The 56,706-nt window shown below is 37.4% G+C and overlaps 1 protein-coding gene across 1 annotated transcript; it reads right to left on the reverse strand.

The window, feature by feature from the left end:
• Positions 1-17,114: 17,114 nt before the first annotated feature.
• Positions 17,115-42,724, reverse strand: LOC131900862 (vomeronasal type-2 receptor 116-like). Its single transcript, XM_059252189.1, has 7 exons — positions 42,608-42,724; positions 38,797-38,945; positions 26,521-26,812; positions 25,350-26,153; positions 24,480-24,707; positions 23,373-23,496; positions 17,115-18,043 (listed from the first exon to the last, which is right to left on the reverse strand). Exons 1-7 carry the CDS (start codon positions 42,722-42,724, stop codon positions 17,115-17,117), a joined length of 2,643 nt encoding a protein of 880 aa, XP_059108172.1.
• Between the last annotated feature and the right edge of the window lie 13,982 nt (positions 42,725-56,706).

Raw genomic sequence — 56,706 nt, forward strand, 5'->3', positions numbered from 1 at the left:
TGTAGGTCAAGCACTCATGCCAGGAAATTACCATATAGTAGCTCAAGCCTACAGGCTTCAGCTAACTTCAGAGAGACAACTAGGAAGCTATTTTTAGCTCTGTTTTAGAATCTTCTTTCTCAGGTTTTAGGTGGAAATTCTTGCCCCACATTCTGGCACCATTTGTAGCTGGAGTTATCTCCAGTCCTGCCTGGGCTGGGAGCCACTCATATTCAAATAAAAACACAGATGCTTATATTATTTAAACCGTTTGGCCTAATGACATAGGCTTCTTGCTATCTAGTTCTTACATCTTTTTTTTTAATTATTTTATAATTTAATTTAATTTTACATATCAGCCACGGATTCCCCCATTTCTATTAATCTATACCTTGGCACGTGGCTCATGGCTTACTGTTACTTTACATCCTGCTCCTCATGGCAGCTGGCAGCATCTCCCTGACTCAGCCTTCCACTTCCCAGAATTCTTCTCTCTCTTTGTCTCACCTATATTTCCTGCCTGGCTACTAGCCAATCAGTGTTTTATTTATCAGTCAATCATCCACAGCACCTAAGTAGATAGGAAGTGCATTGCAAGCAACTTCCAAAAATCCAGAATGACAGAGGCAGCTGATTGCCTGGGCAGTCACCCAAAGTTCTCTGCAATGTTTGAGCATCCATTTTTAGCCTATAGGTCTAGTCTCTCAGTCATTTTCCCCTTTTCCTGTAGAATATCTGGCAGTCTCCTCTGCAAAGCAGGAACCTGAAGAATCATCTCATCATGCAAAGTTCAGTGGTCACCTTCCTATGGGTCTTGCATGTTCAGTTTATATAATATTCTGTCAGTCAATGCAAGGACCCTTTTTCTCAGTGGCTAACTTTTGCCACAAAAGAAGCAAACTCCATAATGAATTTCTTCAATGTCCATCATCCTTCTTGAAGTAATTGTTGCTGCCAGGAGCAGATGTGTCTCATTGTCCAGAAAAGTCTGAATTCTTAAAACATTTTAAATGCCATATTCTGTAGGTCTTTGAAGTTTTTGAAGATTGCCTACCTAATTGAAATATATCCATGTACACCTAGAAAACTAAAGTAACATAAGTATAAGTTTGATTATCATAGATGTCTATTAAGCTCTATGTCTTAATTATGTGTTATAATTTTAAATGAGCTGCATAAATATGATACCTTAAACACGACTAGAAATATACATACAGTATAACAAAATTAACTTTAAATTTGTATCAATTAACTAAAATCCATTGCAATATAAAACATTTTAAACAAGTTGTTACGTTTCATCTTATCAAATGTATATATATATATATATATATATATATATATATATATATATAATCACCTTTTTTCTTTAGAAAGAGATTGTACTTATAATCAACCCCCTTTTAATTAAAAATAAACATTTAAAAACAATATTTTGGGAATTTGGACATAGCTTCTCATACTACTTCTTGCTGGTTGTAGATGCTGGAAATCTTATTGGGATCCTGAGAAAATAAAGAATTATAGTTATTTCTTCACTGAAGTAGTCTGTGAGGCCATATTGAACTTTCAGGGGGTCTTGCCTGATCAAACCATATTAGCCTGGAAGCAATCCACAGGTTCTCATCTTCTGTGAAAACAAAAACAGAATCTCTTTTCCAAAGAAACGTATCCTTAGACACAAACGTTGAAATCAACATACCTTTAAAATATATGTATATATATATATATATATATATATATATATATATATATATATATATATATATAAACTTAGCAGCCTTTTCAATCAAATGTCTTTCTGCAGTTAAAAATTCCAAAGACAACACAATCCAGATTCTTTGTATCATATCCATCTTTATGTGGCTTATTTTTATATATATGTAAAATCTTAAAATCAAAAGATATATATATATTTTATTTTTAAGATTTTGTTTTATTTTTATGACTATCTATATCCTTTTTCTTCTCTCTCTCTAGCCTATGTACCTTTTACATACATTGTAAAGCATTTAGAGGTTTATTCCATCTGAATTTCTCTTTTGTGTATCTATAATCCTTTTCTGATCATTTATTTAAGCGGTATCCCTGGCTGCTGACTCTGCCCACTTTAGCTTCCCAATATGACAAAGGTACTCAAGAGAGTCACGCTTACCCTAGCAACTCTGAGGTCCATGCTGCCATCACATAGCATGCATCTGGCCAATAAACCCTTTTTGCCTGTGTGAATAAAGGCTAAATCCACCATGCACTGTGATACACAGCTTGGAGACATCTCTAAGACCAAGGTGGAAATCCCCCATGATGTAGGTCAAACCCATAGGCCATGAACCTACCACGGCCAGGGGACATGTCACTGTACCATAGCCTGCCATGAGTGACATAAACCAGGAAGGTGCTCTTAGCTACATTTATAATCTCTTCTTAAGCTCTCTCGGATTTTAGGTGGAAACTCTTGCCATCACGTCTGGGCTCCATTTGTATCCAGAAGGTTTCTCCAGTCTTGCTCAGCCCCACAGTCCCATAGCCACTTATAAAAATAATCACTCAGAGGCTTATATTAACTATAACTGTTCGGCCATTAGCTCAGGCTTATTACTGACTAGCTCTTACATTTAAATTAACCCACAATTCCTATCTATGTTTAGCCATGTGGCTTAGTGTCTTTTCTCAGTCTGTCTTGTCATCTTTCTTTCTCTGTGTCTGGCTGGCAAATCCTGATTCTGCCCTTCCTCTTCCCAACATTCTCCAAGTCTGCTCACACTGTCTATACTTTCTGCCTGGTACTGGCCAATCAGAATTTTATCAAACCAGTGTACAAGAGCATTATCCCATAGCAATGTAGTGGAAGACAGTCTTATTTTGCTTCCTTTTTGGGAGAGATATCATGATTATTGCAGGGCAGACACAGCAAGATGCAGGTAAGTTGGCTACAAATGCCACTAAAAGAAATGAGGACAAGTTGGAGAGGCAGGAAAAACATAGAATCAAAGTAGTTTTTTGTTTGTTTCTTTGTTTGATTGAATGATTTTAATTTTTTCAATTTTCTTTTTGCAGAGGTAGGGGGATGCTGTAAGGGTGAAGGGCAGAAATGGAAAGACTGGAAAATGAACAGAATTGGTATGCATGCTATGAAATTCTCAAATAATCAATAAAGTAATTCTATCAACAATATTTTTTCATTTTTCTTTATTAAGAAATTTTCTACTCACTCCACATACCACCCATAGATACACCCTCCTCCATCCTCACAGCTCCCATGACTCTTTCCCAAGCCACCCCACATCCCCACATCCCCCAAATCAAGGTCTCCTGTGGGGAGTCAGCAGAGCCCAGCACACTGAGCCTAGGCAGGTCCAAGCTATTTCCTACTGCACCAAGGCTGTGCAAGGTGTCACACCACAGGCACCAGATTCCCAGAAGCTTGCCCATAGACCAGGGACAGATCCTGGTCCCCCTGCCTGGGTATCCCCAAAATAGTTTGAGCCAAACAACTGTCTTCCATATCCAGAGGGCCTAGTCCAGTCCCATGGAGGCTCCACAACCACCAGTCCACAGTTCATGGGCTTCCACTAGTGTGGCTGGTCATCTCTGCAAGTCCTCCCATCATGATCTCAATGTCCCTCACCTGCAGAATCCCTCCTCTTTCTCACCAATTGGATTCCTGGAGCTCAGACTGGTACCTGGCCATGGATCTCTGCATCTGCCTCCATTGGTAACTGGACAAAGGCTCTATGATGACAGCTAGGTTATTCACTAGACCAGTCGCCAGAGTAGACCAGTCCAGGCACCCTCTGGACCACTGCCAGCAGACCAAGGTGGGGTCAACCTTGTGGATTCTTGAGAGCCTCCACAGCACTCTACCTCTTCCTATTCCCCTGATGTCATCATCTATCGTGGTTCTTCCTTCCTGCCCTCCCACTCTGTCCCTGATCCACCTTGACCGTCCCATTTCCCTATGTTCTCATCTCCCATCCTTGCCCTCTGCCACTTCACCACACCCAGTCTGCTCATGTAGCTCTCATCCACTTCTCCTTCACAGGGTCATCCATGTGTCCCTCCTAGGGTCTTTCCCTGTTAGCTAGCCTATCTGGAGTTGTGGGTTGCAGTCTGGCCATGCCTTCCCTCACATCTAGTATCCACTTATGAGTGAGTACATACTATGTTTGTCCTTCTGAGTCTAGGTTACCTCACTCAAGATGATATTTTCTAGTTCCATCCATTTGCCTGTAAATTTCATGATATCATTTTTTTACTGCTGAGTAGTACTCCATTGTGCATATGTGCCATATTTTCTTTATCCATTCTTCATTTGAGGGACATCTAGGTTGATTCCAGGTTCTTGCTATTATGAATAATGCTGATATGAACACAGTTGAGCATGTGTCCTTGTGGTAAGATTGAGCATTCCTTGGGTATATGCCCAAGAGTTATATAACTAGGTCTTAAGAAAGACTTATTCCCAATTTTCTGAGAAAACGTCATTCTGATTTCCAGAGTGGCTGTACAAGTTTGCATTCCCAACAACAGTGGAGGAGTGTTTCCCTTGCTCCACATCCTCTCCAACATAAGCTCTCTTCAGTGTTTTTGATCTTAGCCATTCTGAGAGGTGTAAGATGGTATCTCTGAGTTGTTTTGATTTGCATTTCCCTGATGACTAAGGTTGTTGAGCAATTACTTAAATGTCTTTCAGCCATTTGAGATTCTTCTGTTGAGAATTCTCTGTTAAGCTCTGTAGCCCATTTTTTAATTGGATTGTTCATTATTTTGGTGTCTAGCTTTTTAAGTTCTATATATATTTTGGAGATCCGCCCTCTGTCAGATGTGGGGTTGGTGAAGACCTTTTCCCATTCTGTAGGTTGTCATTTGGTCTTATTGACTGTGTCCTTTGCTCTACAAAAGCTTCTCAGTTTCAGGAGGTCTCATTTATTAATTGTTGCTCTCAGTGTTTGTGCTGCTGGTATTACATTTAGGAAGTGGAGTCCTGTGCCAATTTGTTGCAGCTACTTTCTACTTTCTCTTCTACCACGTTCAGTGTAACTGGATTTATGTTGAGGTCTTTGATCCACTTGGACTTGAGTTTTGTGCATGGCAACAGATATAGATCTATTTGCAATCTTCTGCCTGTTGACATCCAGTTATGACAGCACCATTTGTTGAAGATGCTTTCTTTTTCCATGGTACAGTTTTGGCTTTTTTGTCAAAAATCATATGTTCATGGGTGTGTGGATTAATGTCAGGGTCTTCAATTCAATTCCATTGGTCCACAGGTCAGTTTTTATGCCAATACCAAGCTGTTTTTATTGCTATAGCTCTATAGTAGAGCTTGAGGTGAGGGATCATGATGCCTCCAGAGGTTGTGTTATTATACAGGATTCTTTTAGCTATCCTGGGTTTTTTGTTTTTCCATATAAAGTTAGGTATTGTTCTTTCCAAGTCTGTGAAGAATTGTGTTGGGATTTTGATGGGGGTTGCATTGAATCTGTAGATTGCTTTTGGTAAGATTGCCATTTTTACTGTGTTGATTCTACCTATCCATGAGCATGGGAGATCTTTCCATTTTCTAATATCTTCTTTATTTCTTTCTTCAGAGACTTAAAGTTCTTATCATACATGTCTTTCACTTGCTTAGTTAGAGTTACCCCAAGATATTTTTTAAATTATTTTTGGATATTCTAAAGGGTGGTGTTTCTCTGATTTCTTTCTCAGCCCATTTATCATTTGTATATAGGAGGGCTACTCATGTTTTTTAGTTAATCTTGTATACTGCCACATTACTGAAGGTGTTTATCAGCTGTAGGAGTTCCTTTGGGGTCACTTATGTATACTATCATATCGTCTGCAAATAATGAAAGTTTGACTTCTTCCTTTCCAATTTGTATCCCCTTGATCTCCTCTTGTTGTCTTATTGCTCTAGCTAGAACTTCAAGTACTATATTGAATAAGTATGGGGAGAGTGGGCAACCTTGTCTTGTTCCTGATTTTAGTGGAAGATTTTGAGTTTCTCTCCACTTAATTTAATGTTGGCTGTCAGCATGGTATAAATTGTCTTTATTATGTTTAGGTATGTTCCTTGTATTCCTGATCTCTCTAGAACCTTTTTCATGAAGGAGTGTTGGTTTTTGTCAAAGGCTTTTTCAGCATCCAATGAGATGATCATGTGGTTTTTCTTTCTTTCAGTTTGTTTATATGGTTATTACATTGACTGACTTTCATATGTTGAACCATCCTTGCATCCCTGGGATGAAGCCTACTTGGTCTCGTTGGATAATTTTTTTTATGTGTTCCAGGATTCAGTTAGCCAGTATTTTATTGTGTAATTTTGCATCAATGTTCATGAGAGAGATTGGTCTGTAATTCTCTTTCTTTGTTGCATCTTTGTGTGGTTTAGATATCAGGGTAACTGTAGCCTCATAAAAAGAACTTGGTAATGTTCCTTCTGTTTCTATGGTAGGGAACAATTTGAAGAGTACTGGTATTAGCTCTTCTTGATAATCTGGTAAAATTCTCTGCTGAAACCATCTGGTCCTTTTTTTGTGGGGGGAGACTTTTGATGACTGTTTCTATTTTCTTAGGGGTTTTGGCCATTTAAATAGTTTATCTGGTCTTGATTTAACTTTGGTATGTGGTACCTATCCAGAAAATCATCCATTTCTTTCAGATTTTCCAATTTTGTGGAGTACAGGTTTTTGAAGTGTGACCTGATGATTCTCTGGATTTCCTTATTGTCTGTTGTTATGTCTCCCTTTTCATTTCTGATTTTGTTAATTTGGATGTTCTCTCTCTCTGCTTTTTGGTTATTTTGGATAAAGGATTATCTATCTTGTTGATTTTCTCAAAGAACCAACTCTTTGTTTCATTGATTCTTTGTATTGTTCTCTTTGTTTCTATTTTATTGATTTCAGCCCTCAATTTGATTATTTTCTGGCATCTGTTTCTCCTGGGTGAGTTTGCTTCTTCTTGTTCTAGAGGTTTCAGGTGTGCTGTTAGGTCACTAGTGTGAGATTTCTCCAACTTCTTTATGTCTGTGTTTAGAGCTATGAATTTTCCTCTTAGCAGTGCTTTCATGGTGTCCCATAAGTTTGGGTATGTTGTACATTCGTTTTCATTAAATTCTAGGAAATCTTTAATTTCTTTCTTTATTTCTTCCTCCACCCATTGGTGATTCAAATGGGAATTATTCAGTTTCCATGAGATTGTAGGCTTTCTGTAATTTTTGTTGTGGTTGAAATCTAACTTTAAGCTATGGTGGTCTGATAAGACACATGAGGTTATTTCAATTTTTGTGTCTGTTGAGATTTACTTTGTGACCAAGCATGTGTTTTATTTTGGAGAAGGTTCCATGTGGTGCTGAAAAGAAGGTATATTCTTTTTTGTTAGGGTGGAATATTCTGTAGATATCTATTAAGTCTATTTGAATCATAATGTCCGTTAGTTCCCTTATTTTTCTGTTAAGTTTCTGTCTGCCAGTCCTGTCCATTGGTGAGAGTGGGGTTTTGAAGTCTCCCACTACTAGTGTATGGGGTTTGATGTGTAATTTAAGCTTTAGTAATGTGTCTTTTATGAATGACGGTGCCCTTGTATTTGGGCATAAATATTCAGAATTGAGACTTCATATTGTCAGATTTTCCCTGTGATAAACATGTAATGTCCTTCCCAATCTCTTTCAATTAATTTTAGTTTGAAGTCTATTTTATTAGATATTAGGATAGCTACACCAATTTGCTTCTTAAATCCATTTGATTGGAAAGTGTTTTCCCAGCCTTTTATTCTGAGGTGGTGTCTGTCTTTGAAGTTGAGGTGTGTTTCTTGTATGCAGCAAATGGATTGATCTTGTTGTCGTATCCATTCTGTTAGCCTGTGATTTTTTATAGGTGAATTGAGACCATTGATATTAATGGATTTTAATGACCAGTTATTGTTATTTCCTGTTATTTTTTGGTGGTAGTGTTGTATGTTTCCTTTCTTTGGTATTTGTTGGTATGTGACTATCTATAGCCTGTGTTTTCATGGGTGTATCTAACTTCCTTAGGTTGGATTTTTCCTTCAAGTGCTTTCTGTAGGGCTGGATTTGTGGAGAGATATTGTTTAAATCTGGTTGTATTATGGAATATTTTGTTTACTTCACCTATGTTGATTGAGAGTTTTGGTGGGTATAATAGTCTGGGTTGGCATCCATGGTCTCTTAGTATCTGCCTAACATCTGTCCAAGACTTTCTGGCTTTTAGAGTATCCATTGAGAAGTCAGGTGTTATTGTTATGAGTCTGCCTTTATATGTTACTTGGCCTTTTTTCTTTGCAGATCATGATATTTTTTCTTTATTCTGTATGTTTAGTGGTTGATTAATGTGTGGCAATGGGACTTTTTTTTTGATCCAGTCTATTTGGTGTTCTGTAACCTTCTTGTATATTTATAGGCAATTCCTTCTTTAGGTTGGGAAAGTTTTCTTCTATGATTTTGTTGAATATATTTTCTGTGCCTTTGAGTTGGTATTCTTCCCTTCTTCTATCCCTATTATTCTTAGGTTTGGTCTTTTCATGGTGTCCCAAATTTCCTGGACATTTTGGGTCATGACTTCATTGGTTTTAGTGTTTTCTTTGACTGATGAATCTATTTCTTCTACCGTATCTAAAATGCCAGAGATCTGCTCTTCCATCCCTTGCATTCTGTTTTTTATACTTGCATCTGTAGTTCCTGTTCATTTACTCAGATTTTTCACTTCCAGCACTACCTCAATTTGTGTCTTCTTTATTGACTACATTTCAGTTTTGAAATCTTGAACTGTTTCCCTCCCCTGTTTAATTGCTTTCTCTCGGCTTTCAAAGGATTTACTTATTTCTTCCCATTTTTTGTTTGGCTTTTCCTCAGTTCCTTTAAGGGAAATTTTCATTTCCTCTTTAAGATCTCTAATATCTTCTTAAAGTCATTTTTTATGGTAGATAGCTTCTGTTTCTTCTGTGTTTGCATGTTCAGGTATTGCTGATATAGGTTCTGATGGAGCCAATTGGTTTTTATGTTGTTGACTGTATTTTTGCATTGGTGTCTACCCTTCTCTTTCTCCACTTGATGCAAATGATGTTTGTGTCTGAGGGAGCCTCTCTTGATCTGATTGATACTCTTGATCCAGTGGGAGCTCTTTGTCTAGTTGATGCTGATGGGAGCAGCTCTTAGCCCAACTGGCACTTGTGGGCACTGACTCAGGGAATAGGTGCAGTCTTAGCGTGTGGTAGATGGTGGTAGTCTGACCTGTCTGCAGGAGGTCTGCCTGCTAACTGACCTCTTAGACCAGGTGGGTACTGGCAGGCTCTGTCTTAGGGAACAATTGTAGTCTAGGAGGGTGGGTGAGATTTGGGGGAGGTGGGGTTTGGGTTACAGGATCTGATAGGGGATGGTGGTAGTCTGTCCTGTGTGCAGGAAGTCTGCCTGCCAACTGGCCTGAAACTGGAACTGCAATGGATGGGGGTGTAGCGGCACAGGGTTGTACTCCTGGGCCCAAAGCCTAGGGGCTGGGGTGTTCGGGTATGTGGATAAAGACTCACCTCTTAGTCCATGTGGGTGCTGGCAGGCTCTGTCTCAGTGAACAGTTGCAGTCTAGGAGGGTGGGTGGGATTTGGGGAGGAGGGGCTTGGGTTACAGGGTCTGATGGGGGATGGTGGTAATCTGACCTGTGTGCAGGGGGTCTGCCTGCCAACTGGCCTGAAACTGGAACTGCAATGGGTGGGGGTGTAGGAGCATATGGGCGCAGGATTGTTGCCCTGGGTCCAAAGCCTAGGGGCTGTGGTGTTCTGGTATGATGATAAAGACTCTCCTCTTAGTCTAGTCAGGTGCTGGCAGGCTCTGTCTCAGGGAACAGTTGCAGTCTCAGATGGTCTGTCAATGTTTTGCTCTTTTACCACGGGAGATATCCGTTCTCATTGAGCTGGCATTGACTGGTGTATTTCCTTCACCTAATACTTTTTCTCAGAGCAGGCCATGTCTATCTGCCCTCAAGCATTCAGTCAGGTGTTTTGGTGCCAGAAGTGAAAATTAAAGCTCTTGGAATAAAAATCTTTTCAGAGATTTTTGGGAATTCATGTCCTGTCTCCTTCATTGCAGGGAGGATTTCAAAGCATCCTCTGCTTCCTCCATGCCAGCAGTCCCTTCCCAGTTCTCACACTGAATCTGTTGCAGCTCCACCTTGAGCGGAAGCCCTCCCTGCTTCAGCCTTCTACCTACACTTTCTCTCTAGGCTCTAGGCAACATGGAACTCTGTAGGCTGTTTTTCTGATACTGGCTTGAAGGAGAGACAGGACTAGCAGAAAGGATTTACCATATTCCAAGAAGGTTTTTGTTTTTCTTAGAGTAATTACAGTTGATTTTCCCATATTATGTTATTTTCAAAATTCACCTGAACCTTGAAAATAACATAACAGTAAGAGAAAAAAATCGCATAAGGAAAACATCTGAAAAGCTTTTAGTTTTTTTATAGATAAGAGATAGCACTAACTTTTTCCCAAGGCAGCTTTCAGTTTTTAGTCAAAGATTATTATGTTCTCTAAACTTTTGACTTCAAGGCCAAACAGAGACTCTTATGGTATAATGTTTTCATACAGTGGCAGCATCAGCAGAGTGAAAAGTGTTATTTCACCTGCATCTGTCTCAGGAAAAATTCTTTCCTCTGGTACTCAGGACTCTGATTTAAGCTATCAACAGGCTAAAAGCTTCCACATGAATCTCCCCCCCCCCATTTTTTCTCAACTTTGATGGATTTTTTTTTTAATTTTTCCTGAGGATTTCACATTCATAACCTCAGAGTTCGAAAATCAAGGACATAGTTTTTCTGTCTTGTTGCTTATCTTACTCTAAGATTTTTCTTATACTATATTCCTATACTCTATTTTTTCCTTCTTACCCTATTTTTTAAAACTTTTATAGATAGAAATTAAGAAAGGGAGGAAAAGTAAGAAACCTAGAGAGAGATATATTCACTGCAGCCTCATTTTTCACTTGGACATCTTTCAACTACTTTACTTTCACTCCTGAAAGTAGAATACCCCCATCTTCATTATACTATAAAACTGGATGTGTGCAACTGCTTCCTATGAGTCCTTCTACCACTCTTTCACCAAGTCTCTGGTCCCTGGTCTTGGCACCATCTGAGGGGACCCGCTCCCCCTTTTACCCCAGGGTACTCTTAAAGAGGAAGAAGTGAGAAATATTCAAATAGAAGAATAGAGAGGGAGAAAAACAGATAGAAACACAGAATAGCTTAGGAGAGCTTGCATCTTTATCAACCTGCCCTGTCTGTCTCTTCTAAAGGGCTTTTTAAAGGTATGCCAGTGGGTGTAGCAAAAGACATCCCTCTAGTCCAGCCAAGTGCAGACCCTTCCAAATACCTGGTCACATATTTGGTCAGTCCATCCCCTTATCCAGCTCTGCTGGGTAAAGCAACCTCAGATCTCACTAGGAAAACTCTGTGGGTGCCCACATGCTTCTGTGAACATAGTTGAGCAAGTGTCCTTGTGGTATGATTGAGCATCCCTTGGGTATATGCCCAAGAGAGGTATCCTTGGGTCTTGATGTAGATTGATTCCCAATTTTCTGAAGAGGTTGACATACTGATTTCCAAAGTGGCTGTACAAGTTTGCAATCTCACCAACAGTGAAGGAGTGTTCCCTTTGCTCCACTTCCTCTCCAACATATGCTGTCATCAGTGATTTTGACCTTAGCCATTTTGACAGGTGTAAGATGGTATCTCAGAGACCCTTTGGTTTGCATTTCCATGAGGACTAAGGAAGTTGAGCAATTCCTAAAATGTCTTTTTGGTATTTGAGATTCTCTGTTGCGAATTCTCTGTTTAGATCCATAGCCCATCTTTTAATTGGGTTGTTTGGTATGTTGAGGTCTAGTTTGTTGAATTCTTTATGTATTTTGGAGATCAGCCCTCTGTCAGGTGTGGTGTTAGTGAAGATCATTTTTCATTCTGTAGGCTGTTGTTTTAACTTGTTTACTGTGCCCTTTGCCTTATAGAAGCTTCTTAGTCTCAGGAGGTCTCATTTATTAATAGCTGCTCTCAGTGTCTGTGCTACTGGTGTAATATTTAGGAAGTTTTCTCCTGTGCCAATGCATTCTAGAGACTACTTCCTACTTTATCCTCTATCAGGTTCAGTATAGCTAGATTTATATTGAGGTCTTTGATCTACTAGGATTTGAGTTTTGTGCATGGTGATCGATATGAATCTATTTGCATTCTTCTACATGTCAGAATCCAGTTATGCCTGCAACATTTGCTGAAGATGAATTCTGTTTTCCATTTTACAGGTTTGGGTTTTTTTGTCAAAAATCAAGTGTTCATAGGTGTGTAGATTAATGTCAGGATCTTCAATTTGATTCCATTGATCCATATGTCAGTTTTTATGCCAATACCAAACTGGTTTTATTACTATAGCTCTATAGTGGAGCTTGAAGTCAGGGATGGTGATACTTCCTGATGTTGCTTTATTGTAAAGGATTGTTTTAGATATCCTAGGTTTATTGTTTTTCCATATGAAATTGGGTATTTTTCTTTTAATGTCTGTGAAGTATTGTGTTGGGATTTTGATGGGAATTGCTTTTGGTAAGATTAACATTTTTATTATGTTTATTCTACTTATCCACGAGCATGGGAGAACTTCCCATTTTCTGATATCTTCTTTGATTTTCTTCCTGAAAGACTTAAAGTTCTTGTCATACACATCTTTCACTCAATTGGTTAGGGTTACTCTAAGTTATTTTACATTATTTTTGGCTATCAAAAAGTATAATGTTTCTCTAATTTCTTTCTCAACCCATTTGTCATTTGTATATAGGAAGGCTACTGATTTTTTGAGTTAATCTTATATCCCACCACATTATTGAAAATGTGTATCAGTTGTAGCAGTTCCCTGGTAGAATTTTTAGGGTCACTTACTTAGACTATCAAATCATCTTCAAACAGTGAAAGTTTGAATTCTTTCTTTCTTATTCATATCCCCTTATCTACTTTTAGAGTTTTATTACTCTAGCTACAATGTCAAGTGCTATATTGTATAGATATAGGGAGAGTGGATAGCCTTAAAGTTTGAATTCTTTCTTTCATATTCATATCCTCTTTATCTACTTTTAGTGTTTTATACTCTAGCTAGAATGTCAAGTGTTCTATTGTATAGATATGGGGTGAGTGGAAAGCCTTGTCTTATCCCTGATTTTGGTGGAATCACTTTGAATTTCTCTCCATTTAATTTGATGTTGGGTGTCGGCTGCTATAAATTGCCTTTATTGTGTTTAGGTATGTTCCTTGTATTCATGATCTCTCCAAGACCTTTATCATGAAGAGGTTTTGGGTTTTGTGAAAGACATATTCAGAATCTAATGAAATGATCATGTACTGTTTTTCTTTTAGTTTGTTTTTTACGGTGAATTACATTTAGAGATTTTTCATATGTTGAAAAATCCCTGCATCTCTCGGATAAAGGCTACTGGTAGATGGTAGATGATTTTTTGATGTGTTCTTGGATTTGGTTTGTCAGTTTTTATTGAATATTTTTGCTCCCTGAGACACAGACTCTGCCAGCTCTGATTGGACCAAGAGGTGAGTCACTGTTCTAGCTGATCACTCAGTTTGTAGACTTTAGGCCCAGGGGCACAACTTGTACCCCCATACACCCACCCATTGCAACCCCAGTTGCACACTAGCAGTCAAGAATCCTTCATACAGGCCTGACTACCACCACCCCCTCATTGAATCCTGTGACCTACAGGCCCCAATCCACTCCCAAACCCACCTATCCCCCAACACTACAGTAGCTCCCTAAGACATGAGCTCAGCCAGCTCTGTTTGGACTAAGATGTGAATTATCATTATCCTACCCAATCACCCCATCCTCTAGGCCTTAGGCCCAGGTACACAACCAGTGCCCCCATAACCCCACCTATTGCAGCCCCAGTTGCAGACAATCAGGCAAGAATCCTGAGGACAGGCTTTCCCACCAACCCATTGGACCCTTTAATTTACAAAACCACTCTGTCCCCAAAACCTACCCATCCACTGAGACCCCAGCACCTTCCTGAGACATAAATTATGCCAGAGCTGATTGGATCAAGAGTGGTTCCCTGAGACACAGACACCACTTGCACTGATTGGAGGAAGTGATGGGTAGATGCAAGTGCAATAATACTTTCAGCATTTGGAGAGTAATATGGCACCACCAGAACCTAGTGGTTCTACTACAGCAAGACCTGAACATCCCAATATAGAAGAAGCAGAAGAAAACTACATTTAAATGACTTTTTAAAGATGATAGAGACATTTAAAGAGGACCTGAAAAATTCCCTTCTAGAAATCGAGGAAAAGACAAACAAAAAATGGGAATAAATCACTTAAAGAAAGTCCAAAAATCAAGAAAAAGCAATCAAACAGGTGAAGGAAACAGTTTAAGTGTTGAAAACTGAAATAGAGGTAATAAAGAAGACACAAACTGAGGGAATGCTGGAAATGGAAAAATCTGAGTAAACAAATAGGAACTACAGATACAAGCATAACCAATAGAATACAAGAGATGGAAGAGAGAATCTCTGGCATTGAAGATATGATAGAGGAAATATATTCCACTGTCAAAGAAAACTTTAAGACAACAAAGTAATAACACAAAACATCCAGGAAATCTGGGACTCTATGAAAAGACCAAACCTAAGACCAGTTATGTTTTTATGTCATTTTTATCTTTCATTTATGGAAAATATCTTTTTTTTCTTACATGATATATTCTAGGTACAATTTCCCCACTCTCTTCTTCTCCATGTTCCATCTCAATATTCTCCCTGCTTGGATCAAACTTGGATCTATCTCTCATTAGAAAACAATCAGGTTTCTAAGGAATACTTGTAAAATATAATATAAGATAGCATATAAAACAAAAACAAACATATCAGAATAGTAAAAACTAACACAGATGAGGAAAATTGACCAAGAAAGTATATAAGAAATAGATATACATTCAGGGACCCACTTGCTCCTACTCTCAGGAATTTCATAAAACCACTAATCTAGAAAACATAATGCATACACAAAATATACAATATATAATAAAAGAGAAAAGAAATGAAATGCTCTGACAGGACATTATGATACAAGGCATCTCCAAGACACCATTGAATTTGTTTTCTCTTTGCAATCTAGTGCCAGTTTTTTCAGCCTCTACCTAAAAGAAGTTTTTGTTGCCTTAATGAGACTCTCTTAGAGAAAACTAGACTTTCATTTGCAGTTGCAGAGCAATTGGAAATAGCTAGTGGGTAAAGAATGGAGGAATGTGAACACTTCCCAGTTCAGCTGTATGACCCCAGTTATTAAGAACCAGAGCAGGCCCTAGTCTTGTTGTCTCAGTCTTTGTGTGGGTGCATATGTTAATCTATTTTATTGATGTAGTGGGTCTTGTTTTATTGGTGACCTCTATTCCTTCTGCCTCCAACACTCTTTCCACCTCATCTGCCACAGTGTTCCTTGGGTACTAAGGGGAGAGATTAGCTGGAAGCACACAATTTAGGGCAAATAATTCCAAGGTCTATCATTCTCAGCTAATGTCTGGCTGTGGGTGTCTATACTGACACTTATTTGCTGCAGGAGGTATCATCTTTGACAATAGTTGAGGAAGGCACTGACATATTCCAGACTGTCATTAGGAGTTATTTTATTGCTATGTTCCTTTACTAGAACTGTTGTATTTGGTTTTACCCTAGGCCCCTATGCTGTCTAGCTTCAGGTGCTATGACACGTGAAAAAATTATCAGGTGTGTTTTCCATTTCATGGAGTAGACCAAAAGTCAAATCATATGTTGGGAGGTTTATTACTCCCCCAAGATCTATGCCCCTATTGCAGTGTCTTATACTGCAGGCTGTATACTTGTGTGTGAATGTATATGTGTTTGTGTTTGTGTACACTGCCATGTAGTCTACATATTTTGTTTGTTTGTTTGTTCTGGTTAGATTTTACCTTTTTTCTAAATAGATAGTAAAAGAAGATATTAAGTTAAATGGTTGGCATTTAAGGAGGGTCTGAGAGGAGATTAAGGAGGACAAACCATGATCACAAATTATTGTACAAGAAAATGAATTTTTAAACATCACCCTCATGAAACTATTCCAAAGATAGAATCTGGCTTGGTTTAATTTAATTATAGTTCTATACATAATTTACTCTCTAACTTATTGTTGAAAGTTTACAACTTGTGAATTATAAAAAGACTGATTACAACAAATGACAAGATACAAGGCAAACAGCACATAATGTCTTAGACTTTTATGCAAATGTACATTTCACAAGAAATAAGAAGAGTCAGAAATGTTATTACCAAAGAATTACATATGTTATATGAAACATTGATAAAAGATGGAGAAATGAGTACTCATAAAGATGGAGGATTTACATAATACACAGTATCAGTTGAAATAATGTAGAACAATTTATCACAATTGAATAATTATGAATAATTGAGTGCCTAAACCATTTGGAAATCTGTAATCAAAGATAGACATGGGCACAGGCTCTACAGACTTGATTACAGCATGGATTTTCACATTCTTCACAGATTCATGGAATTGACTGTTCAGGTAATTATCTGATTAATTGATATCTGATTTGAGCTATAATTAAGAAATAAATTGATCTTTATTCTCTTATAGTAAGCTTCTCATTACGCCATTATTTGACCAAATAATATCTTCATGTCCAAATCATATTCAACTTTTAAAATGTGCCTGCCTTCATAGCAAAATCATACATGTATTGTAAGCACAATGAATCCTGGGAACATACCAAGGGCATCAAAAACACATGGGTACATATAAAAATGTTTGGTGTTATAAAAGTAAAGTTATGCAATGTCGAAGAGGTGAAGAATACTTCCACTTCCCATTCATCTTTTCTTTAATATTATTTGAGAGAGAGAGAATGAATTTTTATAGAATTAGGCTTTCTAATTTAGAGAAATATATAGAAAATATTAGAAGATGAGAGAATAAAGAGGGATTTCATCAATAAATGAAATCAATATATACAAAACCTTAAATTGCTATATGGTCTGACAATTGGGTTTGTGTTAAACAGACTTGAAGACTTCTATGTAATTAAGAAATCACAAACTAAGCTCTTGGTTTGACTTTTCCTCTTAAGGTGCTTTGTTTTCTGACATGATAAAGCACATTCTTATGTGGTCTCAACAAAATAATATAGCACTTGGGGAAGAAGATGCAACCTAGGAGTCCTGCACTGGAAGCCAAGATGGAGAAGACTTCCATGGCCACCATGAGTTTCCCCTTGGTGCTGTGGTAGACAGGGAGGAAGGTGACCCACACACTGAAGAACACCAACATGCTGAAAGTGATGAACTTGGCTTCATTGAATGTGTCAGGCAGGTTCCTGGACAGGTAAGCCAAAGTGTAGCTCCCAAGTGCCATGGAGCAGAGGTAAGCCAGGACAGAATGGAAGGCAACAGTGGAGCCTTTGTTGCATATAATAATTATGTGTCCATGTTCAGAGTAAGCATCTGAGTCAATAAAGGGAGGAGAGGTGCTCAGCCAAACTCCACAGAGCACAAGCTGGATGAGGGTGCAGATGGGAATGATGAGGTTAGGAGCCCTTGATATCAATATCCACCTCATCAGTCTCCCTGGAAATGTGATCTTGAAAGCCAGAACCACGGTAAAAGTTTTTGCCAAGACTGTGGAGAGAGCCACTGTAAATAAGATTCCAAATGAGCTCTGCTGCAGGATACAGGTGGCTGTGTTGGGATGGCCAATGAATAGCAATGGACAGAGAAAACAGAAGTTCAGAGTGATGAGCAGGATATAAGTGAGAGCCCGATTGTTGGCCTTGACAATGGGAGTGTTATAATACTTCACAAAGACCCCAAGAACACCAGCTGTTAATACAGCGAGGCCCAGGGCCAAGTACATGAGTGCCATCCCCAAAGGGTCATCATAGGCCAGAAAAGTCTCTGCTTTCTGGAGGCAGTGGTTCTGTTCTGTGTTTGCATAATGACTTTCTGGACACCTTACACAATGATCCATATCTACTGAGGAATTAAAGTTATTGTGAGTCTCTGCTCAGGCTCCCCTTTTATCTCAATCCTCTTCCCATCACCAGTTCACTGGCATTTGCCCATATTTCCTCTGTTGTTTCAGACTGAAGTAAATCAGTGCCAAATTGTGCGAATTATCATATGCTCTCTAATCAATCATTCCAGATCAATATTGCCAATCTTCTTTGTTGGACATAAAGTGAACAAGTCTATAATTTTCACTGTTATACTTAAATATATTTTCAATTAAATGATAATTTGTATTTTTTATTTAAATTGTCATTAATTATTGAATTAAATTACATAAATATAACTTGATCATAGGACAGCCTCCTTCTGAACTCTTTTGTGTGACTTTGTCATGTGAGTTAATTTTTTTTCTTGATTTTTCGAGACAGGGTTTCTCTGTGTAGCTTTGCGCCTTTCCTGGAACTCACTTGGTAGTCCAGGCTGGCCTCGAACTCACAGAGATCCGCCTGCCTCTGCCTCCCAAGTGCTGGGATTAAAGGCTTGCGCCACCACCGCCCGGCTCATGTGAGTTAATTTTAAGATCACATGCACTGAAATTTCTTTCTTGTAATATTATTCTTAGTTCTAATATCAAAATTGACCTATTTACATAGAATTTATGGATTTCTCCATAGTTTTATCCTTTTGCTTGTGAGAATGAGAATTATTAAATTCTTAAAAGATGGGAAAACTTCCATTTTGAAATTTTATCATTCCCAGGGAGAAAATATTTATTTAACAGAAAGATATAAACTCTTGTTTCAATCTTAGTTGGTCATGTAATATTTTTGTGATAATTTAAATTTTATAATTTGTGAGTTTCTTCTTGAATTATAAGATATAAATATATTTATGACATATTTCATTGAAATATTTCTATTTCATAATTCTATTAAAGTTATTTGATATTTTTGCAAAGTGGAATTTGCCATTTAATTGTTATTGAAAATTCTAATTGAAAATATTTTGAAGTCATGTTTTGCTAGTGTCTACAGAATCTTTTATTCCATTACTAGCATTTTATTTGTTTATCTCAGATGTGCCTTCCTGCTCTGCTCAATATCTCAAGGCAATTAGTCTTTACTATATCTTATGCATTTGCTTCTATTTGTTTCTTACAGAGCATGAATGCTTTATATGTACAACCTCATATATTCTTTAGTGAAAGCACAGTGTGCATAAGACATGACACATATTTTATAGAGATTTAAACATGATGTTTTAAATATAGATACACTCCATTCTATAGTATTTGAGGCATGGAGTTCATTATTTTGCAAGATTTAGCATTTATGTTTTATTTTATTCTTTCTTACTAAAAATATTTTAAAGTGTCTCCTTAAGCTCGAACCATACATGATTTGATACTGATATTTCTGGTTTACTCCAGTGGATACAATCAGCATGTGCATGAACTTATCATGACACCAATGCACACAATCACCTATATGCACATGAAGTCTTTGATTGTCTTCATAGTCAGTCTTAATATGCACATTTTGAAATTAAGAAAACTAAAACCACCAAAAAATTTTGAATGTTTCTATCTTTATGAAGTAAAGTTAAAACATCTGAGTGTTCTGGAAAAACATTATGTTACTTAAAGTATTTCAATTACTATATCAAGATCTTATTAGAAAGAAGCCAAAAGTGCACAATGGAAAAAAGAAAGCATCTTCAACAAATGGTGCTGGCAAAACTGGATATCAACATGTAGAAGGCTACAAATAGATCCATATCTATCACCGTGCACAAAACTTAAGTCCAAGTGGATCAAGGACCTCAACATAAACCCAGCTACTCTGAACCTGCTAGAAGAGAAAGTAGGAAGTAGTCTTGAACGCATTGGCATAGGAGACCACTTTCTAAATAGAACACCAGTAGCACAGACACTGAGAGAAACAATCAATCAATGGGACCTCTTGAAACTGAGAAGCTTTTGTAGGGCAAAGGATACGGTCAACAAAGCAAAGCGACAGCCTACAGAATGGGAAAAGATATTCACCAATCCCACATCTGACAGAGGACTGATATCCAGAATATATAAGGAACTCAAGAAATTAGATATCAAAATGCCCAACAGTCCAATTAAGAAATGGGCTATAGAACTAAACAGAGAATTCTCAACAGAGGAAACTCAAATGGCTGAAAGACATTTAAGGAATTGCTCAACATCCCTAATCATCAGGGAAATGCAAATCAAAACAACTCTGAGATACCACCTTACGCCTGTCAGAATGGCTAAGATCAAAAACACTGAAGACACCTCATGCTGGAGAAGATGTGGAGCTAGGGGAATCTCTCCTCCACTGCTGGTGGGAATGCAAGCTTGTACAACCACTTTGGAAATCAATATGGCGCTTTCTTAGAAAATTGGGAATCCATCTCCCCCAAGATCCAGCTATACCACTCTTGGGCATATACCCAAGGAATGCTCAACCACACCACAAGAGCACTTGTTCAGCTATGTTCATATCAGCATTGTTTGTAATAGCCAGAACATGGAAACAACCTAGATGCCCTTCAACTGAAGAATGGATAAACAAAATGTGGTACATATACACAATGGAATACTACTCAGCAGAGAAAAACAATGACATCATGAGGTTTGCAGACAAATGGATGGACCTAGAAAAAATCATCCTGAGTGAGGTATCCCAGACTCAGAAAGACAAACATGGTATGTACTCACTCATAACAGGATACTAGATGTGGAACAAGGATGACTGGACTGCTACTCACATCACCAGGTTGGCTACCTGGAAACCAGGACCCCAAGAAAGACACAGGGATCGCCCAATGACAGAGAAATGGAATGAGATCTACATGAATAGCCTGGACATGAGTGGGGGTAGTGAAGGGCAAGGGTGGAGGGAAAGAGAGCTTGGGTGAGTGGGAGATCCCAGCTGGATCAACAACAGAGAGGGAGAACAAGGAATAGGAGACCATGGTAAATGAAGACCACATGAGAATAGGAAGAAACAAAGTGCTAGAGAGGCCCACAGAAATCCACAAAGATACCACCACAACAGACTGCTGGCGATGGTCGAGAGACAGTCCGAATTGACCTACTCTGGTGATGGGATGGCCAAACACCCTAATTGTCATGCTAGAAACGTCATCCAACTACTGAGGGATCTGGATGCAGAGATCCATGACTAGGCCCCAGGTGGATCTCTGGGAGTCCAATTAGCGAGAATGAGGAGGGTTTATATGAGAGAGAATTGTTGAGACCAAGGTCGGATAAAGCACAAAGACAAATAGTCAAACAAATGGAAACACATGAAATATGAACCAATGGCTGAGGGGTCACCAACTGGATCAGGCCCTCTGAGTGGGTGAGACAGTTGATTGGCCTGATCTGTTTGGGAGGCATCCAGGCAGTGGCACTGGGTCCTGTGCTCATTGCATGAGTCGGCTGTTTGAAACCTGGGGCCTATGCAGGGTCGCTTGGCTCGGCCTAGGAGGAGGGGACTGGACTTACCTGGACTGAGTCTACCAGGTTGATCTCTGTCTGTGGGGAAGGCTTTGCCCTGGAGGAGATTGGAATGGGGGGCGGGCTGGGGGGAAGGTGAGGGGGGCGGGAGGGGGGAGAACAAGGGAATCTGTGCCTGTATGTAGAACTTAATTGTATTGCAAAATAAAAATTTAAAAAAAAAATAATAAATAAAGTCTCTAAAGAGACATTAATAATAATAATAATAATAATATAATAAAAGTTAAGTCATGTAAGGATGGAAATTACACAAAGAATCTGGATACTGCATATTATTATATTGCTTTTGGGATTTTTTAACTGGAGAGAGACATTTGATTGTAAAGGCTGCTGACTTAAACATATATATATATTAAAGATATTTTGACTACAAAAAAAAAGAAAGAAATGATAAGCTAGAGGAATCCTCTTTGATTTTCTCTCTGTATTCAAAGTATCTGTGTGTGCTCCTCACATTCAATATTCTCAATTGTCTCATACTTATTTTCTGTTCCTTGGATATATTTTGACATAAGGTTCCTCTACTCTGTCCAAATTTGCCTTGAAAAGAAGATCCTTCGAGATCAGTGTCCAGTCTTTTTCTGAGAACAAGAGTGTGCATCTATGCCTGTCATATCCATAACACTATCCTTAGAAGTGGTGAAGTGCCATTTCAACTAGTTGACACAAGACATTGTAACATAATTGACCTCTCCTATGTTTAATAATGGTTCTATGAACTTGATATAAGAATGGATTCAATTGTATAAAATGAGTCAATGTGTACTTATTGTATTCTTTAGCTTATGATAATCAAATTAACACTGAAGTGATACAAATCTAGATTCAAATTCATAATACATAGCAACCATTGACTTAAAACCAATTGTATTCAATGTAAGATTCTCATAAGAGGTTATTGACCATACCTCCCTAGCAGATATATTCTGTTCCACAAGTTTTATATATTTATTATCAATGAACTGATGGATATCTCTCTCCATGGAAGTTAAATAGCTTGGTGTTTCTAGTACTCACAAGAAGATGGAGGAAAAAGGGGGAGAAAAGACACTTATTAAGGGAATATTGAATGTTATTTATACTGGAAATCAAAATGATGAAGGTAGATAAATGGTTCTGTGGTTCAGGATACCATTACTCTTAAGGAGGACCTAGTTTCAGTTGCAAGCACCCACATGGATGTCAATGTTATCTCTTCTTCCACCTCCAGGAGATCTGATGCCCTCTTCTAACTCTGATGTGCACTAAGCAAGTACATGTACACATATATGCATGTAGGCAAAACACTCACATTAAAACAAAATGAAAAAATTTTATAACATATTTTTAAGTCTACAGGTAAATCAAATTTGACCTGATCACGTCTAATAAATCTAGAGATATGACTGAAATTATGCAAGTAAGGGATGTTACAATCCAACCTTTACATGTATGCTAGCTAAGAACAAAATATGCTTTCAAATATATGAAAAGTCAGTAATTTATAGGGTGTGTGTTTGTGTGTGTGTGTGTGTGTGTGTGTATTAAATGCCATGGTGAAATAAAGCAGGCTACTCTGTGATGGATAAAGTTATTCTCTGAAAGGAACAATGGCTGTAGAGGAACAAAAAACATACATCAAGTATGAGTTTCAAAGGCCTGAGTAACATTTAACATTAACATGCTAAAATGAACCAAAACATTTTTATTCTAAATGAAAGAATCACAGGACTTATCTCTACTGTTCCTTGTTCCTTCACAGAACTTGTCCATCTGCTTAGACATTGAAGAACACTGTAAAGAGGTGGGAAATACCCCAGTTAGCCTGGTACTTACCTGTCTTATTGGAAATCTCATTATCTGGACAACGAGTACAATCATAGCAGCAGGCAGCCTTGCCCTCCTGGGGGGATTTTCTGAATCCAGGACCACAGCTCTCACTGCACACAGAGCGAGGAACCTAGATATAGATATAAAAGAGAAAATACTCAGGAGTGTATAGTTTTAGAACAATAAATATGTTATTTTTCAAGACTGAACAATGAGATGGTAAGATTTATATTTAGCATTTGCAGATTCTTGTTTTGATGCACCACCTCTAATTTCAATATAGTACACCCATGAAGTTCAATGTGTTAAAGCAATGATCCAAAGACAATAGAAATCTGAAAAACTGTGAAAATATAAGAGGCAGGGCAAAATAAGAAGATGTTTGGACACTAAATATATGTATAAATAGGCAGCTGTATTGCCACACTATTGTGGACTTATTGACACCTGGAGTGAACAGTTTTGTTTCCCAATGATGATGCTGAATTTACATTTGTCAACTTGACCAGATTCAGAATTACCCCATAAACTAGTATTTGTAACTTTATGTGAGAGATGATCTACATTAGAGTACTTGAAGTGGAAGATCTATTCTATAATTAGATAGCACCATTTCATTTGCCAATATGATTGCCTGAATCACTCCAAGTATGACTCAATAAAGTCTTTGTTCTTATGTTGTGACATCCTGGGGTTTTTTTTTTTTTGGGGGGGGGAAGTGTTTGACAAATTGCTTTCTTTTTCATCAGGAAGACATTCAATTAACCTATGTACATGTGCCGTCCATGCTACAGTGTATTGCCAAGTACCTGAAAGCAAAATGACCATGGATTGATATTTCCTAACCTAGGAGTCAAATTACTACTGTTGCCTGGTGGTTTCAGGACAGGAATGAAATCTTAATAAATAGACATTGTAGTTATAACTGGAAATGAAGGCCCATAGGAAAAAAAATATAGTAAAATAAACATTCCCATCACACATAATAGGGCAAGAATACATTCCTCATATGACTGTAGTTTTGTGCATTCTGTAAGGAACAACAATCATTACATCCACAAATGAAAGCTTTTTGAAATAGAGAACAAAACAATGAGATAAGATACAGCCCACCTCTGTAAATCCTATAGGCCACTGTATCATACGGTCAGACAAAAACAGTTCTTGGCCTTGTGGAGCTTTAGGAGAAAATGTTCCAACTTTCATTTTTTGTCTGAGACCATCAGGAAAATTCCAGAGATTGAGAATATTATATTCTGCATTATATTTCCTTTGGGAATCAAAAACCACAAGGTTTTCAGCACCATTTTTGAAATGGATATTCTTGAGATAAGGGTGAAGCTAAAAGAGATGCAGAATTTGATGATGAATTTATTCCCAGAAATGTGCATCAGAAACAAATGAAGTCATGGGCCTCAGTGTCCTAAATCCTTGACATCAATTACAAGCTATACCAAGCTAACAACATTTTAATGGATGAAGACTAAAAATGAACATATCATAATGTTTCCTTTCAGTTTCAAAAGAATTCACACACATATACACAAACACAAAATAACAAACAAACTAACAAAATAATTTAATCACTGAATGTTGATTAAATAAAATGGTCAGTTAGGATACATAATCTTAGCTTCAGAATTTGAACTATAAGGTTCTAATTGCATTTGATAATCTAGGATCTAGAACTCCTATTTCTATTCAGAAACATACTTAGAGACAATGATGTTTCAATTGTGTAGTATCATGGGAAGATTCTGTGGTTAATTGTAATACAAACACAATTAATCTTTCTTATTTCCACCCATTCATCAATGCCAATGGCGCATGTGTCTGCAAAGATTTCTGGACTATGAATTACAAACAGTTACTCAGATGCTTCTTGGCAAAAGCTGTCACAGTGTACAATCATGTATTGTATGCTTGTAGAAAACTTCAGTATGACACAGGGCTATTGATAAAATATACAGGAAGAGAATTTACCTCCCAAGGGTAGGTATTTACCTTCCCTTTTCCAGGAATGTGGATTTCAACTAGTTTGAGAGTCATCTCATGGAGACTGTGAGCCACAGCATATACAGAATTATATACATTGTAACTCTCTTCAGTCATGTCCATTTCCAAAGCATGTCCAGGCAACATTTCCAAAGAAGCATTGGGTAGACAGTTATCCAAAATTTTACAATCAGATCCAGAAAAAGAACAATTGAAGTATTTGTTCCACAAAAGAACAAGGATATAGTCTTCAGGATATTTGGAAGGGTTGTATGTCTGGACAAACTTCCTAAAACCAGAAATCTCAGCATGGTGTTGTTCAAAAATGAGACTGCCATGGAATGGATCAAATATGAAATAAGGAACATCAGTAGTTACATCCCATTGTGACTTTATGATCCAGACTTTCCAAGTAACTGAAAATTCCCCTAAATATATTATTATACCATATAAAGATTTAGTGACATCATAAAGGATAACCACATTTGCAGATGATTTCAGGATCTGCCAATGACTTGTTCTGGATTTGTAGCCCAAGTTAATCCAGGTGTCAGAAATCATTTCTACAAAAGCTACACACACATGATTACTGTCCATCTCTTTTCTGAATTGTGATAGGATCTCAGCCCCATTGTGGTCATCTATGAGAACCAGTCCCACCCAGGTCCAGCTGAAATGAACCATCAAAATGACAATGCCATATGACAGAGATGTATCCTTGGGTGCTGTCTGGTAGAGAGAAGAAAACTGGACTCTGTCACTTAGGATAGTGTCAAATCGTCCAAAATTTATCTGAAGGAAATATCAAGTATGAGAGAAGAGTGAAAATATTGACATACAACACAGTCTTAAACCTGAGGTGACACTTTGGATTGGTATAGACTAACTTTTGCTCATGGTGTTTTAAACCCTCATCTTGTTTTCGAAGACATTTATAGAGAATTCCTCACAAGACAAAGATTTTTCTGAACACCCAGTATAGGCCCCAAATTCTTCCTCTTTTCTATCTCAAGCATCATAAAAGATTACATATATCCAAATGCCTGATTTATTCTCCTTGATAGATGAATGTCACAGCCTCACTTCTTTACATTTGTAAACACCTAAGTGCCTGCAGTTAATTTTGGGTTTATTGATCCCTCACAGCCATGTTCCTCACCTGTGGATAGTTGTAGAGATTCAGCAGTCTCCCAACTTGTGCAGATATTATCCACGATCTTCCTGTAAGTAAAGCAGCAGCTTTGTTCTCTCTTCTACATGTGTAATTGGGAATGTCTATTCCAATTCCTGTGAGGAAAAGAAAGGCTTCTTGCATAATATTCCATTGATAGTTTTGGACACTATAGATCTCAAATCCTAGAGATGTGTTGGGTAAAATGTGAGTGTTTCTGTTGATCTCCTCTATGGCAAATATGAAGGCCAAAGAAAACTGGTAGCTCCTCAACTTGAACCTGCAGAAAAGGATTGTCAATATTTATGAGACTCATATCATATTTAACAGTATGATGCTGGACCACATTATATATGATATGAATGCAATGGCTTTTATATCATTAATATTATATATCTATGAATATAAGTTTTGTCATCATGGTAATGGTTATAATTTGAATGTCATGGCATATAGCAAGCGATGGTTTAATTACCTAAAAGCCTAGGGTGTATCTAAAATTTCTGGACAGGAATGTTGACCCGAACTGATATCAAACCTGTAATCTAGTATCAAACCTAGTATGGGATAAACACCAACAAAACTCCTTAATTCTTTGATGCTTAGTGAAATAACCAGCAGATGGAAACTTACTTCCTTAAAGGCTCCCCTGTTCTGTACTATAAAAACCCCAAGACTCCAACAGCACATTCACTCTGTCTGTACATAGATGGAGAGACTGCAGCCTTTCTGTTCTCCTGATTAAGGGACAATGTTGCTTATGGTGATGTCTGTCTGTGTCTCCTACATCAATCCCAAAGCAATAATGGGTTTGAGCCTGGGAGGGATGAGGTTTTCCCACACACATGCACATCTCCTTGAACAACATTTCCTCCTTTCCAATGCCATCTCCCTCTCCTTTCTGAGAGCCATAAAATGAAGAACAGGATAAATGAGTGAGCTTCTTATGGTTTAACAGCCCACAGTCATGACTTGAATCCTCTTGGGGTACTGTGTACTCAGTTTTTGAATTTTCCACCATCTTCCTTGTTCTTTCTTTATCCTTTCAGTATGTTCTTACCTCCCACACAAAGTAGATTGCACAACAACCTTGAATGCCCTGATGATTGATGTAATTACATTACCTTGCAGGTGATTTCAATGAGAACAGAAAAAATGACCTGGTTTATACACATGTGACTTCTGGATCCTCATCAAGATGGCGGCAACCATATGACTTGGTAGCTAACTTTTCTAATGGTATCATAAAGAAAGCATATGCCGTGAGACTTCACTACCATCTTGGTAAATGTCACCACTTGGGACAATCCAAAATAGTGGCTATCATTTTATGTCATGGTCCCAGTGATCCCAATAGGATCTCTAAGCCATTTTATATATGACAATGGAGGAAATATTGGACCTATATGGTGTTTATTTAGTCATTTTAATGCTTTTTCTCTGTTTTTGACATGAATAAGTTATTACATGATATAATTACTGGCTTCTACTGAGATCCTAATTGAAAAATCACAGATCCCAACAGAAACTCTGAGGATGAATTGTCATGTGAGAGACAAGCTGTAGCCAGGAAAGCACTACTATGGTGGTCTCCTGGGTCTAACTGCTAATTCTGACTGGTAAGTCCTCTAACTTAGATAACTTGCCCCTCACACTCTGAATATCTGCTCATGTCTGCTCAAACTAACTACATGTTGACTAAAGATCCCTTTGGTAAGTTTCCCTTTTATAATGAAAAAGATAAAAATATAATCCAAACAAGCAACAATCATAAAATTTTTTATTAGATTTTGTCTTTTACATTAATTATGAATAGACTGTCCATATGAAGTATGGTTTAATGTTTACATCATGTTTTTAATAACAAAATGATTATAAATAATTGCTCCTATAAATAAAATTATTAACTTGGCCCTAGGTAATTTTGTTCATAGTAATAACAAACTTAAAATATTTTAAATAAATTATATATTTTACCAACCTGACCACATAGGTAAAATGAATAAAAATGACTGTGTTTCTGAACACTTCTTTGGAACAATTAACCTGAGGTTTTTCATAGAAAATTAGTGTTTACTTTTAAGTCAAAGACATTTGGAATCATAGAATTTTGATCAAAATGATATCTCCTTGATTCTTATAATAACTCTAGGTCTATAATATGGTTCATATCTCTTAAGCTGTCAATTACTTTTAAGATATTATTGTTCCTAAGTGAGGATATGTTACTCATATTGGAAAACTGCCATCCTTCATCAACAAATAAGTTATATCTGTGCTTTTAAATGTGATATACATATATATATATGCATACATGTATGAATGCATACACAGAAATAAATATTTTAATGATTATAAGGCTATTTCCCACCAATGAAGCCTCATTAAAACAATAATGAATAAATATTTTGTTTGAAGATCCAACACAGGGATTTTGTCCTCTATTTTAAGTTAAACAATAGCCTTCATACCTTAAAATGATTAAAATGATGACAAAGGGATATCTTAATAGTTAATACAACTATAAAAATTAGAAGTTGCCTTGACAATAATTTTTAAAATATGGGAGGGTTATATCAATCTATGAAGTAATAAATTATCTTCCTACATACTGTGTAAAGAATTTTCAGTGTGACTAGGTCTGGGTCACCACACTCTCATCAGAAAGACCTTACTTATTTTCTGTAAGTAAGCCTCATGAATTCATGGGTTCTCTATGGTGAAATTCAATAAGAATGAAACTTGGTGTTATTGGGAATTTAAAAAGAAAGAATAGACTTGCTTGAGGCCTTCCCATTGAAAGACTATTTTCACAACACGGAGTAAATTTACTTGTTAAACCTCCTATGTCTCATGGTCTGTTCATTTGGATACTAATCACATGAAAATGATGTATGATTGTGTGTCCATTTGGCAAAGGATGGACCTGAAATGTTATTCTTGTTATCTACCTCACTACATATAATCTGGATCTTAGAGGTAGGGAAAAATTCTTTTAATCCAATTATTTTACACACTTCCTTAATCCAGATCTTAAGGTAGGAAGACACACCTATAATGGAGATAATTTATGAGGGACACCTATATAAGGAAATGGAATAAGGACACTTTTGCTTTTTGCCTCCTTACTATTGCCCCACTAACAAGTCCACTCCTTCGATTCCATTACAACCTACAGCTTCAGTATTCCAGACTATATATCAAGACATATAGCTTTGAAATTTCTAACCCTGTGATTTACCTTGATCCCCTACATCATGTACTCTGAACTATGTGTATACATGCTAACATATGTAAAGAAAAAAGGTATCCATTGAGTAGTAATGCAATCAGTAATAACTATATTGGCAACAAAGATAAAACAAAGGTTAACATGCAGGATATAAATAAAAACATGTAAATAGAAAGGGAATATTATATTCATAGAATTTGTAAACTGTATCAAAAACCTAAAGTATTCATGCTATACCATATTATCCACAAATTCAACACACACACACACACATATATATATACAGAAATAAATATTTTAATGATTATAAGGCTATTTCCTACCAATGAAGCCTCATTAAAACAATAATGAATAAATATTTGTTCATTTTGACAGCATATACACACACAGTTGAAGAGCTAGAAAAGAAAAGAGAATGTTATCATAATGAAGAAATGGTTAATATTTTGTGGAATTGTGTATCTAGTTATGTAAATATAATGAAATAAATGCAAATTTAGAGTAAGAAATAAAACTGAAAAATGTATTTAAGTTACAAAACAGAGCAACAATAACTAAAAACAAAAAATGATAAGAATGTTATTCACAGTGTAGAAAATCTCTATGACTGAATGCAGAGTCTTCTGGAGATGAGGCCATAAATAGAATTACTATTTCATATGTCATTTTCTTTCTACTTTAAAATTTTGATGAGCCTCCAAACAATTTCCCCAATATCTCTGTACATTTTAATGCCCCCTACATCAAATAAGTATTTCTCTTTGCCAAGAGACACTCAAATACTTATGGTTATATTTCTTGGTGATGAGCACTATGCCAGAGTAAGCTGGTACTTCTAGATAATTGTAATTACCTTTACACACGAATGTTACACCCAAATATTTTAAGCAAGGTTGATAAACAACCTATACAACAAAGGCAGCTGACAGGCTTAGTATCAACACACAGTAGAGTGTAAAGGGACCATTATCCTCCACCTTGTATAGAAATCAATTTGAAATGATCACGGTCCTTAGCTTAAAACATGAAACACTGAATGTGATAGGAGAATTAACACCTAATAATTGTCAAGACATTAGTGTAGGCAATAAATTACAATAAATACCAATGTTACACCAATTAGCCTCAGGTATCAAAAGATGGAACCACACAAAATGAAGATGTAACTACAAAAAGAAAAAATATTCTGTACATCAAAGAAATCTACCTACAGAACATCATATAATAGTAGAAAACACATTCCATTTGTTCTTTAGATGTTGGACTAATGTCAAAAGGTTTCAATTAAGTGAAGAAGTTGTAAATCAAGGAAATAAAACCTCCAACCAACAAATGGGTAATGACACGAACAGATCCTGTACCAAAGAAAAACACACACAGCTAGTACCTGCTTTAAAAAGTTTCAGCATCAGTGATAATCAGCTAAATGCAAACCTAAAATAATTAAGCATTGATTGTTTCCAGTATTTTGAGTAGAGTAATAATGTTTCATGATACAAAGATACATGAGCAGGAAGAGACAAAAAAAAAAAAATGTGACCTCGTCCCAGCTGGATCAGGAGCAGAGTGGGAGAACGGAGAGGTAGATACTATGATGAATGAAGACTCCAGGGGAATAGGAAGAAGCAGAGTGCTAGAGAGGTACCCAGAAATCCACAAAGATACCTCCACTGTAGACTACTGGCAATGGTCAAGAGAGTGCCTGAGCTGACCTGCTCTTGTGATTGGATGGCCAAACACCCTGGCTGTCATAGAACTCTCATCCAGTTTTGATGGAAGCAGATGCAGAGATCCACGGCTGAGCCCCAGGTGGAGCTCTGGAAGTCCAGTTGGCGAGAAAGAGGAGGGATTGTATGAGCAAGAGATGTTGAGACCATGGTTGGAGGAAGCACAAGGACAAATAGCCAAACTAGTGGAAGCACATCAACTGTGAACCAATGGCAGAGGAACCTCCATGGAACTGGACCAGGCCCTCTGGATAAGTGAGATGGTTGATTAGCTCGAACTGTTTGGGAGGCCTCCAGATAGTGGAGCCAGGACCTGTCCTTGGTGCATGGGCTGACTTTTTGGAGCCTGGGGCCTATGCTGGGACACTTTGCTCAGTGTAGTAGGGAGGAGGGGACTGGACCTGCCTCGGCTGAGTCTACCAGGCTGGGCTGACTCCCCAGGGGAGACCTTGCCTTGGAGGGGGTGGGAATGGAGGGTGGATTGGGAGAGGTTGGGGGGAGGAGGGAGGAGGGAAGGACGGGGGAATCCATGGCTGATATATGAAATTAAGTTAATTATAAAATAAAAATACTATAAAAAAAGGAAAAATGTCCACTATGGATTTTGGAATGTTTCCTGAATCACATGACTTCCACTGAAAAATTAAAGGAGGTAGAGTATGTTAGAAATTCAGTTGAAAGGACAATGTGAAAGAATTGAAAATTTAATGCGTGGTTAAACCACTGATATTTCAGGGAACATTAAATGACATGAAGTTCATATCATTAATGAAGGTTAATAGAGTAGAAAATTTGACATGCTTATGTTTGTAGACTTGGGTACACATGAGAAAAATTAATATTCAAGATAGGGATGAAAAGCTTTTGATCAATCTTGAAATTCATATATTTATTTTCACAAAAAGAAATATAAAATATACATTAAATGATTATAACATTGTAAGAATATTTAGAATAACCATAAAGCAAATGTTTTTTCTTCTAACATGAAACATGTCTAACAGGAAGAAAGTCCCTAGGTAGAAACATTATGAAGTCCAAACTATGAAAGAATATATTCTTCATGAACCTGAAAACCTTCTTTAAGGCAAAGGATACTGTCAAAATGACAAAACAGCAGTCTACAGTCTAAGGAAAGGGAAAAGATCTTCACCAACTCCATATTAGACAGAGAGCTGATATTCAAAATATAGTAAACCTCAGGAAACTAGACATTGAGAAACAAAATAATCCAGTTAAAATTGAGGTACAGACCTAAACAGAGATACTCAGCAAAGAAATCCTAAATGGCCAAGATTCACTTAAAGAAATGTTCAACATCATCACACAGCAGGTAAAGACAAATCAAAAGAACACTGGTCTTCCATTTTACACATGCCAGAATGGCTAAGATGAAACACTCAACTGACTGCTCATGCTGTGAGAATGTGGAGCTTGGGGAACACTCCTCCAATGCTGGTGGGAGTGCAAAATTGTACAGCCACTTTGGAAATCAATATAGTAGTTTCTCAGAAAATTGGGAATAGATGTACATCAAGACCCAGCTATACCAATCCTAGACATATACTCAAAGACTGTTCCACCATACCATGAGAACATTGTTCAACTATATACATAACAGCTTTATTTCTAGTAGCCATAAACTGGAAACCACCTAGATGCCTTTCAACTGATGAATGGCTGAAGAAATTGTGGTGCAATAACACAATGGAGTATTACTCAGCTATTAAAACAATAACATCATGAAATTTGCTGGAAAATGGATTAAACCAGAAAAGACTGTTCTGAGTGATGTAACCTGGACCCAGAAAGACAAACATGGTTAGTACTCACTTATAAGTGGATGTTAGCTGTAAATGAGAACTATGCTACAATCCACAGACCCATAGAAGCTAAGAAATTATGAGGGCTCAAGGGGGTGGGAGGAAGCATGCATTTCTTCAGTTTCTGAACACAACATATAGACTTGCAACTGTATTGTTGAAATGCCACTTTGACTTGTTATGTAAAAGTGAATGTGAAAAATGTTGCTCACAGACGAGTAGAGAGATTCTCTGTTGTCTGTTAGAGTGGATATTACGGTTCATAAAATTCATAAAATAATGTAAAAAAAATGTACTTCACTAGGAAAGTAGCCCTCTTGCTAATAGGCATTAATACTCATTAATATGCAAGGAAATATTTTCCTTGTAATATGTATATATAAATATAGTAACATATAATTATCTATATTAACATTAAAAATATGTGTGTGTATGTATATAACACTATATATGTATATATAGTATTTACTTATTATCTTTTAAGTTAGGACTTCTTGAAAGTAAAATAAAATTAGAGATTAAGACACAAAAATAGTACGGCAATTGAATATATTTCCGGCTACATATTCTACATACTTTTGTTATGATTATCAGAAAGAATATGCCTATGTGCATCCAGTCAAAATGTGAGGAAAATCAAGTAATAATGGAAAAGACAAAAAAAAACCACTTTCTATGTATAGTCACATAGGCACACCCCTGTAAATAGATTTCTCTCACCATTTTCACTGTCAATTTCAGTCTAAGCTGTCAGTACATACTTATCTGTATAAATTTTCCTCTGTGACAATTTATTTCTGCTCTGTATTCTCAGGGCTGGTGACTTAACACTACATCCAGGTTTCAGCAAAAACAAAATTGTATCACAAGGACCTAAATTTTCTTCACTCCTGATTGTCTAACTGCTGAATCTCCACGTGCACCTTGCTTCTGCGTTTCCATTTTACATGATTTGGTTCTAAATTGAATGCAAGCCATCTTCCTCCATTCAGACCTTGGTATATGAATTTTAAATCTACAAAATGTCTGCATAGAATAAAATAATTTGTACATCCTTCACAAAGATTCCTACATAGACATTTATTTCTGACAGAGTCCAATCAAATCTACCAACTTATCTGTGAATGCCCTCTAATCCGACAGGCATCAAACTAAGAAACAATCCTCAGACGTCACCAACAACATCTCTATGTCTTGGAGAACACACCCATACCAGCTGTAAAAAATTGGAAATACTGGAATGAAATGGAGAGAATGGTGCAAAATTGACACAATCTAAAAGATTACTAGATTACTATCAAGATTATAGATAGAAATTGTAAATCATTTTGAAATCATTTTAACAGATGAGGCCCCAAAACCAAATTCTCATATTCCAACTTTCAAAACAGCAGCAGCTAGCAAGGCAGTCCCTGTCACTCTACCATCACACAAAGACTCTGTAGTCACTGCAATTTATGGCATTAATTATTCTCAAATCAGAAAACAACACTTTGAAAATTGCCCAAAAAACATGTCAATTTTTTAAAAAATATTCTGTCTGTGGAGAAAGCCATGAAAATGTCCCACCCCTGAACAACTAAAGGCAAGCCAGAGGAATTTAGAAAGATTAAGAGTACCTAATGTGGAAAATAACATGAATTAAAACAAAATCTTCTTTCTTTAAGTGAAGAAAAAGGGAAACAGGAAGACACACCTGAAAAATAGTTTTGTGAATATAAGCAAGTGAATGCCAGGATGGGTAATAAAAGTTAAATTCACTTGAATCCAAACATACTTGAGGACAATGAAATCTGAAAAGGAATAATTTTTAAAAGCACTTACTCTATCATCATTTTATCTTCACATGAAAAATCATGCATTTTTGTGCAATAATAATTAAAAAGTGAAAAAAGTCCCGCAATAGTCACATTTCTTTCACTATTTATAGGAGTTAGTGCTTTGGAATTGCACAGAAAATCATCAAAGAGGCAAAAAGGAACAAGAGTCTGCAGCAGCAAAAACAGAAAAATCCAAGAGAACATCATAAAATAGAAGCATCTACCACAGTGTAAGCAATGGGAGACACAGATCCCAATGTTTTCAGCAGCTACATATAGAGCTCATGTATTTATGAGCACAGGAGTTTGTACTATTTTTGGTGACTGAAATCATCACTTTAATCACATATATGTTTGACAAGCCTCTTCTACACTCCATGGAGAATTTTGGACAATTTTCTTCCCTGAGACTTCCCATCTGAGACCCTGCACTCAAGATAAAAATAAGCTTCAAAACACATTTGGGATCTTCTTTAACCACAGGCCCCATGATTTCATCTAAGAGGAGAGAACAGCAAGACCCCAGGGATGAGTTCTCTTGAATAGACTTGGCAAGAGCTCTCTATCACAAAAGTTTCATGAGACAGTGACTCAAGATGACGCGAAGACCATGCAAGGGAGGATTACAAGGGAGATGAAACAGAAAACATCCTGGAAAATGTCCCAACCAGACATAGCTCAGTGAAAATCAGAGACATCCTGCTCTTTAAAACTGATTATTCCTTATGCCAATCTAACTTGTCAATGATCTGAAGCAGTCTAGAGGCACATTTTTTTATTTTTATTTTTTTATACAAATCTTGCATATGTGTGTACCAATATTTCTTCCATGTCTCCCTATAATCCAAAATATTTTCTGACCAAACCTGGGAAACTGAAAGATTGAATTAATAAATTCCAAATCAGTGTCTCAATAAATAGTGAGATTACATTTTCTGTTTACTTTTTGAACTCAGACCTACTGTGCTACTGTGTGTCCTTTCAATGTTGAACTATTTATTTAAAATAAAATCCTGATCTCTCCTTACATACAGAGAAAAGATTCAGCCACTATTTATGTTTTCTTTGATTGTGGAGTACTGAAAACATCCCTTGAACTTTCAATAATGAACTGACTAACTAACTAACTAACTAAACAAATAAACAAAATAAGTATTGAACGCACTCATTCCATTTTCCCTAAATAAATAAGAGCTTATATACTTCTTTCATCATGTAAAAAGTGTTCATTCAGAAAACTTTAAATGAATTTAATCTTTGGAGCAGAAAGTGTCATGATTGTATATTTAATTTCATGTGTGCAAATATAACTAACGTGTTAGCCATTGATTCACATGGGTTGCATTCTACTACTTTACAGAACCTTAGTTGCAAAGTTGAATATAGCAGATAGCTTCTAATCTGTGTACTGCCCAAAGCTTAGTTATTTATTTGCTGAATAAAGGAGCAAGTTCTGAAGACAACTTGCTGTCTTTGTCACTGACTGTCACAGTGGCCTGCATATTCTTTATCTTGACAAAGGTTGTAAGTGACTCTAGACTTGTGTCTCCCAGATGATTGTAAAGACTCTAAGCCCTAATAACCGTGATTCATGATTGAAAAATGTGTAATTTTATAAGGTGATCAGTGTGGATAAGGTCATTTTTGTTATACGGATATCACTGGAAAGACCGATTCCCAAGATGGAGAACATGGAAGCAGGTACTGCTGAGACATCATGATTTGGCACTCAGAGGAGCTTAGGCACTTTTATTCAGAGGTTCAGGGTATCAGCAGATCCAGGGAAACTTTCAGCTTGAATTTTTGTGTTTCAGATTATGGGAGAACATAATTCTCATGTGTTAAAACCCTTGTATTTGGGTCAGTTTTGTAGCATTAACAGAAAAATGCACTATGTATATAGATGGGTGGGATGATGCAAATATTTTTCAGAAAACAATGTCCTGGGTAACTCAGAAAAAGTGATGTACTGACATAGTTTTGATCACATTTCTTGTTTTGTTGTCTGATACTTGGAAGTTCAAGTTATCACCAGGATGTAAGTCCCTTCCTGTGATCTTTCACAGTTATGTTTAACTTACAATTCATATGCCAGTATGATAGAAATCAAAACACTTTGCATTTTCATTAGTGTGGGGAGAAAAATGTGGAATTTTGAATAAGTGGACATTGATATGAGAGAGATCTTCGAAATTGTGATGCAAAACAATGGCCTTGAGTCAGGCTGTTTCTGAGTTTATGCTACTGTTTATTTAAACTAGCTTATAAGGTAATGGATTCATTAGAGTATTTCTGCAGGAGGTTAGATTTTATTGGTTCCCCTTCCCATTTTCTAACCATCTAGACCTCCTTGGAGTACTCTTCTTCCTCATTATATCTACATCTTTCCATTTTAAATGTGTTCTGTTTCCGGGTCTTTCTTTAAAGCTGTGTGCTCTTCCCTAGGGAGACTATTTCTTCTGCAATCAGAATTCCTGACATACCACTTCTCCCTTTCAACCTTACATAAAAACTTTTCTTACACTGAAGCAGGACTTTAGGGTGATTTCCAGAACATGTTTAACTCAGATTATCTAGGTGCTATTTCCAAAACGGATCTTCTTTTTGGTATTAGGAACCCAAATTCTGGTATTTTAGAAGTTTCTTGGAAAACAGCTTTGCAATTTATTTTCCATGACAATTGTTAACATTCTTTTGGTATTCTGTTGTTCTTCAGAGGGCCATTCAGTCAGATGAGAAGTTTCCATATGAAATATATATATATATATGTATGCATTGATCTATATCCATTTATATATTTTTGTATAGACAGTTAATAGCATTATTCCTTTTAAAATTGTCACATTTTCTGTCATTTAGCCCTCCTTCACCCCCTTATGTATTTACCTCTCTCCCTTTTCAAACTAAAACCACTCCACCCCATTTTATCATTTCCCCTTTGGATCACGGGTGTACTGCTCTTCCTCTTTATGCCCTGCCTCCCCACACCCTGCCATGATTGCTTTCTCTTTTCCTGATTTCTCTTTTGCTTCAAGTCATGGATTCTTATCTGAAGATGTGGAGCTATGACCCCAAAAAAGGGTATTGAAGAAAGTAGTATAGAACATGATTGGAATAGAGAAGACACTCAGTTAGAACCCCATCACCATCATGTCAAAAAATCCAAATTCAAGACACTTTCAAAATTATTTTAATGGGTCAGAGACATCTCATCTGAAAAAATGAATATTAAGTAAAAACCATAAAAACAGAATAATATTACTGTAATGAGTGTATGTCAATCCTTCAATTAAGTATTTAAAAATACTTACAATTCCAGTTCATGCAGCTCAAGATCAACTGGCAGAAAAGATGTCACAGCAATAGGGAAATGTGAAGACAATATTTTATCATCTGTTTTTGTGAAGGATTAATTTCAGTTTATTGAATCATGATGTGCTGGTGAAAGCCCAAAGATATATATAAAGCGATTTACTGAGCATAAATAGGCCACCATGTAACAGTATATTTAGTCAGACCACCAGCCCTCAAATAATAACACAGAGACTCATTCATTATGGAAGATCAGCCTATAACTTACATTTGTTCCTAACTAGTTCTTATAACTTCAATTCATCTATTTCTATTAATCTACATGCTTCCATGTGGCTTGTGGCTGTTACCTCTCCTCCTTCATGTCTTGCTTGTTATGCTTCGTTGTGTCTTTCTCCTCCTCCAAGAACCAAGAGCAAACCCAAAATCTAGTCTCTGCCCTTACTTTCTGTTCATCTTCTAAGTCCAAACTGCTAGCTGGTCTGTGGCTTGTCTCACCCTTTGATTGAAGGTATAAAGTCATTGGGTGGTCTCAGGAGTGTCAGAGTGTGATCAAAATATCTCACAACACCAACCTATGACTTCTCACATTTTGTATTTTTTTTTACATAAGACTACAAAATTAAGGCTAACACTATTACCTATTTTCTTTATGCTGTTGATATCCAAATTATTTTTAAATTGTGGTCTCAATTATAATCAAGTATTTAATTTCCAAACAAACAGGTGTTATATTCCAAACTGCAAAAATAGTGATCTCGGACTTAACTAACGTGAAAGGAAGCTTCTCTTTGGAGCAGATAGTGACTAATACAGAGACAAAAAATGATCAAGGTACATTATGTAAGTGTGGAGAATGGTCAGTCATAAGTGGAACATTTACCTCACATTGCCTCCTTACAAGGCTCCTGGATCATTACTAAAGTGTAGAAAGATTATAAGAGACACTGGCATTTGTTTTACTATAAGGAAACAGTTTATTGGTCCAGAAGAAGGCAGTTGAGCATATAAACTCACATTAAGTGTGACAGACCACACAAGCCTAATGCAAGCACACGGATAACTGATTCCCTGTATTAAGATGGGAGGTAGCAATGAAAACTACCACTAACTGAGGAACTACTGTCATTTGATACATGCTTATCAAGGAGTAATGCAAATTTTCTCAAAAAATATCCCTGGTATCTCTACTGTGTTCCACAGGATTGAAAAAAAATCCAGATATATATGAACAAGACTTATTAAATGATGTTTGAAAAATAGGAGGAAAGTTAAGATGATGAAGATAGAGGTTAGATCAAGAGTTCCTAAATCAAGGTGAAGATTATCCATCAAGGATGCATAATTCACTGACAAGTAGCGTGAGGCATGTCCATAGTCCCATAAGGAGACTCTTAAATGATATTTCATCTAGAATGTCTCTGGCTGAGAAAAACCATATGAATTGTGTGGTGCTGATCCAAGACTTGGGTAACGTGTATACAGAAGCTGATTTTAATGTATGGGATGTCCTAGTTTGGACTAGTTCTTCCCAACAGTACTCTTAAATTTTGGATATAGATCTGAAATTCAGAGTCTTTGCTCAGTTCCTTCTTGTCTGGGTTTATGAGCAGCAAATAGAGTGCTGCTCAGGGGCATCATGAACCCAGAAGCTATTCAGAGTTGTGGTGGCAAATGTGACTCTCACTGGTGCTTTCACCAAAACCTGGGCTCTTATGTAACCAGGCAGGTGGAGCCAAAAGCCAGGGCAGTTGGAGGCACTAGCCATGTCCAGCCATGGAGGTTAGCAGTTTAAAACTCATGCAGTCAGAATAAGTTTCAGGTTATGGAGTAAAGAAGGGGCTCAGAGGGAAGAAAGCTCTAAAAAAGAAGAGGTATATAAAAATAGTTTAGGAATAATAAAGTCCTTAAACAGGGAGTAATGTGATACAAAAAATAAGTAATGCAAAGATGGAAAATGCACACAGTCTTAATACTGTATGTTACTGTGTTGTCTTTGAATTATTTTCTGAATTGCTAAGGAAGGAGCAATAGCTGCTAAGAGACATTGATTATAAATGCTACTTGATTGAAACAACCTATATATTTTAAATTTCTTGACTTCAAAGTGGAAATCAAAAGATATGTTAATTTATGAAAAAGGTTCTACTTTTATTTCCACAGAAAATAAAAGGCTATGGATTCATTCAAAGTTAAAGAAAATCAGGTTTGATGGAGGAAGAATCCCTGAAAATCCTGATTGCAGACATAAAGAAATAAACCTAAAAGAGCTACAAGACACGTGTTGTATATTTTACCTGCTCAAACACAAAACAAAATGTCATGTTTGACTGACTTGTGTACAATGCATACTCTTTACCTATATTAATACACCTATGTAGGTCACCTTTAAAAATTTATGTATTTTTAGAACAAGTGGTCAGGCATTATTTAAAAATGAATGGCCCAGGTGGTCAAGAATGTTGAAATGCCTCTGTTGCAGTTTTCTCAGAGTTCTGCATCCAGAAAGCTTCAATGCTGCTGGGTGAGATTATCAAGCCTTACAGAGTTCTCCAGTGAGGACTTGACCATAATCCTGCATTCTCTCATGTCTGTAAAAGATTGCCAGTGGCCCCAAACAAGAGGAAATTATCTAGAGAACTATACTCACCTACCCAAAAGATTGGTTATGGATGTTTGTCAAAATTTAAGAGGGATTGTCTACAAGTTGCTATTGGTCATAGTAAAAAAAGATAAAGAAAAAAAGCTCAATTCAGAGATCTCTTTCTAAAGGAAAGAAATGGTGATATATAGAAGCAATGGGACAAAATGACAGATTATTGTAGCTGAAAGTTTTCATGTCCCCACCCAGCTCCTGTGTCCTCGGGTCCCGCAACTGCTCAGGCCCAAATGAACACACAGAGGCTTATATTAATGATGAACTGTATGCCCTCTTGGCTCAGGATTCTTGCTAGCTAGATCTTACATCTTAAATTAACCCATTTCTATAAATTCATACTTTGCCATGTGGCTCGTGGCTTACTGGTATCTTTACATCCTGCTTCTCATGGCGGCAGCTGTCAGAGTCCTCTCTATTTTGCCTTTCAACTTCCTCCTCTCTAGTTAGAATGTCCTGCCTAAACCTGTTCTGCCTCATCATTGGCCAAACAGCTTTATTTTTTAATCAATCAGAGCAACATATTTTCACAGCATACAAAAAGACATTCCCCCATCACTTCCCCCTTTTTTGTAAATAAAAGGAAGGTTTTAACTTTAACCTAGTAAAATTACATATATCAAGCAAGAATTATAGTTACAATATCTAGTCTATTTGTATTTTGCAAAATTAAAGAAAATATTTCATCTATCCTATATTTGTGAGTCAAGAATCTACTTTAATCTAAAAAACAATTGTTAATCTCAAAAAATTTACATTGGTATGGATTTTAGTTTACTAATACAAATTTAAAGTCATTTATGTTGTGCTGTATGTATTTTTCTACTCTTGTTCGGGATATTGTACTTTGGCAGCTCATTTAGAATATAATATAAAATAACTAATTTATATACAAATTAATGGTCTCTGTAATAGTCAAACTTATAGTCAAGTTAGGTATGTTTTCAAGGTCATTCACAGATGTATTTTGATAGATAGTCTTCAAAAACTACAATGTACTACAGAGTATGGCATTTGATATGTTTAAGAAACTAAGGCTTTTCATGGCATTGACGCATCTGCTCCTGGTAGCACCGATCTATGTCAGAGAAGATGATGGACATCAAAGAAACTCTGTGTGGAATTTCTTTCCTATATGGCAAAAACTAGCCATGTATTCAAAGAAACTGCCATTGTGTCAATTTATTACAATATACTGTCCAAACTGGACTAGTAAGATGCAAGAAAAGAGATGCCTGAAATTTGTCAAGACAAGCTAGGACTTTCCTTCAGAATTCCTTGCTTCACAGGAACATCTGTCAGATATAGTAGGTCTATGGGCAAAAATGGATGCCCCATCATTACAGAAGAACTTTGGGTGACTGTCCAGAAAGTGAGATGTCCCTGTTGTTGCATAACTTTTCATACTTCTGGGGTCTATGATGCAGTTGAAGATTAGAGAGTCATAGTTAAATTTTTCCTTAGTTAGGATAGAATGTGAATTAGTTACCAAAACTTATACTCACCAAGATAGTATAGATAATCTTCTCCAATGTAATTGCATTGGATATACAAACGTAGGTCACTGGCTGCTGCACATGGTTCTCTCCCTCTCCCATCTCATCTCCCACATCTCCTTGCATGGCTCAGTATGGTCATTTCCATTCTGGACTCTCCCATTTTCTCTGCTTTTGGCTATACTCTCACACATATCTATAATAAAATTTCCCCTCCAGCATATCCTGCACCAGTCAAGTCCTTTCCTTTACTCTTTCTTTTTTCAATCATATACTGTATATATATGAATTATGTACTATATAAAATATGGTAATATATAAAGTAAATTATAAGATTAAAAAATGAATAGCACTGACAGGATAGTATAATACAAGGAACCTGTATAGATGCCATTGATTTGGGGTTGTTTTTTTTTTTTTTTGACATCCAGTTCTGGATTTCCAGCCTAATTGTTTTTCTATGAGCAATGGGCATCAAGATTATGATGGGAAATCCTACAGAGAGAACCAAAACAAGCTAGTTGGACCTCATGAACTTTAGACCAACAACTGTGGAGCCTCCATGTGACCTGACTAGGCCCTATTCATAAACAAGATAGTTATGTAGCTTGATCTGAATAAGGGGTTCTCTGGCAGTAGGATCTGTATCCAACTCTGGTTAGTAGCCTAATCTTATTTTTTATTTAATTTGAAATTTTTAGTAATGTACTGTTTTTTTTATTTTATAATTTAATTTAATTTTACATATCAGCCACGGTTTCCCCTATCCTCCCTCCTCCCACCCTGCCCACCCCCATTCCACCCTTCATTCCCATCTACTCCAGAGCAAGGACTCCCCTGGGGATTCAGCTCAGCCTGGTAGATTCAGTTGAGGCATGTCCAGTCCCCTCCTCCCTTCACCCAGGCTAAGCAAAGTATCCCTGCATAGGCCCGAGGTTCCAAACAGCCAGCTCAAGCACTAAGGACCGGTCCTGGTCCCACTGCCTGGGGCCTTCCAAACAGTTCAAACTAATCAACTGTCTCACTTATGCAGAAGGCCTGATCCAGTTGGGGGCTCCTCAGCTATTGGTTCATAGTTGTGTTTCCACTAGTTTGGCTATTTGTCCCTGTGTATTTTCCAATCATGGTCTCAACAATTCTTGCTCATACAATCCCTCCTCTTTCTTGCCAATTGGACTCCTGGAGCTCCACCTGGAGCTTGGCCGTGGATCTCTGCAGCTGCTTCCATCAGTCATTGGATGAGAGTTCTACCATGACAGTTAGGGTGTTTGGCCATCTTATCACCAGAGTAGGTCAGTTCGGGCTTTCTCCCGACCATTGCCAGTAGTCTATTGTGGAGGTATCTTTGTGGATTTCTGGGGACCTCTCTAGCACTTTGTTTCTTCCTGTTCTCATGTGGTCTTCATTTATCATGGTCTCTTATTCCTTGTTCTCCCTCTCTGTTCTTGATCCAGCTGGGATATCCCACTCCCCTAAGCTCTTTCCCTTGAACCTTGCCCTTCCTTACCCTCACTCACATCCAGGTTGATCATGTAGATCTCATCCATTTCTCTGTCACTGGGTGATCACTGTGTCTTTCTTAGTGTCCTGTTTTCTAGGTAGCCTCCCTGGAGTTGTGAGTAGCAGTCCAGTCATCCTTTGTTTTACATGTAGTATCCTTCTGTGAGTGAGTACATATCATGTTTGTCTTTCTGAGTCAGGGTTACCTCACTCAGGATGATTTTTTCTAGATCCATCCATTTGCCTGCAAACCTCATGATGTCGTTTTTTTCTCTGCTGAGTAGTATTCCATTGTGTATATGTACCACATTTTATTTATCCATTCTTCAGTTGAAGGGCATCTAGGTTGTTTCCAGGTTCTCGCTATTACAAATAATGCTGCTATGAACATAGCTGAGCATGTGCCCTTGTGGTATGATTGAGCATTCCTTGGGAATATGCCCAAGAGTGGTATAGCTGGGTCTTTGGGGAGATTGATTCCCAATTTTCTAAGAAAGCGCCATATTGATTTCCAAGTGGCTGTACAAGTTTGCATTCCCACCAGCAGTGGAGAAGAGTTCCCCTAGCTCCACATCCTCTCCAGCATAAGGTGTCTTCAGTGTTTTTGATCTTAGCCATTCTGACAGGTGTAAGGTGGTATCTCAGAGTCGTTTTGATTTGAATTTCCCTGATGGTTAGGGATTTTGAGTAATTCCTTAAATATCTTTCAGCATTTGAGATTCATCTGTTGAGAATTCTCTGTTTAGTTCTATAGCCCATTTCTTAATTGGACTGTTGGGCATTTTGGTGTCTAATTTCTTGAGTTCTTTATATATTCTGGATATCAGTCCTCTGTCAGATGTGGGGTTGGTGAAGAACTTTTCCCATTCTGTAGGCTGTCGCTTTGTCTTGTTGACCATGTTCTTTGCTCTACAAAAGCTTCTCAGTTTCAAGAGGTACCACTGATTGATTTTTTTTCTCAGTGTCTGTGCTAATGGTGTTATATTTAGGAGATGATCTCCTAGGCCAATGCATTCAAGACTACTTCCTACTTTCTCTTCTATCAGGTTCAGAGTAACTGGATTTATGTTGAGGTCTTTGATCCACTTGGACTTAAGTTTGTGCATGGTGACAGATATGGATCTATTTGCAGCCTTCTACATGTTGACATCAAATTATGCCAGCACCATTTGTTGAAGATGCTTTCTTTTTTTCATTTTACAGTTTTGGCTTCTTTGTTAAAAATTATATGTTCATAGGTGTGCAGATTAATGTCAAGGTCTTCAATTAGATTCCAACATGTATCCTGTCATGTTGCTGAAGGTGTTTATAAGCTGTGTCAGTTCCTTGGTTGAATTTTTGGGGTCACTCATGTATACTATCGTGTCATCTGCAAATAGGGAAAGCTTGACTTCTTCCTTTCCAATTTGTATCCCCTTAATCTCCTTATGTTGTCTTATTGCTCTAGCTAGAACTTCAAGTACTATATTGAATAAGTATAGGGAGAGCAGACAGCCTTGTCTTGTTCCTGATTTAAGTGGAATTGCTTTGAGTTTCTCTCCATTAAGTTTGATGTTGGCTGTTGGCTTGCTGTAAATTGCCTTTATTATGTTTAGGTATGTTCCCTGTATTCCTGATCGCTACAAGACCTTTATTATAAAGGAGTGTTGGATTTTGTCAAATGCCTTTTCTGCATCTGGTGAGATGATCACGTGGTTTTTGTTCTTTGAGTTTGTTTATATGGTGTAACACATTGACAGACTTTCATATGTTGAACCACCCTTGCATCCCTGGGAGGAAGCCTACTTGATCATGGTGGATAATTGTTTTGATGTGTTCTTGAAGTCTGTTTGCCAGTATTTTATTGAATATTTTTGCATCAATGTTCATGAGGGAGATCGGTCTGTAGTTCTCTTTCTTTGTTGTATCTTTGTTTGGTTTAGGAATCAGGGTAATTGTAGCCTCATAGAAGGAGTTTGGTAATGTTCCTTCCGTTTCTATTGTGTGGAACAATTTAAAGAGTATTGGTATTAACTCTTCTTTGAAGATCTGGTAAAATTCTGTGCTGAAGCCATCTGGTCCTGAGCTTTTTTTGGCTGGGAGACTTTTAATGACTGATTCTATTTCCTTAGGGGTAATTGGACTATTTAAATAGTTTATCTGGTCTTTAATTAACTTAGGTATGTGGTATCTATCCAGAAAATTATCCATTTCTTTTAGATTTTCCAGTTTTGTGGAGTTCAGGTTTGTGAAGTATGACCTTATGATTCTCGGGATTTCCTCATTGTCTGTTGTTATGTCTCCCTTTTCATTTCTGATTTTGTTAATTTGGATGCTCTCTCTCTCTGTCTTTTGGTTAGTTTGGATAAGGGCTTGTCTATCTTGTTGATTTTCTCAAAGAACCAACTCTTTGTTTCATTAATTTTTTTGTATTGTTCTTTTTGTTTCTATTTTATTGATTTCAGCTCTCAATTTGATAATTTCCTGCCATCTATTCTTCCTGGGAGACTGCTTCATCTTGTTCTAGAGCTTTCAGGTGTGCTGTTAAGTCACAAGTGTGAGTTTTCTCCAACTTCTTTATGTGGGCATTTAGTGCTGTGAATTTTTCTCTTAGCACTATTTTCATAGTGTCCCATAAGTTTTGGTATGTAGTGTATTCATTTTCATTGATCTTTAGGAAGTCTTTAATTTCTTTCTTTATTTCTTCCTTAACTCATTGGTGATTCAGTTGAGCATTATTCAGTTTCCACAAAATTATACGTTTTTCATAGTTTTTGTTGTTGTCGAAGTCTAACTTTAAACCATGGTGGTCAGATAGAACGCAGGATGTTATTCCAAATGTTTTGTATCTGTTGAGATTTGCTTTGTGGCCAAGTATGTGGTTGATTTTAGAGAAGGTTCCATGGGGTGCTGAGAAGAATGTGTATTCTTTTTTGTTAAGATGGAATGTTCTGTAGATATTGATTAAGGCCATTTGAATCATAACATCAATTAAGTCCTTTATTTCTCTGTTAAGTTTCAATTTGGGAGATCTGTCCAGTGGTGAAAGTGGGTGTTGAAGTCTCCCACTATTAATGTGTGGGATTTTATATGTGATTTAAGCTTTAGTAATGTTTCTTTTACATATGTGGGTGTCCTTGTGTTTGGGGCATACATGTTCATAATTGAAACTTCATCTTGGTGGATCTTTCCTGTGATGAGTATGTAATGCCCTTCTTGATCTCTTTTGATTGATTTTAGTTTGTTGTCTATTTTGCTAGATATTAGGATGGCTATAACCACTTGCTTCTTAAGACCATTTGATTGGAAAGTCTTTTCCCAGCCTTTTATTCTTAGGAGTGTCTATCTTTGAATTTGAGGTGTGTTTCTTGTATGCAGTTGAAATATGGGTCCTGCTTTCGTATCCATTCTATTAGCCTGTGTCTTTTTATAGGTGAATTAAGTCTATTGATATTAAGGGATATTAATGACAAGTGATTATTCATTCCTGTTGTTTTTTTTGGTGGTAGTGTGTGTGTGTACTTCTCTTCTTTGGGGTTTACTGCTGTGGTGTTATCTATTGCCTGTGTTTTCCAGGGTGTATCTGACTTCCTTAGGTTGGAATTTTCCTTCTAGTACTCTCTGTAGGGCTGGGTTTGTGGATAAGTATTGTTTAAATCTGGCTTTGTCTTGGAATGTCTTGTTCACTCCATCTATGATGATTGAAAGTTTTGCTGGATATATTAGTCTAGGTTGGCATCCATGGTCTCTTAGTATCTGTGTTACATCCATCCATGTCCTTCTGGCTTTCAAAGTCTCCATTGAGAAATTGGTTGTTATTCTGATGGGTTTGCCTTCATAAGTCACTTGGCCTTTTTCCTTTGCTGCTCTTAATATTCTTTCTTTATTCTGTACATTTTGTTGTTTAATTATTATGTGGCGAGGGGATTTTTTTGAGGGGTCTAGTTTGTTTGGTGTTCTATAGGCTTCTTGTACCTTCATAGGCATTTCCTTCTTTAAGTTGGGAAAGTTTTCTTCTATGATCTTGTTGAATATATTTTCTGTGCCTTTGAGTTGGTATTCTTCTCCTTCCTCTATCTCTATTATTCATAGGTTTGGTCTTTTCATGGTGTCCCAAATTTCTTGAACATTTATGGTCATGACTTTGTTGGCTTTTGTGTTTTCTTTTGTTGGACCCCAAAGGTTTAGGATCTCAAGTGGGCGCCTCAAGAACCCAGACTCCAGTCCATTTGATGCAACAGCATGAGGATTTATTAAGCTTCTATATAGAAGGGCTCCTCTGCTCCCAAGAGCAAGAGTCACATCTTACTGCAGCCCCATAAGGGCTTTTAAAGGAAAAACCCACAAAACCCACAAGATTACAATTCCCATACAATTTCATGGCTTGATCACAGGGTGATCACAGAGTGGGTACAGTCACATCCGCATGTACATTCTTCCTGAAACCTCAAGGGGGTTATCAGGGCGGGAGTGGAGTTTACACACAGGTTACGGTGGTCCTTCCTGCAACACCTGCAACTATCCCAGTCACAGTTGAGCACATCTCTTAACAAAAATCTTTTTACATTGTTATATTTTTACAGGGGTGATTGAGTAGTGGCTGAGTCAGGTGGCCCTTGGAACTAGATTTTTAGTTTCTCATTTCCTGGTGCTTGAAGTTTCTCTCTTCCTGAGGCTTGAGGGTGTAAGCCTGAAGGGCTAGGGTCTTTCACTTTGACTGATAAATCTATTTCTTCTACCGTATCTTCAATGCCAGAGATCTTCTCTTCCATCTCTTGCATTCTGTTGGTTATACTTGCATCTGAAGTTCCTGTTAGTTTACTCAGATTTTCTATTTCCAGCATTCCCTCTGTTTGGGTCTTCTTCATTTTTTCTATTTCCCTTTTCAGGTCTTGGACTATTTCCCTCATCTGTTTCATTGCTTTTTCATGATTTTGTTTCAGGGATTTATTGTTTTCTTCTGCTTTATTTGTTCTTTCCTCTAGTTTTTTTTTTTTTTTTTTAGCGTTCTTCCCATTTTTTTGTTGTGTGTTCCTCCATTTCATTTTTTATTTCTTCTATATAAGGCTCTAGTCTCTTCATGATGTTATTCATAAGGTTTCTTTCTTCTGCTTCTTCCATTTTGTGATGTTCAGGTCTAGCTGTTGGAGGATGTCTAGATTCTGGTGATGCTGTATTGCTCTTTATTTTGTTGTATGTACTTCTGCCTTGATGTCTGCCCATCTCCTTGTAGGTTCATTCTTGGTCTTATCAGTGCTCTTGGTCCAGACAGAGCTGACAGATTCAGGAAGTCTCTCTCTGGTTCAGATGGAAGGTCTGGCCTGGCTGGCAGCTGGAGGCTGGTCTCTAAGTCTCAGGAAGTGGTTGGGGTCTCGGCCGGATGGGTGTGGGATCAGGGAGTGGAGATTGCAGGGTCTGCCAGTGGATCTTGGAAAAGGGGAACCTTCCCATGGGGCCTGCCTGATGGCCAAAACCTGGGGCCAAGTTGGGCAGGTCTTCCCCGGAATGGCTGGTGCCCAGGGATGAGACCTAGCGGTAAGCCTCTCTGGATTGTTTGGTATTTTGAGGTGTAGTTTCTTGATTTCTTTATGTATTTTTGAGATCAACCTTCTGTCAGTTGTGGGGTTGGTGAAGTTATTTTTCCATTATATAGACATTGTTTTTGTCTTTTAATGTGTCTTTTGCCTTCCAGAAGCTTCTCATTTTCAGGAGGTCTCATTTATTCATTGTTGCTCTCAGTGTCTGTGCTACTGGTGTTATATTTAGGAAGTGGTCCTCTGTGCCAATGCATTCTAGAGACTATTTTCTACTTTATCCTCTATGAGGTTCAGTATAGCTGGATTTATATTGAAGTCTTTGATCCACTTGGATTTGTGTTTTGTGCATGGTGATATGTATGGATCTATTTGTATTCTTCTACAAGTCAACATCCAGTTATGCCTGCAACATTTGTTGAAGATGCATTCTTTTTCCATTTTACAGTTTTGAATTTTTGTTTTGTCAAAAATCAGGTGACCATAGGTGTGCAGGAACTTCAATTTGATTTCATTGATCCACATGTCAGTTTCTATGCCAATGCCAAACTGTTTTTATTACTATAGCTCTATAGTGGAGCTTGAAGTCAGGGATGGTGATACCTCCTGATGTTGCTTTATTGTAAAGGATTGTTTTAGGTATCCTAGGTTTATTGTTTTTCCATATGAAGTTGAGTATGTTTCTTTTAATGTCTGTGAAGTATTTTGTTGGGACTTTGATGGAAATTGCATTGAATCTGTAGATTGCTTTTGGTAAGATTGACATTCTTATTAAGTTGGGTCTACCTATTCAGGAGCATGGGAGACCTTTCAGTTTTCTGATATCGTCTTTTATTTATTTCTTCAAAGACTTAAAGTTCCCTTCATACAGGTCTTTCACTTGATTGGTTAGGGTTATCCCATGTTATTTTATATTAGTTTTGGCTATCGAAAAGGGTGATGTTTCTCTGATTTCTTGCTAAGCACATTTGTTATTTTATATAGGAGGGCTACTGATATTTTGAGTTAATCTTATATCCCATCATATTACTGAAGGTGTTTATCAGTTGTATTAGTTCCCTGGTTCAATTTTTGGGGTTACTTACATAGACTATCAAATCATCTGCAAACAGCAAAAGTTTAAATTCTTTTTTTCCTATTTGTATCCCCTTGATCTACTTTTGGTGTTTTATTTCTCTACGTAGAATGTCAAGTGCTATATTGTATAGATATGAGGAGAGTGGACAGCCTTGTATCATTCCTGATTTTAGTGGAATTACTTTGAATTTCTCTCCATTTAATTTGATTTTGGCTGTCGGCTGCTGTAAATTGCCTTTATTATGTTTGGGTATGTTCCTTGTATTCCTGATCTCTCCATGAACATTATCATGAAGAGGTGTTGGATTTTGTGAAAGACTTTTTCAGTATCCAATGAAATGATCATGTAGTGTTTTTCTGTTAGTTTGTTTATATTATGGATTACATTTAGTGATTTTCATATGCTGAAACATCCCTGCATCTCTGGGATGAAGCCTACTGTATCATGGTAGATGATTATTTGATGTGTTCTTGGATTTGGTTTTCTAGTATTTTATTGAGTATTTTAGCTTCCTGAGACACAGACTCTGCCAGCTCTGATTGAACCAAGAGGTGTGTCACTGTTCTCCTAGCTGATCATCCAGCTAGGCTTTAGGCCCAGGGCACAACCCGTACATCCATACCCCCACCAATTGCAACCCCAGTTGCAATCCAGCATGCAAGACTTCTGCATGCAGGCCTGACTACCAACACCCTATGGTAATATTTTATTTGTGCTGAAATGTGATTTTATTTGTGTGTTAATAAATAAAAATGCCTGGGAGTCAGAGCTAATAGCAAGCCATTTAGCAGAAGTCTGGCAGTGGTAGCACATGTACTTAATCCCAATCACTTGACAGGCAGATCTCTGTGTGCTCAAGGACACCATCAGCATGGAGACACACGTCTTTAATCTCAATACCAACCATGGAGACCTGGAGGTCTGTACAGACAGGCAATGATGAGGAGTTCATGTGGTTGGGTTTACAACCAATGAGAAGGCAGAACAGAAAGTCAATAAAAAGACAGACACACAGGAAGTAGGTCTCTTTCTCAGGGGAAGGAGGACAGTGGCAGTGAGTGGTAAGAATGCAGTCTTGGTCTCAGCTCTTAGCTTCTGCTCCCTGACTTCTGGGACTTTTAACTCTGCATTTGGCTCTGTGTTTCTTATTTAATAAAACTATTCAGAACTATATCTACACCATCCCCTCACTGAACCCTGTAACCTACAAGCCCATTCCATCTTCAGACCCACCTCTCCCCAAAGACTGCAGGTGCTACCTAAGACACGGGCTCAGCCAGCTGTTTGGACCAAGATGTGAATTATCATTCTCCCATCCAGTTGCCCCATCCTCTAGACCTTAGGCCCAGGTACACAAGCAGTGCCCCCATACTCCCACCTATTGCAGCCCCAGTTGCAGGCAAACTGGCAAGAATCCTTAGGACAGGCCTTCCCAACACCCCATTGTACACTTTAATTTACAAAACCACTCTGTCTATCAAACCAACCCATTCTCCTGAACTCCATTAGCTTCTTGTGACACAAATGCTGTTAGGGCTGATTGTTTCAAGAGTGGCTCCCTGAGAAACAGTCACCATTTGCACTGACTGGAGGAAGTGATGGGTAGATGTGAGTGCAATAATATATTCAGCAATATAAAGAGTAATATGGCATACCAGAACCTAGTGGTTCTGCTACAACAAGACCTGAACAACTCAATGTAGAAGCAGAAGAAAACTACATTTAAATGACTTTATAAAGATGATAGAGGCATTTAAATAGGAAATGAAAAACTCCTTTAAAGGAATCGAGGAAAAGACAAACAAACAATTGGAAGAAATCAGTAAGTCCCTTAAAAGTAAGTCAAGTAAATCAAGAAAAAGCAATCAAACAGGTGAAGGAAACAGTTCAAGTCCTGAAAAATGAAATCGAGGAAATAAAAAAGACACAAGCTGAGGGAATGCTGGAAATGGAAAATCTGAGTAAACAAATAGGAACTACATATACAAGTATAACCAATAGAATACAAGAGATGGAAGAGAGAATCTCTGGCATTGAAGATATGATAGAGGAAATATATTCCTCTGTCAAAGAAAACATTAAAGCCAACAAAGTCATAACATAAAACATCCAGAAAATCAGGGACACTAGGAAAGAACAAACCTAAAATAAATTATGTCTTTGTGTCATTTTTATCTTTCCTTTTCATTTATGGAAAACACTTTTTTTATACATGATATATCCTAATACAGTACATAAGAAACAGATACAGACACAAAGACACACTTGTTCTCACTCTCAGGAATCTCATAAAACCACTAATCTAGAAAACATAATACATACACAAAATGCACAATATAAAATCAAAGGAAAAATGAATAGCTGTGACAGGACATTATGATACATGGAATCTCCAAAGATACCATTGAGATTGATTTCTCTTTGCAGTGTAGTGCTAGTTTTACAGCCTCTACTTAAAAGTTGGTTTTATTGCCTTAGTGAGACTCTCTTCGAGAAACCTGGATTTTCATTTGCAATTGCAGAACAATGGGAAATAGCTACTCGGTTAGGAATGGAGGAATGTGAACACTTCCAATTTCAGCTCTATGACCCCAGCTAATTAAGAACCAGTGCAGGCCCTGGGCATGTTGTCTCTTTCTGTGGGTATATATGTGAATCTATCTTGTTGATGTAGTGGCTCTTGTTCTCTTGGTGTCCTCTATCCATTCTGCCTCCAACACTTTCTGCCTCATCTACCACAGTACTCCTTTGGTACTGAGGAGAGGGATTAGTTGCAGGCACCTAATGTAGGGCAGAGAAATCTAAGGTTTATCTTTCTCAGCATAATGTCTGGCTGTAGGTCTCTATACTGCCTCTCATTTGCTGCAGGAGGTAGGTATCTTCTTTGACATTAGTTGAGGAAGGCACTGATATATTTCAGAATGTTAGTATGAGTTATTTTATTGCTATGTTCCTGTACTATAATTGTAGTATTTGGTTTTACCCTAGGCTCTTGTGCTGTCTAGCTTCAGGTGCTATGACACATGAAAAATACCTCAGGTATGTTTTTTATTTCATGGAGTAGACCAAAAGTCAAATCACATGTTGGTTGTCTTGTTACTCCCCCAAGATTTATGTCACTGTTGCAGTGTCTTATGTTGCAGGCTGTTCACCAGTATGTGAATGTATGTTTGTGTGTGTGTGTGAGTGTGTCTACATTGCCATTTATTCTACATACTTTTTTTTGTTGTTCTTTGTTTGTTTCTTTGTTTCTGGTTGGATTTTTACCTGTCTGTTTTCTAAATACAGAGTAAAAGAAGTCATTAAGTTAAATAGTTAGCATTTAGGGAGGATCTGGGAGGTGACTAGGAAGGACAAACCATGATCATAAATTTTTGTACAAGAAAATAAATTTTTAAATAATCATCCTCGTGAACCTATTCTCAAATATAGAATTTGACTTGTTCTTAATTTAATTATAGTTATATACATAACTTACTCTCTAACTTGTTCTTGAAAGTTTACAACTTATGAACTATAAAAAGACTGATTACAACAAATGACAAGTTACAAGGCAAATAGCACATAATATCTTAGACATTTATGCAAATGTACATTTCACAAGAAATAAGAAGAGTCAGTGTAGCTAGAGTTTTCCTGCCTGGCTCACAGTCAGGACAAATCTTTGTCACCCGCCAGTCCCACGGCCACTCAGACCCAACCAAGTAAGCACAGAGACTTATAGTGCTTACAAACTGTATGGCCGTGGCAGGCTTCTTGCTAACTGTTCTTATAGCTTAAATTAATCCATTTCCATAAGTCTATACCTTGCCACATGGCTCGTGGCTTACCGACATCTTCACATGCTGCTTGTCATGGCAGCGGCTGGCAATGACTCCCTCTCTCAGCCTTCCACTTCCCAGAATTCTCCTCTCTCCTTATCCCGCCTATTTCCTGCCTGGCCACTGGCCAATCAGTGTTTTATTTATACAGAATGATATCCACAGCACTTCCCCTTTTCTTTTTTAGAAAGAGATTGTATTTATAATCAACCTGCTTTAAATAAAAATATTGCTTTTTCTCTGTCCCACACCAGAGGGCTCTTCTGATTTGGGACACAAGAATCTCTTAACCATTTTTTTTTTAAGCAGTATGTCTGGGTTTAGAGGGGGAGTGAGCTAATTCCATCTCCAAAGACAGCTTGGTATATTTGGGAATTTGGGCGTAGAATCTCTTACTACTTCCTGCTGGAGGGGGTGTTGTATCTTATGGGGACACAGAGAAAATTTTAGGCTTATGGGGTAGTCCGTGACGCTGTATTGTCTGAGCCAGTTGCCTTAAAACCATTCTGGATGTTGGATCATCTGGGCCATGGTGTCATTGGAGACCTTTCAGGAGGTCTTGGCTAGTCAAACCTGATGTACCTAATCTAGAACAAATCCATAGCCTCTGGCTTTCTGTGGAAACAAAAGCAGAACCTCTTTTCCAAAGCAACATATCCTTAAATCCAAATTTTGAAATCAAGGTACCTTTAAAATATACATTTTGGCATAACTCAACAGCTTTAATAATCAAATGTTTTTCTTCAGTTACAAATATCAAAGAGAACATAATCGAGATTCTCTGTGTGGTAGCCATCTTTACATGGCTTATTTTTTAAATTACCTTGAGCCTATTGCTTTAAACTGCAGCATTCTAAGACTGAAACTGAGCTGAGGCTGCTGGCTCCACCTACTTCAGTTTCCCAACATGGCAGTGGTACGTTTTCTGCCAGCTCTGGGAGCCATCAACTCTCAGAAATAGTGGGTCTATGCTTCTATCAAAGCAGTGTGTAGCCCAGAAAACTTTTTTTTGTTGTTTTGTACTAGCAAAGGCTAAATCCACCACACAGCTTAATGTGCCACTTGCAGAGGCCTCATTCACGCCATACCGCAGGTCAAGTGCACATGCCAGGAACCTGCCATAGTAGATAGTAGCTCAAACATGCAGGCTGCTGCTAACTTGAAAGAGACAACTAGAAACTGTTTTTAGCTCCATTTTAGAATCTTTTTACTCAGGTTTTAGGTGGAAACTCTTGCCAACACATTGGGCACCATTTGTAGCTAGAGTTTTCCTGCCTGGCCCACAGTCAGGACAAATCTTTGTCACCCGCCAGTCCCACAGCTGCTCAGACCCAACCAAGTAAACACAGAGACTTATAGTGCTTACAAACTGTATGGCCGTGGCAGGCTTCTTGCTAACTGTTCTTATAGCTTAAATTAATCCATTTCCATAAGTCTATACCTTGCCACATGGCTCGTGGCTTACCAGCATCTTCACATGCTGCTTGTCATGGAAGAGGCTGGCAATGACTCCCTCTCTCAGCCTTCCACTTCCCAGAATTCTCCTCTCTCCTTGTCCCGCTTACTTCCTGCCTGGCCACTGGGCCAATCAGTGTTTTATTTATACAGAATGATATTCACAGCAAGTCAGAAATATTATTCCCCCAAAATTACACATATTATGTAAAACATTGACAAAAGATGAATAAATGAGCATTCATAAAGATGCAGGATTTACATAATACACAGTTTCAGTTGAAAGAATGTAGAACAATTTATCAAAATTGAATAATGATGAATGACTGTGTACCTAAACCATTTGCATATCTATAGTCAAAGATAGACATAATCACTTTACAGAAGTTATTACAGCAGGGATTTTCACATTATTCACAGATTCATGGAATTGATTATTTTGGTAATTATCTGATTAACTGATATCTGATTTGAGCTACAATTAAGAAACAAATTTTCTTCATTCTGCTCTAGTATGCAGCACATTATGCTGTTACTTTGCCAAGTAATATCTCCATGTCCAAATTTTATTCAGTTTTTAAAATGTGCCTTCTTTCATAGCAAAATCATAAATGTAATGTAAGCACAATGAATCCTGGGAACAAACCGAGGACATCAAAAACACATGGATACATATGAAAATGTTTGGGGCTGTAAAGGCAAAGTTCCACAGTGTTGAGGAGGTGAAGAATGCACTCATGT

Source organism: Peromyscus eremicus, unplaced genomic scaffold, assembly GCF_949786415.1.
Source record: "Peromyscus eremicus unplaced genomic scaffold, PerEre_H2_v1 PerEre#2#chr23_unloc_1, whole genome shotgun sequence".
NCBI lineage: Eukaryota > Metazoa > Chordata > Mammalia > Rodentia > Cricetidae > Peromyscus > Peromyscus eremicus.

Bases quoted from the DNA above. Each gene is read 5' to 3' on its own strand.
- LOC131900862 (XM_059252189.1), bottom strand. From the start codon at position 42,724: ATGCAAGGAGATGTGGGAGATGAGATGGGAGAGGGAGAGAACCATGTG. The intron at 23,497-24,479 runs GTGGGCTGTATC...ATCTATATCTAG, and splicing joins GGCCTATAGGATTTACAGAG to GTTCCTCGCTCTGTGTGCAG. The intron at 18,044-23,372 runs GTAAGTACCAGG...ATTCCTCAGTAG, and splicing joins TGAGATTTCCAATAAGACAG to ATATGGATCATTGTGTAAGG.